At 43.1% G+C, this 72,089-nt stretch overlaps 6 gene segments (V, D, J or C); all 6 read right to left on the reverse strand.

Annotated features, from left to right (window-relative positions):
* Positions 1-5,937: 5,937 nt before the first annotated feature.
* Positions 5,938-6,492, reverse strand: LOC129116400 (T cell receptor alpha variable 38-1-like). The segment is given in 2 exon segments: positions 5,938-6,320; positions 6,411-6,492. Coding segments are annotated over 2 exon segments (429 nt in total).
* A 6,819-nt stretch (positions 6,493-13,311) lies between these two features.
* LOC129116401 (T cell receptor alpha variable 38-1-like) lies at positions 13,312-13,867 on the reverse strand. The segment is given in 2 exon segments: positions 13,312-13,694; positions 13,785-13,867. Coding segments are annotated over 2 exon segments (429 nt in total).
* A 7,524-nt stretch (positions 13,868-21,391) lies between these two features.
* LOC129116402 (T cell receptor alpha variable 3-like) lies at positions 21,392-21,896 on the reverse strand. The segment is given in 2 exon segments: positions 21,392-21,759; positions 21,860-21,896. Coding segments are annotated over 2 exon segments (405 nt in total).
* A 5,579-nt stretch (positions 21,897-27,475) lies between these two features.
* LOC129116403 (T-cell receptor alpha chain V region CTL-F3-like) lies at positions 27,476-28,031 on the reverse strand. The segment is given in 2 exon segments: positions 27,476-27,858; positions 27,949-28,031. Coding segments are annotated over 2 exon segments (429 nt in total).
* A 2,210-nt stretch (positions 28,032-30,241) lies between these two features.
* LOC129116406 (T cell receptor alpha variable 4-like) lies at positions 30,242-30,918 on the reverse strand. The segment is given in 2 exon segments: positions 30,242-30,752; positions 30,858-30,918. Coding segments are annotated over 2 exon segments (375 nt in total).
* A 6,196-nt stretch (positions 30,919-37,114) lies between these two features.
* LOC129116404 (T cell receptor alpha variable 4-like) lies at positions 37,115-37,630 on the reverse strand. The segment is given in 2 exon segments: positions 37,115-37,488; positions 37,594-37,630. Coding segments are annotated over 2 exon segments (411 nt in total).
* Positions 37,631-72,089: the final 34,459 nt, after the last annotated feature.

The following is a 72,089-nucleotide window of genomic DNA, read 5'->3' on the forward strand; positions in this document are numbered from 1 at the left end:
GGATTTTTAATGTGACGATGTCGGCCATATTACTGAATTTTGTTGTGCATCTCTGTGTTGCAAAATGACAATAAATGATCCTTGAACCCTTGAATCCTTGAATCATATCTGAGTGAAGCTCTATCGTGTTATGTGGGCTCTTTGTTTTTTCCCTTTTTGGATGCAGAAGATGTAAAAGTATTATATGATATCACCGAGTAAGAAAATATATAAATTACATTTATTTAAAAAAAAGAATGATAATATAATGATATTATAATTTTTCTAACGTTAATTGAAGGCCGTGATGTGATTGGCTGATTCACCCACGTGAGCCGAACACGTCATGTTTTTACCCGTTTGAGCTGCAGAGAGCGCGAGGCAGGAGATGAGGAGGAGAGATTTGGGGAAATGTGCCGGGAATTGGTTAAACAGTTATGAAAATGGTGGATTATCGACTTTGTTGGCACAATTTGTGCCGTTACTGCCGGAACCAGAACCACGGATGTGGACTGTTTCGGCTTCTTCTTTCAAACATCTCAGCACAGTTTCGTTTCGAGAGAGTTCAAGTTCGTTTTGCCGCCAAGAAGAGACGCATCTAGCTAGTTAACGTTGCTACTACTGTAGCATACGAGATGCTAACCCAGACTACGCTAACGAGATGCTAGCAGTTAACGTTGCTACTACTGTAGCATACGAGATGCTAACCCAGACTACGCTAACGAGATGCTAGCTAGTTAACGTTGCTACTACTGTAGCATACGAGATGCTAACCCAGACTACGCTAACGAGATGCTAGCTAGTTAACGTTGCTACTACTGTAGCATACGAGATGCTAACCCAGACTACGCTAACGAGATGCTAGCTAGTTAACGTTGCTACTACTGTTACTATGCTAACCCAGACTACGCTAACGAGATGCTAGCTAGTTAACATTGCTACTATCATAACTATGCTAACCCAGACTAAGCTAACTGTAAGGTATGGGAAATAAACGCACTCTGTTGTATTCATTGTGAAAGATAGCAACGTTACTGCGCTGTTGGTCTTGTTTTATACTTGAGTTGAACATTAAAAAGTTAAAATGTATTATTTTATCATTATATTTTTATTCTTCTAACCAGGAATACAAGGATTTAACGGTAGGTGTAGTTTAACTTTTGGAAAGCTCTTTAAAATGTTTTACACTCAATGAGATAATGTTACTGTGGCTGTGTTTCGGTTAACGTTAGGTGAACCAGACTGCTCCGGATGATGTTGGGCTGCTTCATCTCTGAGGAACAAGGTTCACGAAAACGAAATATGCAAATGTAGAGATTTGAGAGACTAGACGAAGCTCTCTGGATTGAGGTTGATCTTATAACTTTACCATACAGGCCTGTGAACCTCACATTTCTATTTTTGGGGTCATAATTCGATTCACAGTCGATTTCAAACTCGATTAGCGATGGAAATTTTAGAATTAGAAGATTCAGCCTCTGATCCCAAAATGTCAGAAGATGGAGTAGATCTCTGACACTAAAACCTGAATGCAGTTTCATCCTGTACATGTTGCTCTTGACATTACATCGTATGAAAGTCCGACTTTGCAAATGTTTGTACAGACAAAAATCAAAAGTAGAGAAAGTTTTGGAAAAAATCATGTCCTAATATTTTAGCTACATTTTTAAGTTGATGAAGAAAGACATCCGCTTGAAGATATTACTTTAGTTTTGGATATTAACTGAAAACTAGCGATTAATGAGGAATTTTTAAACCTCTTAATTGATCTTGATTATTCTTTACATTTTCCGGTCAAATACGTCAGTGGAGGATTCTGACATATTTTGGTGTTCACATTTAAATATTTCAACTCATCTCTGGAGACTTGCTGCTAAATGAGACACATCTTGTAACATTACTGTGATGTTACGCTAACACAGACTAACATCGTCTCATCATCCAGGACGACTGTAAGGTAGGAGAAGTTTACTGTCAAAAGGTATATTTATTGTGAAATACAAGTGCTACTGCACACTCTACATCAATTCTTAATAATTAATAATTAACAGTTTATTATTAGCTGGCATTGAAGCATTTAGAACTGACATGTAATGGTACCACTAAAGCGGTCACTGTAATGGTACTGTTATGATGATGAAGATGATAATGAAGACATTAAAGTGATGAGTCGAAGATGTGTATTCTCATAGTGCCACTCACATTCTGTGCTGAGGTTGAGCTGTTCGGTTATCTGATACCGGATGTGGTCAGGAGCGGAGAAGGTGAATGAGGAGGTCTGCCGGGAAGAAAGTATTTCTGTAATAACTCCGCTAGTCTGCTCACCCACTCCCGCTCCGTGATCACATCACCCCTGTTCTCCAGAACTGGCTTCCAGTCCCACAACGGATCCAATACAAGGTCCTGCTCCTGACTCACAAAGCCCTCCATAATCAGGCCCCCTCCTACCTCACCGACCTGCTCCATCACCACACCCCGTCCCGTCGGCTCTGCTCCTCTGATGCCAACCTCCTGTCTCCTCCAGTCAGGACCAAGCACCGGACACGGGCGACAGAGCCTTCTTCATAGTTTGTAGTTTGTAGTTTGTAGTGTCTTTGAAAACTTTGAAAAGCGCTCTATAAATACAATGTATTATTATTATTATTATTATTATTAGTCAGACTTTTAAAGTCGATCATTTTACAACCGTTTTGCTCTTTTTTCTGGTTAGATTCGATAAAGGGAGACAGTTACTGCTAAACCGACACTCAAGGATTTTAACTTTTGGATTTTGACATTCCAGCTGATTTTCAGCTTGAAGGGTTCATTTTTTATTTTTTTTGCTGCTGTCAATATTTGTCACTGATGAAGAATATTTTACACTGACCAATGCAATAGTAACACATGATGTTGGACTGTTTCATCACTGAGGTACATTTCAAGAAAAAGGCGACTGCGGGTCAACTGGAAGGTGAGTAAAATTCAACTTGTTTTAAATAATATTGCAGTTGCGTTGCTGTCAATGTCGTGTGGTTTTGTCTTGAATCAAACCACTCCTGTAAAGGGAACTTCACTTCGTCTTCCACTCCATGTCAAACTGAAATTGAAAAATAGTTTTTGCTCAGCGACCACTATAAAGGTCCTTGATGTCTGTTTTGACTTGATTTTTATAAATTGCAATTACCAAAAAGAATACATTAAGATTATATTTACTTTTTCTGCATTGACAGTTCCTGCTGTGTTAGTGACCTTCAGCGGCCATGGATTTTAAGAAGGAAATCTTTAAAAACTTTTTAGAAATACATGATTTATTCTCTGAATGAATCCACATTTGGTGCTCTAGTGAGTATTTGTATGTGGGATTAAATTAAGATAAACTACAGTGTGTGTTTTGACTGATGAAGCATCGACAGAGAGGCTCATTGATGTGTTTTTAAAGGAGATATCAGGCTGTGATACACACACAATACCTGCCAGCTTGTTTGGATCTGCACATGGGATTAATTGATAAGGAAATCGTAGAACTTTACTAGAGAAACACTTAAATGTTTTATTTGTGTGATTGTTTTTCCTGTCAATCCTAGAAAATGACGTCACCGACTGAATTCTTGCAATTTCACAGCCAAAAGTTAGTGTTTGACATTTTTACGGTCAAATTTACAAAGGGAAGTCATAAACTTGATTATTTCTTTCTGCCAACAGGATTTGGACATTTTCGCCCTTCACGATTTGACATTTCAACTCGATTTTGCATTGTTGGGAGACGTTTTTGGAGTCAAGCGTATAGGACACCAAATTTGTCACTCTTGTGCTGTTGATCACGTACATTACAGGTAAGAAGTTTCACTCTGGTCACGGGTGCTGCTCTGAGCGGGGCAATTGCCTGCAGCCCCTCAGTGGCTTTAAGTTCAAGCTCAGTCGTACAGGGAATCTCGAGTTGTTAACAGTTATCAACAGTAATTATGTTTTATTGTTGCTTCCACAGCGGTTATTAGCTGTAATCAGGAGTCATTCTGGATCGCTCATGACAGACAGTTGAGATGTGTAGAACATGAAGTCTGCTTCAGTGTTGACACAGTTATTGATGAGTTACAGGGGTTTTCTGCCACTCCAGGTAGTTTGTTGCTCTGTTGTTTCCTTTTGATTGGCTGTGACTGACCATGATTCAGTTTCTTTAATCATGATCAGATGTATTATTTGACAACACACTGACAGCTACTTCTGCTTTTATTCACAATCTCTGTCTTTGTTGTAACATCTAGGATGGCTGATAAAGTGAGAATAGAGTGTACTATTTACACATTGTTTAAATGTTTAACATATAGTGGTGGGCAAAAGAGAATGTATACCATGAGAACCTAGAGATGTTCAAGTCCACTTGATGGCGCTGTTGTTCAATAAAAGAAGGAGCTGAAGTGTGTCAACCTTCAGCGAGAAGCTGTCAGGTTTTTGTACAGAGTTTTGGTGTTTCCTGTCACTGTGGGCTGCAGAGCACAGTAGTACACAGCAGAGTCTGACACTGCAGCAGAGGAGATGTTCATACTGATCAGGTTGTTCTCCACATTTATCATCAGTCCAGAGATTTTCTGAATTCCTACATCTCCTGAAGTAGAGTGTGAGATGATGAACTCTGGTGGTTTTCCTGGATATTGTCGATACCAGAAGAAATAATCACCAGTTGCTTGTTTGGAGTAATTGTAGGACAGAGTCACAGTGCTGCCTTCTAAACTGTACTCTTCTGTATTGACTGGACGGAGTTCTTCACAGCTGACACCTAAAGGAAGAGATAACTCTGTTATAACATTTTACAAAACTCATTTACTAACACATTCAGGAAATAATGGAATGAAACATTTCCTTCATGCAGAATCTAACAAACCTTTTAGAATAACTAGAAACATCAGTGATGACAGCATGTTGAATGAAGGTAATGTTGATGGTTTGTGTATTGAACTCTGTTGAATATAGAAGTTCCTCTCTCTTCTATAGTTCAGTAACATCTTAGCTCCTCCCTGAATCTCTCCGTCTCCTCTTAGATCTGTATCTTCACTTCCTCCTTGTTAACAGACTCGTAGCAGCATTTAGTACCAGCTGGTGGTGGGAGGTTTTTAATTTTCTGGTGTTTACTTTATACAGGAGTTACGTAAAAGTAGCTGTGATGATGGATCCCCTTTTTCAGGATTTGATAACACCAAAAACACTTCATTTATTCTCCCAAAGAAGAGACTTATGATGATTATAAATTATCAATGATATCTCCAGACTACGAGAAGTAGGCGTAACATCAACAGACACCTTAACAAGATCTAACTCCTTCTAGTAGACAGAATTAGAGGAGCAAGTTGAGATCTCTGCTCTATACTCTCCTAATCGTAGGAAGGTCTTTAACATCAGCACGTCATATGTTAAAAAAACAGCTGCATTAATTACTTTAATTTAATAGACTCTATGATCACATATTATCAGCAACACCATGGAAATTGATTTTGTGTTATTTTATCTAAATGAATATAAAAGGAGAGGACCTATGATTGAGCCCTGTGGAACACCAACAGAAAACAGAGAAACTTTGTGATTAAAGAATAAAAGAAAATCAATCCAAACCCAAATTGATCACCATGTGTTTCAGATGTTATATATATTTAATCAGATATATGTGCTGTTTGCATTATTTAAATGGTTTTGCAATAAGGCAGTTATGATAATGAGTACCTCACAAAAACAATTCATCTTGTAAGTTAAATCTGAGCTCTATTAGTGTCAGAGTTTCTGCTGTTACATTCAACTATGATGAAGTATTGTTCATATAATTCATATCCCACAACATCTCATTATCATCAGTTACTGTTGAATGAAACAACTCTTCCACTCAGTCTGTGTTGTCTTCAGTTCCTCATTTTCTGTTGTTTTTATCTCCACTACAAAGAATCCAGACTGTATCATCACATACTACTGAAGTTAAACAGAGTGAGACTCCCTCTAGTGGATGTTGTGCAGTATTGTGTTGTCTTTGCTCCAAAGGTTTTTGTACAGAGTTTTGGTGTTTCCTGTCACTGTGGGCTGCAGAGCACAGTAGTACACAGCAGAGTCTGACAGATGAAGCTTCTGGATCTTCAGAGGAAATGATCTTAAGGTGGAATTCAGTGTGGATGAAAATCTCTCCTCGTCCTCTGTTTTCCCAGAGCCAATGTTAAAGCGGCTCAGGATGAATTTGGGACTGTTGTTTCCATCCTGTTTGTACCAGAAGAGATAATAATTTGATGAACTGGTGTCGTATTGACAGCCAAGTGTTACTGCTTCTCCTTCAGTAGCTGTCACATCTCCTTTTGGCTGCAGCACGTTGTCTTTTTGTGCTCTGCATTCTGTAAAACAGACACAAACAGTATCAGTGTGCCGTTAGAGAATCATGTCAGTGTTGGATTGATATCAAGGACACAGAGTTGTGTTCATACCAAGGCTCATAGCAGCCAGCAACACTGAGAAGAACAGAGGCGTCATATCTGCAGTGCTGAGTAACTGTGAGCTACAGCAGGTATAAAGAAGGCAGTGATCTCTCTGTTTAGTCTTCATCAACACTAAGTTGGTGGTTTAGAAGGAGGGACCTGATCACAGTGACAGGGCTCATCTACAGCCCTGAGTTATTCCCTACTGATGACTTTACACTAAACACATTGTGTTCCACTCTCCTTTTCTAGTATAATAAATGTATGTCATATTTCTTATCAGAAAGGTTGAAAGTAAACTCAGGCTACATCCACACTAATAAGTTCATGTTTAAAACCGGGGCTTTAAAACAAAAACGTTCTCCATCAACACGGCTTTTCAGCATCAAATTTTGAAATAATTTCTGTCCATTAAAGCACGTCTGAAAACGGATATCACATGACTATTCACATACACTGGGCATACAGCTGATGGAAACAGGAAGTAGGTTAGTTGCTTGGTTACAGAAAATACGAAAGAATATTAAAGTACTCTTTATTGATAAAAGGTTGTTCTTGATACTTTAGATCGTCCTCTAAAATCTTCCTCTACATACTTAAACAGACAAAATGAGTGGAAAGTTTTCAAAGTCTTATTTTTCAAACTTAGTTACAAGGCTGCAGGTCTCTCTCTCTCACATTGTATTACCTTTAAAAATGAACACTTTCAAATTAAAGTTGACTAGATTATGGGTCAATGAATTTGGTCATCACACGTCTCTTTTCATCTTCTCCTCGGTTTCATTGTTGTCTGTTCTAACTCGTAGCTCTGCTGCTGGCTGGAGTCTCTGTTCCACTGGAGAGCTTTTATGCTTTTGTTTGTTTACAGTTTCTTTGTGAACCTCACGATAGTTGTGCAGAACAAAATAAGCAATAATAAGAAAAGGTAAGTCCTCCGTTTAGTGTGCATAAAGCCTCAAACCGTGACTTCAAACGTCCACTTCTTAAGTCTGGTAACGCAGCTGGACATGCCGCTCGCTAATCGCTCCAATAACAGCTGCTTCCTCCTCATGTTTGCAAAAGTAGAATTATAAAATGCTGAATTTAACTGCACAACAGCTGCTAGTAAAGACCACAAGGTCAGCAACGCCTCCAAAATGTTATCCATGTTGGATGAACCTGGTAGTCTATTGATAATCAAGTTAATGTTGTTTGTTTTCTTCTGGAAAAGCGTCATGTGACTGGGGTGTAACGAATCAGTGAAGGACATGTCGTGACTGCTAAGACCCAACCAAGTAGCAAACGTCGATGTCTACGTCCTCGTTTTAAAACTCATGCCGTTCCGCCTGTCCACACAACGAGTTAACCCCGGAGTTTTCCATCTTACCCGGCTTCAGTAGCGTTTCTAAACTCCTTTGTTCATGGTGCTCTAAAACTCCGGAGTAGTGTGGAGGCTCAGTGTGAACGTAGTAAAAGATATGCGTTTTAAAATGTAAACGTAGTGGTGTGGATGTAGCCTCAGCGTCCATCTATTCGCTGTTTGAACCATCATACAGGTGGTTTGTTGGATGTGGATCTGCTGCTCATGTGGATCCTCCCACAGTGTTTCATTAGCAGCTGTAACCACAGAGACTCTGATCAAACATGAATCCTCAGAATCCATCTGATATGAAGCTGTGGTTTGAATACCACTTCCCTCCTCTTTGAGGAGTAGTCAGATATGTGTGTTCAGGTTTTTGTACAGCCTCTTCTACACTTTGGATCACTGTGTTTCTAGAGCACAGTAGTAGAGAGCTGTGTCTGCCAGGGTCAGTGTCCTTATGGTCAGTTCAGCTAAGTTTCTCGTTGTTTGAGATTCATATCGTTTATTAGGAATATATTCGTTTGGGTTGTTTCTTGCTCCTTTCCAGAGAATAAACTGAGGTGCCTGAAGGTCAGAATGATGTCTGTACCAATAAAGATAAACATATTCTACCGTTGTGTCATATTCACATCTGAGTGAGACAGATTCTCCTTCTCTTTTACTGACTTTATCTCCTACAGTAGAGATTCTGTCTCCAGCTATTAGTCCTGGAAAAAGTAGAGAAGAAGAAGATATCAGACTAACATGGTTCATGAGGCTGAGAGGAGAAGACAGAGGAAAATGTCAACTGTACAGTGTTACTCTGTGGACAGAAACAGCTCAACTGTTCAGAGGGTTCTGCTCTGAACGACAGATTATACAAATCTTTAGAAAATAATAAAACATGTTCTTTCTATCTTACCAGAGAACAGAGCAGCAAGAATAATCCACAGCCAATGTTCCATCTCTACAACAAGGTTTAGATCAACAGGAGAAACTAGCTGATGTTCAACATTCAGTCTGAGAATTGTTCTCTTCACAGCAGCACTTATCATTCTCTGAATGCTTGAACACAGTGCAGAAGTAGTGCACCGCCTACATGATAGTGTCGCCCTCTAGTGGAGGTAAAAAGTTCAGTACAACAGAGAGGAAAAAAGGCTTCCAGCAGCTTGTCAGTGTGTCAGCTTGTGTTTTTGTACAGAGACTGTGGGTTTGCTGTCACTGTGGGCCTCACAGCACAGTAGTACAGAGCAGAGTCTGTCACTGCAGCAGAGGAGATCTGAAGATCCATTCTGGTTTTTCTTCACTCACTTTTACAGAAAAGCCAGAGTTTGTTCATTTTGTGTTCCCAAGTGAAAGATGAGGAACTCTGGTGGTTTTCCTGGATATTGTCGATACCAGAAGAAATAATCACCAGTTGCTTGTTTGGAGTAATTGTAGGACAGAGTAACAGTGCTGCCTTCTAAACTGTACTCTTCTGTATCGACTGGACGGAGTTCTTCACAGCTGACACCTAAAGGAAGAGATAACTCTGTTATAACATTTTACAAAACTCATTTACTAACACATTCAGGAAATAATGGAATGAAACATTTCCTTCATGCAGAATCTAACAAACCTTTTAGAATAACTAGAAACATCAGTGATGACAGCATGTTGAATGAAGGTAATGTTGATGGTTTGTGTATTGAACTCTGTTGAATATAGAAGTTCCTCTCTCTTCTATAGTTCAGTAACATCTTAGCTCCTCCCTGAATATCGTACAACTCCAATCCTTCACATATAACAAACCACCCCACTGCCAAGCAGAACAACTTTTCAAAAAATAACCTGAGAGCCAAGCGCCAAATCTAAAAATAAAATGAGGGGACCTATGATTGAACCCTGTGGAACACCACAAGAACTCACAGCTTGACAGAGCAACATTAAAACTTATTTTATAAAGAAAATAACAAATTCAATCAAAAACTGAGACTGTGATGAAAACTACTTATGAAGATACTTTATTAAAATTGTCTGAATTGTCAAAAGTGGTTTTCAAATAACAAACACATTGACACACTATTTCATATGAACACTACATTTCTCTGTTGTCCACTAGTTTACTCAAATTTATTTTGGCATCATTAACATTGTTTCAAATAAAGTCTGTTGAGAATATAAGTGAGTGTGACAAAGAATTCTCCAACATTGTTTATTGTGAGCTCTATTAGATCTTGGTCTGCTGTGTCTTCAGTGCTTTATATATATTTTTGTTCTCATCACCACTACAAAGGCCAGTTGGCACATCTGTAGATATGCACATTTTAATGATACAGTACAACTTATAATTTATCACAAATTATTTTTAGGACCCCCTAGCAGAGTGCCATGGACACCTGGGGGTCTCTGGACTCCACTTAGAGAATCACTAGTTTAGATCATACTTGACTTCCAGAAGTTTTTCTGTCATCCTTCGTGACTCTGCATCCTTCTCAGCAACTCTTCCTAGTGGAGTTCCTCAGGGTTCTATTAATTGGCCAATCGTGTTTTCCTTGATATGCTCCCCTCAGGGTCCGTTCTTAGAAACTATGACATCTCATTCCACTGTTACGCAGACGACATACAAATGTATCTGCATATAAAACAGGATGATGCCTGTGATGCCCCTCATATTGACCTGTGTTCCCTGGAACCATGAGTAAAATCTACTGTTAAAAATCTGTGTTTGATTATAGACCGTGATTTTAAATTGGTATAAATGCCGTGATAGAATCTAGCTTTTTCTAGCAAAGGCTGTTATATGAGGTCATGTCTTTTTTATCATTTAGAGATTTTGAAACAGTTATAGATGCATTTATCTCGACCCCACTTGACTGTTGTACTTAAAACACTTTTTGTTTAAGACTGTTTGATTCCATAGACACATGTCTACAACCAGCACATTATTTCCTACGTTTTTTTCAGAAAATGGTTTATGAAGATTGAAAATTGTTGAGATGGGAGATTTTACAGCTCATCTGTCACGAATGTGGTGTGGACCCAAAAGCAGTACGACTGTGTAATTTTCAGAAGCTTTATTGAAAGCTGAGCACACAGCAGACAGACAGGCAGGGTATGACTCACAGTGGATATTCCTATCGGGAGCGCGCCAATCCGTCAGGGAAACAGGCAGGGGATCAGGCAGACGGAAACCAGAGGAAGCGGAAGCTAAACTCGTGGTCGGGGACAGAAGGCTAACTCCTCCGAGGCCGCAGAGTCAGATTCCTCAAAGGCTGAGGCAAGGTGGACAGGCAGAACCCCTCTGGGGGGTGCGAACTCGAGAACGACGGGGCATCTCTGGAGGTCGGCCACGGGGACGACCAGGCCAAAGGGGCCTCTCTGGAGGGCTGCCACAGGGACGACCAGGCCGAAGGGGCTTCTCTGGAGGTCGGGCGAGAGTCTCGAGGCGGATCTTCCCTGGAGGTCGTGCGAGGGGCTCTGGAGACTGGGGCTCTGGAGACTGGGGCTCTGGAGACTGGGGCTCTAGCGGCAATGTCTCTCGGACCTGGGGCTCTGGCAACAAGGCGGGAACAGGAGCAGGGGGACGCTGCAGCCCAGCCCGGACGGGACCCGGGAAGGCTGTGGCCCAGCCGGGACGGGACCCGGGGACGGGAGTTGGCCAGAGCGCCGATGGGACGGGCAGTACAGGAGTCGGCCGGAGCGCAAACGGGTCAGGAGGTGCAGGAGTCGGCCGGGGCCCCGACGGGACAGGAGTCGGACAGAACGCAGACGGGTCAGGAGTCGGCCGGAACGTGAGATCGGGTAGGTTTTAAATTATTAATTTACATAATGTGATGATTTAGTGACGTACCGTCAGATACTATCTCCAGACTATGAGCAATAACATTAACCTCAACGGACAGTTAAAACAGATTTAATTTCACCAGGTTTACAGAATTATAGGAGCATTATAATAATCTGAAACACCAATGCTTCTTATTTTAGTCCATAGACAACATGAAAATACAAAATGAGAGGACCTGCTCCTGTTCCCGCTGGGTCGCCAGAGCCCCAGGTCCGAGAGACCGTGTTGCCAGAGCCCCAGCCTCGAGAGACCCTCGCCCGACCTCCAGAGAGGCCCCGTCGGCCTGGTCGTCCCCCGTGGCCGACCCCCAGAGAGGAATGTAAAGTGATCGTTTATCTGATCAGTATTGGTCATGAGAAGCAGGTCATTATCAGCTATCATATCTTATCACTCTTTTGTTAAACTGTCTATTACTATTGTGAATGTTCCGTCTTTTACAGATTCCTGATTTACACTCCGGTCCGTCGTCATTAGGACAGACTCCCCACAGTGACAGCTTTCCTTCAGATGTTTGGTTCTATCAGATGATGTTAATAAAAGTGCTCTTAAACACTATTGTACGCTTTCATTCTGGCGACAGTAAGGTGAGTTTTATCCACTAGATAGACGTAAACATCATGAGGTGAAGCTCTGGAGGGACGTGGTGGTTTTAAGTGACTGAAATACGGCGACAGGTGATGTATAAAGATCACAAGTACCCAAAACATACAGTTTGATCTGATATCTTTGTTTTTCTTCAGTGGAAAGGTCATTCCAACATTCGGGGATTGAAACTGGAAGAAAATTGACCGTCTTGTGCCGCGTCTCTTTGGAGAGTCCAGTGTCAGCCGCCATGTTGGCCTCCAGGTCGCCGCGCAGGTCACGTGACTGAAAACTATGAATAGTTCAGTAACATCTTAGCCCCTCCCTGAATCTCTCCGTCTCCTCTTAGATCTGTATTTGAACTTTTTCCCATTTCACTTCCTTTTGGTAAACAGACTGGTAGCTTTATTTTGTACCAGCTGGAGGCTGGAAGTTTACATTTTTCTGATGTTTGCTTTCTAACAGGAGTGAAATAAAAGTAGCTGTGATGAACCTTTTCAGTGTTTCTAAACACCAAAAAGACTTTATTTCCACAAGTAAACAGGAGACAACATTTTATCGCAGTACAAGTTAAATCAGGTGATGATGAATGAACGTCTCAGCGTCCATTATTATCACCAGACTATGAGCAGTAAGCCTAACATCAACAGACACCTTGGTAACCTTGGTAACAGAATCTCAATGGCATCTAATTATTATCAGTTCTAGACTCACCGAAGTGTAGAAAGGTCTCGAACAACATCACTCCACACCAGCTGACATAATAACTTGATTTTGATGGATTCTATCATACATTAACAAAGTCTTTCTACCAGCTGGATACATATTAGATAAACAATGATGTGTTTTTCTTTTTAAAAGTCATTGAGGAACAAAGTCAACATCCAGAGAAACTTGTCATGTTTCATTAAAGTGTCAGGTGATGTGAATCAGTTTCAACTTTAGGATGAAACAGTAGTAAAGAGAAAGGACACCTTTGGTGGATGCCTCTCTGCAGTTAACTTGTCAGAGTACTTTCTCTGTGAAACTGTCATTAATTCAAACACCCCATTATCATCAGATATACAAACATCTGCAATGCAGTTTATTCAGTCTGTTGTCTTTATTGTTTTTTCTGTAAGTACAAAGACTGTAGACTTTATTAGAACATCCTGTTTAAGTTAAACAGAGTGAGACTCCCTCTAGTGGATGTTGTGCAGTATTGTGTTGTCTTTGCTCCAAAGGTTTTTGTACAGAGTTTTGGTGTTTCCTGTCACTGTGGGCTGCAGAGCACAGTAGTACACAGCAGAGTCTGACAGATGAAGCTTCTGGATCTTCAGAGGAACTGATCTTGAGGTGGAATTCAGTGTGGATGAAAATCTCTCCTCGTCCTCTGTTTTCCCAGAGCCAATGTTAAAGCGGCTCAGGATGAATTTGGGACTGTTGTTTCCATCCTGTTTGTACCAGAAGAGATTATGATTTGATGAACTGGTGTCGTATTGACAGCCAAGTGTTACTGCCTCTCCTTCAGTAGCTGTCACATCTCCTTTTGGCTGCAGCACGTTGTCTTTTTGTGCTCTGCATTCTGTAAAACAGACACAAACAGTATCAGTGTGCCGTTAGAGAATCATGTCAGTGTTGGATTGATATCAAGGACACAGAGTTGTGTTCATACCAAGGCTCATAGCAGCCAGCAACACTGAGAAGAACAGAGGCGTCATATCTGCAGTGCTGAGTAACTGTGAGCTACAGCAGGTATAAAGAAGGCAGTGATCTCTCTGTTTAGTCTTCATCAACACTAAGTTGGTGGTTTAGAAGGAGGGACCTGATCACAGTGACAGGGCTCATCTACAGCCCTGAGTTATTCCCTACTGATGACTTTACACTAAACACATTGTGTTCCACTCTCCTCTTTTAGTATAATAAATGTATGTCATATTTCTTATCAGAAAGATTGAAAGTAAACTCAGGCTACATCCACACTAATAAGTTCATGTTTAAAACCGGGGCTTTAAAACAAAAACGGTCTCCATCAACACGGCTTTTCATCATCAAATTTTTTAATAATTTCCCTCCATTATAGTATTTGAAAATGTATATCACATGACTATTCATGTGTGGGTGCCGGTGGAAACAGGAAGTAGGTTAGTTGCTTGGTTACAGAAAATACGAAAGAATATTAAAGTACTCTTTATTGATTAAAGGTTGTGCTTGATACTAAAGATCGTCCTCTAAAACCTTCCTCTATTTACTTTAACAGACAAAATTAGTGGAAAGTTTTCAAAGTTTTACTTTTCAAACTTAGTTAAAAGGCTGCAAGTCTCTCTCTCTCTCACACATTGTATTAACTTTAAAAATGAACATTTTCAAATGAAAGTTGACTGGATTATGGGTCAAAAGTAGAATTATAAAATGCTGAATTCAACTGCACAACAGCTGCTAGTAAACACCACAAGGTCAGCAATGCCCATAATATAGTTTCAATGTTGAATTAACCTGGTAGTCTATTGATAATCAAGGTTATGTTGTTTGTTTTCTTCTGGAAAAGGGTCATGTGACTGGGGTGTAACGAATCAGTGAAGGACATGTCGTGACTGTTAAGACCCAACCAAGAAGTTTCGAAGCTGGCGCACCTCTGGCTGCCGCTCCCTACCTGATTATCGTACCTGACTATCAGCTTAGCATCTCCATCTACAGAATGACCTCCGTGCTAGCCCCAGGACTCCCGGGGCTTGGTCTACAGCACTAGTTACTTCTCATCCCTGCCTGCCACATCGCTACCCAGCACGAGCCCACCTGTCTTTCCTGCCGTGATCTTTCTGTCCTGGTGGGTTAGCAGGCCCGGGCTGGTCTTCTCTGCTAGCTACCACCGCATCAGGTAGACCTCCACTCTCCTGGCAGGATCGTCAGGCTAACAGGCTGTTAGCCCTTCCAGGCTACCACTGTTCCTCACCGGACTGTTGCCGTCTTGCCGCTGCTATGCTGTGGATACTCCTGTGGTGCACACCGCTTCTTCTCTCACTGTCACCCGGCTCCTGGTCACTAGCTAACGCTAGGTACAAGCTAGCGCTCCCCAACCGGACCATGCCACCGCTGTACTCCACCTCAGATCTTCACAACTTCAATCACCACCTGCGTCCGGACTGCATGGACATTCTCAAAGACAACGGAATACTTCGGCCATCCTCCACACAGAGGCTCTGGCCGCATGTTTATTTACAACTTCACGCACCCGAATCCCATCCCATCCCTCTGGTCCTGTCGCACCCCAACTTCCTCGTTACGTCACCACAACAAACAACACGTGAATCTGTCCAATCTCCGTTCCCTTCCTCAGTCCTCACAGCCCATCACGACGCAACGTCACCTAAAACTGGCTTTGCTCAACACTCGCTCACTCAACAACAAAAGCCTCATTCTGAATGAATTCATAACGGACAGTAAACTTGATTTCCTCACCGAAACATGGCATAAGCCCCTGGACTATTTCTCTCTTAACCAGACCACTCCCACAGGATTCACTTACATTGACAAACCTCGTCCTGAGGGGCGGGGAGGTGGTGTTGCTGCTGTTTACAGGAAGGACATTAACACAACCACCATTTACATTCCTGCCGCTCATTCTTTTGAACATATTGCCTTCAAACTCTCTGGTCCCACTCCCCTGGTAATCTGCCAAGCCAAATCCCTCCTTTCTCTCAGACATTTTCGGATTTTCCGACGCAGCTATGTGCCATCTCGCCTTCCGTTCTCCTCCTAGGTGATTTTAACATCCACATTGACAACACGGACTGCAAGTCTGCCACAGAATTCCTGGAACTGCTACAATGCTTCAACTTCTCAAAACATATCAACTTCCCCACTCACAGCCGTGGTCACATCCTGGATCTGGTCTTCTCCACTGGTCTCACAATACATCAACTCTCCAGCCTCAACCTCAATATCTCTGACCACCTGGTTATCACCATGGACATTGATGTCCCTGTCCCCATCCCAAAAGACAAGCGCAATATATCCTTCCGAAATCTCAAATCTATCTCCCCCACAACTCTTTCTGCCTCTCTTGCCAGTGCAATGTCGGCCTCCCGTCCCCCATTGTCTGATAATCCCTCCGATCTTGTAAACTACTACAATGACACACTCTCCTCCTGTCTTCATCTGCTGGCTCCCACCAAAACCAAAACTGTTTCATTCACACACTCAGCTCCCTGGTATACTCCTGAACTTCACCAAATGAAGTCCCGTAAGCGCCAGCTTGAAAGACTCTGGAAGAAAACCGGTTTAACAGTCCATCTCCAAGCCCACACCGACTACCTTCAACAATACAAAGACGCTCTCATCTCAGCCCGGTCCAACTACTACTCTCAGCTCATTCACTCTGGCTCCTCCAACCCCAAGGCTCTCTTCTCCACAATCAACAAAATCCTGAAACCCAAGGACCCAAGAACACCTCCAAATCCTTCACAGTGCTCAAGTGCAACTCTTTCCTCTCATTTTTCCAAACAAAAATTGACACTATTTACAGCAACCTGAACAACTCACCCGCCCTTTCCATCTCTCCACCTGCCCCCCCATTTTCCACCCCTCATCCCCTTTCTCAGTTCTCCCCTGTGTCCCCAATGGAGCTGTCTAGCTTCACAACAGGAATGAGAAGCTCCACCTGTATCCTGGATCCCATCCCATCCAATCTGGTCAAGGACTGTCTCCCAGCCATCTCCCCACTCATCACAGCAATCATTAACTCCTCCCTCAGCTCTGGCTCAGTCCCTGATACTCTTAAACTGGCTGCTGTCGCCCCCATGCTCAAAAAACCTGGACTTGACCCTGACACCATGAACAACTTCTGGCCCATCTCCAATCTTCCCTTTCTGTCAAAAATACTGGAACGTGTTGTCGCCGCACAACTGAAAGCCCACCTCATCTCCAACGATCTGTTCGAGACATTTCAATCCGGTTTCCGCTCACAGCACAGCACTGAAACTGCCCTCCTTAAAGTCACCAACGACTTCCTCCTCTCCTCAGACTCTGGTCACCTCAACATTCTCATTCTCCTTGACCTCACTGCAGCTTTGGACACCATCTACCACAGCATTCTTCTCTCAACATCACCGGTACTGCTCTCTCCTGGCTGAAATCATATCTCACAAACAGACAACAGTTCATCAGTATCAACAACTGCACCTCCTCCACCGCTCCTCTGTCCCAAGGTGTCCCCCCGGGTTCGGTGCTTGGTCCTCTTTTGTTCATCCTCTACCTGCTCCCTCTTGGAATCATATCATACGTCAACACGGTCTCCACTTCCACTGCTATGCCGATGACCTCCAGCTCTACATCTCCACTAAAGCCATCACCACTCCTACTCACTAAACTCTGACCAACTGCCTCACTGACATTGAATCATGGATGCAAACCAACTTCCTGAAACTCAACTGTGATAAATCGGACAAATCCCTCACAAAAACCAGTCAAAACTTCTGCCTCACCATTGACAACTCCACTCTGTCTCCGTCCACTCACATCCGCAACCTCTCATTTGAACGCCATGTCAATCAAATCACCAGAACTGCCTTTTTCCATCTCAAAAACATTGCACGTCTCCACCCGTCACTCTCCCTACCTGCTGCTGAAACCCTGATCCACGCCTTCATCACCTCCAGAATCGAATACTGCAACAGCTTTCTTCATGGCACATCAACCAAAGTCCTAAATAAACTCCAATACATCCAGAACTCTGCTGCTCGTCTGCTCACCCACTCCCGTTCCCGTGATCACATCACCCCTGTTCTTCAGAAACTCCACTGGCTTCCCGTCCCACAACGGATCCAATACAAAGTCCTGCTCCTCACCCACAAAGCCCTCCATAATCGGGCCCCCTCCTACCTCACCGACCTGCTCCATCACCACACTCCGTCCCGTCGGCTACGCTCCTCTGATGCCAACCTCCAGTCTCCTCCAGTCAGGACCAAGCACCGGACATGGGGCGACAGAGCCTTCTCAATAGCTGCCCCCTCACTCTGGAATACTCTCCCCAAACACATCCGAGACTGCAATAATCTTTCAATGTTCAAATCCAAAATCAAAACTCACCTCTTCAAAACTGCTTTTAATGTCTGACTAATGCTGTGTGTTTTAAGTTTAAAGTTTTTAGTGTGTAGCTTTTAAATGCTGTTTTTAAATGTCTGTAAAGCGTCTTTGAGTACTCTGAAAAGCGCTCTATAAATAGAATGTATTATTATTATTATTATTATTATTGGAACAGAGTAGCAAAGTAGCAAACGTCGATGTCTACGTCCTCGTTTTAAAACTTATGCCGTTCCGCCTGTCCACACAACGAGTTAACCCCGGAGTTTTCCATCTTACCCGGCTTCAGTAGCGTTTCTAAACTCCTTTGTTCATGGTGCTCTAAAACTCCGGAGTTGTGTGGAGGCAAACTCGTGTTTGATGCTGATTCTGTTGTTTCTGCTATTCCTGTAATCAGGAACTGCTTTGAGAGGTGTGCTTTAGTTTCAATAGGTCAATTGTCCTCTTAACTGCTAGGGGGAGTGGCTTACACTCCTGGCAGACAATGAGCAATCAGTAGGTAGGTCCTTAACCACTGCTGGTGGCTGGAAGCGTCAGCTTTCAAGCGTCTGGCAAACGAAGGCAACAGGGCGACTTTTTCAAGCCAGACTTCGTCAAGCAATGACTTCTCCAGCGTGTACTTGTACGGGTCAGTAATTTGTTTATATTGACTACCATGTGTCTGCATCCTATTTCTGTCTGTTCCTCTGTCCGGTGGTCACGTAGACAGTGGGTCACTCCCAGGTGCCGTGACCCCACTAATCTCATCTATCCCACTCTCTCAGCCCATGGTGAGCAAGTGGTGTCGGGGGGGCTTTGGAACTGCCAGTCGGCAGTACCGAAAGCTGAGTTCATCTCAGGCTACGCATCCTTGCTATCCCTCAACTTTCTTGCTCTAACTGAGACCTGGATCACACCAGAAAACACCACCACACCCGCAGCTCTGTCAGATGTGTACTCCTTCTCTCACACTCCCAGAGCTGCGAGGCGAGGTGGTGGCACTGGCCTGCTAATTTCCCCAAAATGGAAATACTCTCTTGTCTCTCTTCACAGTTCCCCCCGTCCTCTTTTGAATTTCATGCTGTTACTGTCACTTATCCAGTCAAGCTCACCATTGCTGTTGTGTATCGCCCACCAGGCCCTCTTGGTGAGTTCCTGGAGGAGCTTGACACACTAGTCTCGCACTTCCATGACGATGGCTCCGCGCTCATCATGCTCGGCGACTTCAACATCCAGACTGATAAGTTAGAACCTCTGCTTTCCTTCCTCTCCTCCTTTGACCTCTATCGCTCCTATTCTCCTCCTACCCACAAAGCCGGCAACCAGCTGGATCTTATCTTCACTAGACACTGTTCTACTGCTAACCTCTCTGTCACTCCCCTCCAGCTCTCGGACCACTACTTCATGTCCTACTCCCTCTCCCTCTCCTCTCCCCCCTTACTTCCTCCACCTACCCACGTGATTTCTACCCGTAGTCACCTCCGCTCCCTCTCCCCCGCTGATCTTTCCTCTTCCGTTACTTCTGCCCTCCCTGACCCTGAATCCTTCTCTCTCCTATCCCCCGATACTGCTACTGATCTTCTCCTCTCCACCCTTTCCTCCTCTTTGGACAACCTCTGTCCCTTCACTTCCAGGCCTGCACGGCCAACTCCTCCTGCCCCATGGCTGTCGGACTCAGTGCGTACTGATAGACGGAGCCTAAGAGCGGCTGAGCGTAAATGGAGAACAGGCAAACTCCCGGAGGACCTTCTTAACTTCCAATCTCTCCTTTCCACTTTTTCCTCCTCTCTAGCTACTGCTAAAGCGGCTTTCTTCCGCTCTAAAATAACTAACCTCTGCTTCCAATCCTAAAAAACTCTTTGAAACTTTCTCTTCACTCCTCAAACCCCCACCCCCTCCTCCTACTTCCTCCCTTCTCCCTGATGATTTCGCCAACTTCTTTGACAAGAAGGTAAACGATATCAGATCCTCCTTCTCTCAGCCCCCCTCTCTACAACATCAGGAAGATTCTCCCCTTCCTCCCTGAGGAGACGGCGCAGGTGCTCATCCAGGCTCTGGTCATCTCCCGCCTGGATTACTGCAACTCACTACTTGCCGGAGCCCCGGCGTCGGCCATCAGACCTCTGGAGCTTGTCCAGAAAGCTGGAGCACGTCTGGTGTTCAATCGCCCCAAGTTCTCCGTTCTCTACACTGGCTCCCTGTAAGAGCTCGCATCTAGTTTAAGACTCTGGTGCTAGCCTACAGGGCAGTGAAAGGAACAGCTCCTTCCTATCTCCAGGCCTTGGTCAAGCCCTACACCCCCGCCCGACCACTTCGCTCTGCTGCCTCGGGGCGATTGGTTGCCCCGTCGCTCAGAGGTCCCTGCGGCCGATCCACCCGGTCACAGCTTCTTTCTGTCCTGGCCCCTCAGTGGTGGAATGAACTCCCCACTGACGTCAGGACAGCAGAGTCACTGCCCATCTTTAACCTCACCTCTTCAAGAAGTACTACCCTGAGCCTTCGAGGGTAGCACTTATTGCATTCCTATAGTTGCTGCACTTATTGAATTCGTATTCGTTTACTGCACTTATCCTATTCGTAGTAGTTTGTAGCACTTATTATATTCATATTAGTCTGTTGCAATCATTTTTTTCGTAGTAATTTGCTTCTGCACTATACTTTTCCTCTGGTTTATGCTTTAAGATGCTTGTTTAAGAAAGGAGATGCACTGATGACTTCTGGTGACGAGTAGTTCTCTTGAATACCTATGTTGAATACACTTCCTGTAAGTCGCTTTGGATAAAAGCGTCTGCTAAATGACTGTAATGTAATATAATGTAATGCTCAGTGTGAACGTAGTAAAAGATATGCGTTTTAAAATGTAAACGTAGTGGTGTGGATGTAGCCTCACCGTCCATCTATTCGCTGTTTGAACCATCATACAGGTGGTAATAAGGCAGTTATGATAATGAGTACCTCACATAAACAATTCATCTTATTAGTTAAATCTGAGCTCTATTAGTGTCAGAGTTTCTGCTGTTACATTCAACTATGATGAAGTATTGTTCATATAATTCATATCCCACAACATCTCATTATCATCAGTTACTGTTGAATAAAACAACTCTTCCACTCAGTCCGTGTTGTCTTCAGTTCCTCATTTTCTGTTGTTTTTATCTCCACTACAAAGAATCCAGACTGTATCATCACATACTACTGAAGTTAAACAGAGTGAGACTCCCTCTAGTGGATGTTGTGCAGTGTTGTGTTGTCTTTGCTCCAAAGGTTTTTGTACAGAGTTTTGGTGTTTCCTGTCACTGTGGGCCTCAGAGCACAGTAGTACACAGCAGAGTCTGACACTGCAGCAGAGGAGATGTTCATACTGATCAGGTTTTGATCCACTTCAATCTTCAGTCGAGTGTTTTTCTTATTTCCTACATCCCCTGAAGCAGAGTGTGAGATGATGAACTCTGGTTGTTTTCCTGGATATTGTCGATACCAGAAGAAATAATCAACAGTTGTTTTAGAGTAATTGTAGGACAGAGTCACAGTGCTGCCTTCTAAACTGTACTCTTCTTTCTTGACTGGACGGAGTTCTTCACAGGTGACACCTAAAGGAAGAAATAACTCTGTTAGAACATTTTACAAAACTCATTTTACATTCAGGAAATAATGGAATGAAACATTTCCTTAATGCAGAATCTAACAAACCTTTTAGAATAACTAGAAACATCAGTGATGACAGCATGTTCAATGAAGGTAATGTTGATGGTTTGTGTATTGAACTCTGTTGAATATAGAAGTTCCTCTCTCTTCTATAGTTCAGTAACATCTTAGCTCCTCCCTGAATCTCTCCGTCTCCTCTTAGATCTGTATCTTCACTTCCTCCTTGTTAACAGACTCGTAGCAGCATTTAGTATCAGCTGGAGGTGGGAGATTTTTATTTTTCTGGTGTTTACTTTATACAGGAGTTACGTAAAAGTAGCTGTGATGATGGATCCCCTTTTTCAGGATTTGATAACACCAAAAACACTTCATTTATACTCCTAAAGATGTCACAGTTGGTGTGTGGACTCAAGAGCAGTTCGACGAGGAGACAGATACAGTTCTGGAGCTTTATTTGAAGCTGAGAACACAGCAGACAGACAGGCAGGATATGACTCACAGTGGGAAACAGGCAAGGGATCAGGCAGACGGAAACCAGAGGAAGCGGAGGCTAATCTTGTGGTCGGGGACAGAAGGCTGAGTCGGTTAACCGGGGTAGAGGCAAGGTAGGAATACCGTGGTCTGGGACAGAAGGCTGAGTCGGTTAACCGGGGCAGAGGCTATGTAGGGAAGTCCAGACAGGCAGGGTCGGCAACGGGAAATCAGTCCACGGGAAATTGCTGGAAAGTGTAGCATGAAAACAATGAACGATCTGGCAGCGAGTGTGTGAATGAGTGGGGCATTTATACTGCAGGGTGGAGGTGCAGCGGAGTGAGCAGGTGAGAGGGATGGTGCTGATGAGGTGGGTGTGGCAGACAGGTGAACAGAGTGAGCCAATTAGGTGAGTGAGACAGAGTGACAGGGAGTATGGAGCTACTGACAGTATGGAGGAAGAACTGTGACAAAAGAAGAGACTTCTGATGATCATAAATGATCAATGATATCTCCAGACTACGAGCAGTAAGATTACATTACATTACATTACATTACAGTCATTTAGCAGACGCTTTTATCCAAAGCGACTTACAGGAAGTGTATTCAAGAGAACTACTAGTCACCAGAAGTCATAAGTGCATCTCCTTTCTTAAACAAGCATCTCAAAGCATAAGCCAGAGCAAAAGTATAGTGCAGAGGCAGATTACTATGAAAACAATAATTGCAACAGAGTAATCCGAATATAGTAAGTGCTACAAACTACTACGAATAGGATAAGTGCAGTAAACAAATACAAATTCAATAAGTGCAGCGAACTGATACGAATACAGTAAGTGCAGCAACTAATACGAGTGCAATAAGTGCTACGAGGAAGGCTCCGGGTAGTACTTCTTGAAGAGGTGAGTTTTCAGCCTGCGCCTAAAGATGGGCAGCGACTCTGCTGTCCTGACGTCAGTGGGGAGTTCATTCCACCACTGAGGGACCAGGACAGAAAAAAGCTGTGACCGGGTGGATCGGCCGCAGGGACCTCTGAGCGACGGGGCAACCAATCGCCCCGAGGCAGCAGAGCGAAGTGGTCGGGGCAGGGGTGTAGGGCTTGACCAAGGCCTGGAGATAGGAAGGAGCTGTTCCTTTCACTGCCCTGTAGGCTAGCACCAGAGTCTTAAACTGGATGCAAGCTCTTACAGGGAGCCAGTGTAGGGAACGGAGAAGGGAAGTTGTGTGAGAGAACTTGGGGCGATTGAACACCAGACGTGCTGCAGCTTTCTGGACAAGCTCCAGAGGTCTGATGGCCGACGCCGGGGCTCCAGCAAGTAGTGAGTTGCAGTAGTCCAGGCGGGAGATGACCAGAGCCTGGATGAGCACCTGCGCCGTCTCCTCAGTGAGGAAGGGGCGAATCCTCCTGATGTTGTAGAGGAGGAATCTGCAGGAGCGTGTGACCGATGCAATGTTTGCTGAGAACGACAGTTGGTCGTCCAGGGTCACACCCAGATTCCTCACAGTCCGAGTTGGCGTCACCACGGCATCATCAATGGTGATGGACAGGTCTCGGTGCGGGCAACCCTTCCCCGGGAGGAAGAGTAGCTCGGTTTTGTCCAGGTTCAGCTTCAGGTGGTGTGTCGCCATCCACTTCGAGATGTCAGCCAAGCACGCAGCAATGCGTGCCTCCACTTGGGTGTCACCGGGAGGAAATGACAAGACCAGCTGGGTGTCATCGGCATAACAATGGTAGGAGAAGTCATGGGAGCGAATAACAGAACCCAGAGATGTTGTGTAGAGCGAGAAAGAAGGGGGCCCAGAACTGAGCCTTGTGGAACCCCGTAGTCAGCGTGCGTGGTTCTGACACGGCCCCCTCCATGTCACCTGGTAGGATCGGCCTGTCAGGTAGGATGCAAGCAGGGAGAGTGCAGAGCCTGAGACGCCCATCCCCTCGAGGGTGGAGAGGAGGATCTGGTGGTTCACTGTGTCAAACGCCGCTGACAGGTCCAGGAGAATCAGGACAGAGGAGAGAGAGTTCGCTCTCGCAACGTGAAGTGACTCTGTCACCGCAAGGAGGGCCGTCTCTGACGAGTGACCCACCTTGAACCCGGACTGGTGGGGGTCCAAGAGGTTGTTCTGGTGGAGGTAGGAAGACAGTTGTTTAGAGACAGCGCGTTCAAGTGTTTTGGATAGAAAGGGTAGAAGAGAAACCAGTCTGAAGTTCTTGACATCAGCAATATTCCACATGAGAGTGAAGAGGAACGGTGCCAGTACAGTTCCTTGGGGTGCGCCAGTGTTGCTGATCACAGACTCAGAGACACAGCCATCCACCCTGACGTACTGTGGCCGGCCTGTGAGGTAGTCTGTGATCCAGGAAGTGGTGTCGGGGTGCAGGTTCATCTCCAGAAGCTTCTCTCTCAGTAGGGAGGGCTGGATGGTGTTGAAAGCACTGGAGAAGTCAAAGAACATGACTCTCACAGTGCTTCCCTGCTTCTCCAGGTGAGAGAGGGCCTTGTGTGTCAGGTAGATGATGGAGTCCTCCACCCCGATGTGTGGCAGATAGGCGAACTGTAGTGGGTCCAGGAAAGCTGTAAGCTGGGTCCTCAGGTGCCGCAGAACCAGTCTCTCCAGGGTCTTCATGACGTGTGATGTCAGGGCCACAGGTCTGTAGTCATTAAGACCGCTGGGACGACTCTTCTTCTGCACAGGGACAATGCAGGACGTCTTCCAGACTGTGGGCACCTTCTTCAACCTCAGGGAGAGAATGAAGAGGTGCTGGAGAGTATAATAAAGATAATAAGAAAATCAATCCAAACCCAAATTGTTCACCATGTGATTATAATTATATTCATTTATTGATCCCCATGGGGGAAATGTGGGTGTTGCAGCAGCTCAACTACAGAAACACATAATGAATACAACATATTATACAATAAAAAATAAAATAAAATAGAATAAAAATAAAAATAAAAATGTACAGTATATCCACATGGGGGGGCTGGTCAGCATGTTGACAGACTGTGGTCTCTGCTGTTGTTGTACAGTCTGATGGCAGTGGGCACAAATGAGCGTCTGAAGCTCCGTCCTGCTCTTTGGTAGAATCAGCCGATGGCTGAAAGAGCTGCCCAGCTGCCACAGTTCCTCATGGAGAGGGTGAGAGGGATTGTCCAGGATGGCTCCGAGTTTGGCCTTCATCCTCCTCTCACCCACTGACTCCAGACTGTCCAGCTCCAAACCACCACAGAGCTGGCTTTCCTCACCAGCTTGTTGAGCTATGTGTTTCAGATGTAATATATATTTACTCAAATGTATGTATTGTTTGCATTATTTAAATGGTTTTGCAATAAGGCAGTTATGATAATGAGTACCTCACAAAAACAAGTCATCTTATAAGTTAAATGTGAGCTCTATTAGTGCCAGAGTTTCTGCTGTTACATTCAACTATGATGAAGTATTGTTCATATAATTCATATCCCACAACATCTCATTATCACCAGTTACTGTTGAATAAAACAACTCTTCCACTCAGTCTGTGTTGTCTTCAGTTCCTCATTTTCTGTTGTTTTTATCTCCACTACAAAGAATCCAGACTGTATCATCACATACTACTGAAGTTAAACAGAGTGAGACTCCCTCTAGTGGATGTTGTGCAGTATTGTGTTGTCTTTGCTCCAAAGGTTTTTGTACAGAGTTTTGGTGTTTCCTGTCACTGTGGGCCTCAGAGCACAGTAGTACACAGCAGAGTCTGACACTGCAGCAGAGGAGATGTTCATACTGATCAGGTTGTTCTCCACATTTATCATCAGTCCAGAGATTTTCTGAATTCCTACATCCCCTGAAGCAGAGTGTGAGATGATGAACTCTGGTTGTTTTCCTGGATATTGTCGATACCAGAAGAAATAATCACCAGTTGTTTTAGAGTAATTGTAGGACAGAGTCACAGTGCTGCCTTCTAAACTGTACTCTTCTGTATTGACTGGACGGAGTTCTTCACAGCTGACACCTAAAGGAAGAGATAACTCTGTTATAACATTTTACAAAACTCATTTACTAACACATTCAGGAAATAATGGAATGAAACATTTCCTTCATGCAGAATCTAACAAACCTTTTAGAATAACTAGAAACATCAGTGATGACAGCATGTTGAATGAAGGTAATGTTGATGGTTTGTGTATTGAACTCTGTTGAATATAGAAGTTCCTCTCTCTTCTATAGTTCAGTAACATCTTAGCTCCTCCCTGAATCTCTCCGTCTCCTCTTAGATCTGTATTTTCACTTCCTCCTTGTTAACAGACTCGTAGCAGCATTTAGTATCAGCTGGAGGTGGGAGGTTTTTAATTTTCTGGTGTTTACTTTATACAGGAGTTACGTAAAAGTAGCTGTGATGATGGATCCCCTTTTTCAGGATTTGATAACACCAAAAACACTTAATTTATTCTCTTAAAGAAGAGACTTATGATGATCATAAATTATCAATGATATCTCCAGACTACGAGAAGTAGGCGTAACATCAACAGACACCTTAACAAGATCTAACTCCTTCTAGTAGACAGAATTAGAGGAGCTAGTTGAGATCTCTGCTCTATACTCTCCTAATCGTAGGAAGGTCTTTAACATCAGCACGTCATATGTTAAAAAAACAGCTGCATTAATTACTTTAATTTAATAGACTCTATGATCACATATTATCAGCAACACCATGGAAATTGATTTTGTGTTATTTTATCTAAATGAATATAAAAGGAGAGGACCTATGATTGAGCCCTGTGGAACACCAACAGAAAACAGAGAAACTTTGTGATTAAAGAATAAAAGAAAATCAATCCAAACCCAAATTGATCACCATGTGTTTCAGATGTTATATATATTTAATCAGATATATGTGCTGTTTGCATTATTTAAATGGTTTTGCAATAAGGCAGTTATGATAATGAGTACCTCACAAAAACAATTCATCTTATAAGTTAAATCTGAGCTCTATTAGTGTCAGAGTTTCTGCTGTTACATTCAACTATGATGAAGTATTGTTCATATAATTCATATCCCACAACATCTCATTATCATCAGTTACTGTTGAATGAAACAACTCTTCCACTCAGTCTGTGTTGTCTTCAGTTCCTCATTTTCTGTTGTTTTTATCACCACTACAAAGAATCCAGACTGTGTCATCACATACTACTGAAGTTAAACAGAGTGAGACTCCCTCTAGTGGATGTTGTGCAGTATTGTGTTGTCTTTGCTCCAAAGGTTTTTGTACAGAGTTTTGGTGTTTCCTGTCACTGTGGGCTGCAGAGCACAGTAGTACACAGCAGAGTCTGACAGATGAAGCTTCTGGATCTTCAGAGGAACTGATCTTGAGGTGGAATTCAGTGTGGATGAAAATCTCTCCTCGTCCTCTGTTTTCCCAGAGCCAATGTTAAAGCGGCTCAGGATGAATTTGGGACTGTTGTTTCCATCCTGTTTGTACCAGAAGAGATAAGGACTTGTTGAACTGGTGTCGTATTGACAGCCAAGTGTTACTGCCTCTCCTTCAGTAGCTGTCACATCTCCTTTTGGCTGCAGCACGTTGTCTTTTTGTGCTCTGCATTCTGTAAAACAGACACAAACAGTATCAGTGTGCCGTTAGAGAATCATGTCAGTGTTGGATTGATATCAAGGACACAGAGTTGTGTTCATACCAAGGCTCATAGCAGCCAGCAACACTGAGAAGAACAGAGGCGTCATATCTGCAGTGCTGAGTAACTGTGAGCTACAGCAGGTATAAAGAAGGCAGTGATCTCTCTGTTTAGTCTTCATCAACACTAAGTTGGTGGTTTAGAAGGAGGGACCTGATCACAGTGACAGGGCTCATCTACAGCCCTGAGTTATTCCCTACTGATGACTTTACACTAAACACATTGTGTTCCACTCTCCTTTTCTAGTATAATAAATGTATGTCATATTTCTTATCAGAAAGGTTGAAAGTAAACTCAGGCTACATCCACACTAATAAGTTCATGTTTAAAACCGGGGCTTTAAAACAAAAACGTTCTCCATCAACACGGCTTTTCAGCATCAAATTTTGAAATAATTTCTGTCCATTAAAGCACGTCTGAAAACGGATATCACATGACTATTCACGTACACTGGGCATACAGCTGATGGAAACAGGAAGTAGGTTAGTTGCTTGGTTACAGAAAATACGAAAGAATATTAAAGTACTCTTTATTGATAAAAGGTTGTTCTTGATACTTTAGATCGTCCTCTAAAATCTTCCTCTACATACTTAAACAGACAAAATGAGTGGAAAGTTTTCAAAGTCTTATTTTTCAAACTTAGTTACAAGGCTGCAGGTCTCTCTCTCACATTGTATTACCTTTAAAAATGAACACTTTCAAATTAAAGTTGACTAGATTATGGGTCAATGAATTTGGTCATCACACGTCTCTCAATCTTTTCCTCGGTTTCATTGTTGTCTGTTCTAACTCGTAGCTCTGCTGCTGGCTGGAGTCTCTGTTCCACTGGAGAGCTTTTATGCTTTTGTTTGTTTACAGTTTCTTTGTGAACCTCACGATAGATGTGCAGAACAAAATAAGCAATAATAAGAAAAGGTAAGTCCTCCGTTTAGTGTGCATCGCCCTCCTTAAAGCCTCAAACCGTGACTTCAAACGTCCACTTCTTAAGTCTGGTAACGCAGCTGGACATGCCGCCGCTAATCGCTCCAATAACTGCTGCTTCCTCCTCATGTTTGCAAAAGTAGAATCATAAAATGCTGAATTTAACTGCACAACAGCTGCTAGTAAAGACCACAAGGTCAGCAACGCCTCCAAAATGTTATCCATGTTGGATGAACCTGGTAGTCTATTGATAATCAAGTTAATGTTGTTTGTTTTCTTCTGGAAAAGCGTCATGTGATAGGGGTGTAACGAATCAGTGAAGGACATGTCGTGTCTGCTAAGACCCAACCAAGTAGCAAACGTCGATGTCTACGTCATCGTTTTAAAACTCATGCCGTTCCGCCTGTCCACACAACGAGTTAACCCCGGAGTTTTCCATCTCACCCGGCTTCAGTAGCGTTTCTAAACTCCTTTGTTCATGGTGCTCTAAAACTCCGGAGTAGTGTGGAGGCTCAGTGTGAACGTAGTAAAAGATATGCGTTTTAAAATGTAAACGTAGTGGTGTGGATGTAGCCTCAGCGTCCATCTATTCGCTGTTTGAACCATCATACAGGTGGTTTGTTGGATGTGGATCTGCTGCTCATGTGGATCCTCCCACAGTGTTTCATTAGCAGCTGTAACCACAGAGACTCTGATCAAACATGAATCCTCAGAATCCATCTGATATGAAGCTGTGGTTTGAATACCACTTCCCTCCTCTTTGAGGAGTAGTCAGATATGTGTGTTCAGGTTTTTGTACAGCCTCTTCCACACTTTGGATCACTGTGTTTCTAGAGCACAGTAGTAGAGAGCTGTGTCTGCCAGGGTCAGTGTCCTTATGGTCAGTTCAGCTGAGTTTCTCGTTGTTTGAGATTCATATCGTTTATCAGGAATATATTCGTCTGTGTTTTCTCTTGCTCCTTTCCAGAGAATAAACTGAGGTGCCTGAAGGTCAGAATGATGTCTGTACCAATAAAGATAAACATTGTCTTCTTCCGTTGTGTCATATTCACATGTGAGTGAGACAGATTCTCCTTCTCTTTTACTGACTTTATCTCCTACAGTAGAGATTCTGTCTCCAGCTATTAGTCCTGGAAAAAGTAGAGAAGAAGAAGATATCAGACTAACATGGTTCATGAGGCTGAGAGGAGAAGACAGAGAAAATGTCAAAACAGTGTTACTCTGTGATATTGAATGTCATCAACAATACAAATCTTTAGAAAATAATAAAACATGTTCTTTCTATCTTACCAGAGAACAGAGCAGCAAGAATAATCCACAGCCAATGTTCCATCTCTACAACAAGGTTTAGATCAACAGGAGAAACTAGCTGATGTTCAACATTCAGTCTGAGAATTGTTCTCTTCACAGCAGCACTTATCATTCTCTGAATGCTTGAACACAGTGCAGAAGTAGTGCACCGCCTACATGATAGTGTCGCCCTCTAGTGGAGGTAAAAAGTTCAGTACAACAGAGAGGAAAAAAGGCTTCCAGCAGCTTGTCAGTGTGTCAGCTTGTGTTTTTGTACAGAGACTGTGGGTTTGCTGTCACTGTGGGCCTCACAGCACAGTAGTACAGAGCAGAGTCTGTCACTGCAGCAGAGGAGATGTTCATACTGATCAGGTTGTTCTCCACTTTTATCATCAGTACAGAGATTGGATTCCTCATTATGTCTCCTGTTCCTAAATGGGAGATGATGAACTCTGGTGGTTTTCCTGGATATTGTCGATACCAGAAGAAATAATCACCAGTTGCTTGTTTGGAGTAATTGTAGGACAGAGTCACAGTGCTGCCTTCTAAACTGTACTCTTCTGTATCGACTGGACGGAGTTCTTCACAGCTGACACCTAAAGGAAGAGATAACTCTGTTATAACATTTTACAAAACTCATTTACTAACACATTCAAGAAATAATGGAATGAAACATTTCCTTCATGCAGAATCTAACAAACCTTTTAGAATAACTAGAAACATCAGTGATGACAGCATGTTGAATGAAGGTAATGTTGGTGGTTTGTGTATTGAACTCTGTTGAATATAGAAGTTCCTCCCTCTTCTATAGTTCAGTAACATCTTAGCTCCTCCCTGAATCTCTCCGTCTCCTCTTAGATCTGTATTTTCACTTCCTCCTTGTTAACAGACTCGTAGCAGCATTTAGTATCAGCTGGAGGTGGGAGGTTTTTCTCGTTCTAGTCTTAACTTTATAACAGGAGTTCCAGAAAGGTAGCTGTGATGATGAATCACCATTTCAGGGTTTGCCAACACAAGGAGAAAGACCTAATTTATCAGAATCTGTGAAGAGAACCAATTGATAGAGATAATTTATTTTAAAAAATTCCTTCAATAGTCAAGTTGAAATTCAGAAGGATCACTTAAACTAACCTTAAATAGTTTCAAACAACCAAAAATTCCTTGAACCATTTTGTTTCCAAAGAATATATTGAGTTACTCAGCTGACGTTCTAACCAGAGCAGCTCATGAGATCAATCAAATTGAAAGTGTCTGAAAAGAGTGTCTTTTCTGTATTTTCAGTATGTATGTTACATTGCTTACGTTCATATTATATTCAGTTCATATCTTTTTCTGAGCCTTACCATGATGTAAGTGGTTTTGTTACAAAAACCTCACTTACTATTATTTCACTGCTATGGCACGTTGTTAAGTGACATGCTGAAAGTCTTTTCACAACGTAAACCTACTTGAGTGTAAATTGCACATGAAAACCCTAAAAATCATTGAAATGACATGTAAATGTTGTGCTATTGATACACCTTCCTGTGTGATCGGGTAGATTTTCATTATTAATTTACATAATGTGATGATTTAGTGACGTACCTTCAGATACTATCTCCAGAATATGAGCAATAAGGTTAACCTCAACGGACAGTTACAGATTTCATTTCAACAGGTTTACAGAATTATAGGAGCATTATAATAACTCAGTTATTAAGAACATCTGAAACACCAATGCTTCTTATTTTGGTCCAAAGACAACATGCAAATACAAAATGAGAGGACCTATGACTGAACCCTGTGGGACACCACAAGAAGACTGTGGGCACCTTCTTCAACCTCAGGGAGAGCTTGAAGAGGTGCTGTCCAGCACACACTTTAAGCATCCTGGGGTTGATGTCATCAGGTCCACTGGCTTTGCTCCTATGAAGCCTGGAGAGCTGACGCTGTACCCGGATGGTGGTGAGGGTGGGGCTGGGTGGTGAGGGGGTTTGCAGGAAGCTGTGAGCTCCTGGCCGTGGGTGAACAGTTGTAGGGGGGGATGGGGGGAGTGATGGACTGTCCTGGTCCACTGATGTGGAAATGTTGGTCTGGAGGGGGCTAATGGGTGAGGGGGGGCATCCTCTGGGGTCAAAAGTCTGCTGAGAGAGGGGGAGTGGCAGAGGTGTAGATGGGGGGGGGGCAGAGATTCCAGCAGAGGTGTGAATGGGGGCAGAGGTGTTAGGTGGAGACCTAGCCTCACTATCTGAGCAGGGTAAGGGTTATGCGAATGCTAGGTCACCCTGTACTCCAGACTCCCATTCCACACCTCTTTAGTGTTATTCTCTCCCATCTTAGCCTCAATCTTCTCCCTGTAGCTGTTCTTAGCCTCTCTCAGCTTCCTCTTAATAATAATAATAATAATAACTTTATTTATATAGCACCTTTTAAAAACAAGGTTTACAAAGTGCTTCGACAGACAAGCCAGCAAAACAGTGCATAAGAAACAAAATGAAATAACAAGTGACAATAAATAAAATAAATAAAATAAAATAATGAAATAAATAAAATCAAGTGATATTGGTAAAATATAGTAAACAAATATAAGATAAAATACCAATACCAAATGAAAATGAAAATTAAACAATAAAACGACGACATCACATAAAAGCCAATCTGTAAAAATGTGTTTTAAGAAGTGATTTAAAAGAGATTACTGATTCTGAAGCCTTATCTCCTCCGGCAGGTCGTTCCAAAGCCGAGGGGTCCTTATGGCAAAAGCACGGTCGCCTTTGGTTTTCAGTCTTGACTTTGGAGCAGCCAGAAGGGCCCCACCTGAGGATCTAAGGCTGCAAGCTGGCTCATACGGGATCAACATTTCTCCTATGTATGTCGGGGCCAGACCCAGACGTGCTTTAAAAGTGATCAGCAAAATCTTAAAATCAATTCTAAAACGAACAGGGAGCCAGTGAAGAGAAGCCAGGATCGGGGTGATGGGATGTCGTCTGTTACAACCAGTAAGAAGCCTCGCTGCGGAGTTCTGAACCAGTTGGAGGCCAGAGAGTGACTTGTGGTTGATGCCAGAGAGGAGGGAGTTACAGTAGTCCAGTCTTGAAAACACAAATGCATGTATGATTTTTTCCAGGTCTGGGGGAGTGAGGATAGGTTTTATTTTGGAGATGGTTCTGATTTGGAGGAAACAGGACTGGACTACTTTTGTGATGTGGGGTCTGAAAGTGAAGTCGGAATCAAATATTTACAATAGGAGTGATGGGGTTTGGGGGACTAAATAAAATGATCTCAGATTTCTAATTATTTAGTTGAAGAAAGTTATGAGCCATCCAACAGTCTAAAATAGCAGCTCGGCTTCTTGGGTCATCGGGTTTCAGTGGAAGGTATATCTGTGTGTTGTCTGCGTAGCAATGAAAGAGACATTATGACGTTTGATGATTTGACCTAGGGGGAGCATGTATATGGACCTTGCGGTACACCACAGGTAATGTTAGAAGTAGAAGATGAGTCATTACCTATGGTGACCGAGTGGGTTCTGTCAGTGAGGTAAGAATAAAACCAACTAAGTGCAGAGTCCTTGATGCCAACCCAGTTCTGAAGACGGTTGATTAAAATGGCATGGTCTACCGTGTCAAAGGCTGCACTTAGGTCCAAAAGGATTAAAATCGAGCTCTCCCCTGTCAGCTGCTAAAAGGAGGTCATTGGACACCTTGAGGAGGGCCGTTTCTGTTCTGTGTAAAGCTCTAAAACCTGACTGAAACTTCTCAAACACATCATTAAGACACATAAAAGCTAGAAGTTGGGTTGAAACAGCTGTCAGTAACTGTTAGAGGATGTAGTAAAACCACATTAAATAAAACCGCTTTGTGATCAGACACACAGATACCCTTTGTCTCAAAGCTGTCAGGGCAGACCACACTATAAGTGAGCAGGTCTAGGGTGTGACCCTTTGAGGGTGTAGGCTCCTGTATACCCTGTGTGAGATTAAAAGATTCCAGGGTATCCATAAAATCTGTGACAAAGGTCTGTGAAGGGCAGCAGACATGTATGTTAAAATCAAGAATTTTGTCGTACTTTGATGTCACATGGGAAAGTAACTCTTGGATAAAAACACTGTTCGGCCTGGGTGGTCTGTAGATTATTACAATGATCACTGGATCCTTAGAGTTCACTATAAAACCAAGATGTTCAAATGAAGTGAAAGAGCTATGTAGAATGGTATTGCATTTAAAATTGTTTCTGTAGATAACAGCAACCCCCCTCCCTTGCCTGACAGCCGGGGTTGATGGAGATGTGTAAAATCTGGGGGGGTTGCTTCAATCAGAGAACTACAGTCTCCCTGCGACAACCAGGTCTCTGTGATGATAAAAAAGTCTCAATTATTGAAATTAATAAAATCCAGAGCTAAGAACGACTTATTATTTAGGGATCTGATATTTAAAAGACCAACATTGACAGGCTTGTGATCATGAGCATGAGGTAGCAAAGGTTGCAGGGGTTGAATGATGTTCTTGTAGTTAGCACCTGAGGGTTGGAGATGATGGTGGTAATGAGAGTCTCCATCCTGTTGGCAGTAGCTGCGATGAGGACCTGTTAGGGGAGCTCTTATGTGATTCCGGGTGCTGCGGTTGTGACGAAGAGGAAGAGGAAGACGGGGGATCCGTTTGCCGGATGTCGGTGTGGAATGTTAGCAGTCACGACTGCTGCACCGTATGCTGCAGATTGGCCGAAAGCATGTGTCTGCCCCTCTTGTTGGGATGGATCCTATCTCTTTTAAAAATAGAGGCATGATCCCAGAACAGGCTCCTTCTGAACAGCCCGAAGTCCCCCTCTGTCCTTAGCCATGAAGGCCCTCTTCTTCCTGTTGAGAAGGCCCTTCAACTCTTTGCTGATCCACGGCTTGTTGTTGTGGTAGCAGCGGACCTTCTTTGTTGGCACAATGGTGTCCTCACAGAAGTGGATGTAGTCTGTGATGCAACGAGAGAGGCCCTCGATGTCCTCCCCGTAGTCCTCCTGGAACAGTTCCCAGTTTGTGACCTGAAAACACTCCTGGAGGGTCTCCTCAGCGTCCTCCGACCAAACCTTCACAGTCCTTGTGCTGGCCGCCTGTTGCATAGCCAGTGGCTTGTAGGTGGCCACAAGTTGTATTAGGTTATGGTCAGATTCACCAAGGGGGGGGGAGGGCAGAGGAGCTGTAGGCCCCCTTTACATTCACGTAAAGGAGGTCCAGGATCTTGTTCTCTCTCGTTGCACAGTTGACATACTGTTTGAAGTTGGTCAGGACAGGAGAGAGGGAGACGTGGTTAAAGTCCCCGCTGATCATTATGAGTGAGTTGGGATGTTTAGTCTGAAGCCCCGCTGTGACAGAGTGGATGACGTCACTCGCTGCAGCTGATGGTGGGATGTAACCAACAACAGCAACGGCGTGAGAGTACTCCCGGTAGATAGTAGGATCCAAACCCACCGCCAGGAGCTCAATGTCGGGAGTGCAGATACACTCCTTCACAGTGACATGGCCGGGATTACACCATTTAGAGTTAACAAAGACAGCAAGACCTCCTCCTCTCTTCTTACCGCTCTGTTTTGAAGAGAAAGGAATAAAACAAACAACAAAAAAACCCGCTACAACTGAAGCAGGAACATACAATTACCGGAAAAAAAGAAGACAACAATGAATAAAAGTAGAAGAAAAGTGTTAAAGGAGCAAAGTTGTGAGAGAGCTGCTGCAACAGGCTGCCGACCTCTCCGGCGCCCGGATGTAGTAAGTAAAGTGAGTAAAATGAATCCAAGCCTGAGTCTGTGATGACAACCAGTTTATAGTGATATCTGAATAAAGTGTGATCTTTAAATAGTGGAGTTGAAATTGAGAAGGATCACTTCAACTTAAACGTAAATCGTATGAAACAACCTGAAATCCCCAAACCATTTTGTTTCCAAAGAAAATACAGACTTACTCAGCTGACGTTCTATTCAGAGCAGCTCATGAGAGGAATCAGAACTTTTATTTTTTCATTTTTTGAATTATGAAGTTGAAAGTTTGTGTCTTTTTGTGTCCTTCTTTAACAGTTTAGTTCTTACCTCAACTCATAGCTCAACAAAAGGGAACATATCGACCTTGTAATCATCTATAAGAGACAGAATTTCAGAGTTGGTAAATAGCATCTATGAATCATGTTATACTGTAATTGTTGGTAATTTTAACTGTATGAAGTTAAAGAAATATATTGCACATACTGTTCTGTCAATGTTAATTAATCAACATTCTAAAAAGACACTTTACTGATATACCAGTGCAATTCATGTTTGTTTTTTAAACATGAAACAAAAGGCCAGATTCATGAATTGAACTCAAAATGTGGACCAGGGGATTAGATACCAAGGTAATCCAAAGGTGTGTATGGCACAGTGAAATAGTTAATAGAACTGAAAAGACAAAGCAGATAAATAACATTTATATATGGTTTTTTTAAGTCATCAGAAGATTGTGCTCTATTATATCTGAAAGTTATAGTCCTCCGTCTATCGTTCATGTTTTAGGCAGAGTCACATGGAACATAGAGAAGTATTTATTTAAGGCTAGTTTTATTTTGACACTAGTTACTGTATGGTCCTCGGCCGTGGCATGAGCCAGTCCGTCCCTCGTAGCTACAAGCAGCACAGAAAACTGTGTTAAAATCACTGCTAAAGATTTACCCCTTGGACGCTCACATGAGGTGCCCCTCCATCTCAGAGTTACGGGCTGAATTCTAGTACATCCCTAACTTAAGGTCTTCTCCAGATATTTTATGTGGAAGATTTGAAATGAACACTTCATAGGTTTTATAGCTATAACTTTATAGCGGAAGTTTCCCTGGTGAAATGTAATTTTGAGAGAATAAGCTGGTAGTGGTTTAATTTCTAGAACTTAAAATCACAATCCTGTCAGTAAAGACATTCCAGACTGCATCATCACATACTACTGAAGTTAAACAGAGTGAGACTCCCTCTAGTGGATGTTGTGCAGTATTGTGTTGTCTTTGCTCCAAAGGTTTTTGTACAGAGTTTTGGTGTTTCCTGTCACTGTGGGCCTCACAGCACAGTAGTACACAGCAGAGTCTGACACTGCAGCAGAGGAGATGTTCATACTGATCAGGTTGTTCTCCACTTTAATCTTCAGTTTAGGGATTGGATTATTCAATATTCCTCCTGTTCCTGAATGGGAGATGATGAACTCTGGTGGTTTTCCTGGATATTGTCGATACCAGAAGAAACGATCACTACCAGTTGCTTGTTTGGAGTAATTGTAGGACAGAGTCACAGTGCTGCCTTCTAAACTGTACTCTTCTGTATTGACTGGACGGAGTTCTTCACAGCTGACACCTAAAGGAAGAGATAACTCTGTTATAACATTTTACAAAACTCATTTACTAACACATTCAGGAAATAATGGAATGAAACATTTCCTTCATGCAGAATCTAACAAACCTTTTAGAATAACTAGAAACATCAGTGATGACAGCATGTTGAATGAAGGTAATGTTGATGGTTTGTGTATTGAACTCTGTTGAATATAGAAGTTCCTCTCTCTTCTATAGTTCAGTAACATCTTAGCTCCTCCCTGAATCTCTCCGTCTCCTCTTAGATCTGTATTTTCACTTCCTCCTTGTTAACAGACTCGTAGCAGCATTTAGTATCAGCTGGTGGTGGGAGGTTTTTATTTTTCTGGTGTTTACTTTATAGAGGAGTTACGTAAAAGTAGCTGTGATGATGGATCCCGTTTTTCAGGATTTGATAAAACCAAAAACACTTCATTTATACCCCTAAAGATGTTACGGTTGGTGTGTGGACCCAAGAGCAGTTCGACGAGGAGACAGATAAAGTTCTGGAGCTTTATTTGAAGCTAAGAACACAGCAGACAGACAGGCAGGATATGACTCACAGTGGGAAACAGGCAAGGGATCAGGCAGACGGAAACCAGAGGAAGCGGAGGCTAATCTCGTGGTCTGGGACAGAAGGCTGAGTCGGTTAACCGGGACAGAGGCTATGTAGGGAAGTCCAGACAGGCAGGGTCGGCAACGGGAAATCAGTCCACGGGAAATTGCTGGAAAGTGTAGCATGAAAACAACGAACGATCTGGCAGCGAGTGTGTGAATGAGTGGGGCATTTATACTGCAGGGTGTAGGTGCAGCGGAGTGAGCAGGTGAGAGGGATGGTGCTGATGAGGTGGGTGTGGCAGACAGGTGAACAGAGTGAGCCAATTAGGTGAGTGAGACAGAGTGACAGGGAGTATGGAGCTACTGACAGTATGGAGGAAGAACTGTGACAAAAGAAGAGACTTCTGATGATCATAAATTATCAATGATATCTCCAGACTACGAGCAGTAAGATTAACATCAACAGACACCTTAACAAGATCTAACTCCTTCTAGTAGACAGAATTATAGGAGCAAGTTGAGATCTCTGCTCTATACTCTCCTAATCGTAGGAAGGTCTTTAACATCAGCACTTTATATGTTAAAAAAACAGCTGCATTAATTACTTTAATTTAATAGACTCTATGATCACATATTATCAGCAACACAATGGAAACTGATTTTGTATTATTTTATCTAAAGAAAACATACAAGTATAAAACGAGAGGACCTATGATTGAGCCCTGTGGAACACCACAAGAAAACACAGCCTGACAGAACAACAGAGAAACTTCTTTATTAAAGATAAGAAGAAAATCAGACAAAGTAACACTGGATAATAAATAAAAGATATTATACAATAAAATAAAATAAAAATAAAATAGAACCAAATATAAGACAGCAATGTGTGCAGTGTGCAATATTCCACATGAGAGTGAAGAGGAACGGTGCCAGTACAGTTCCTTGGGGTGCGCCGGTGTTGCTGATCACAGACTCAGAGACACAGCCATCCACCCTGACGTACTGTGGCCGGCCTGTGAGGTAGTCTGTGATCCAGGAAGTGGTGTCGGGGTGCAGGTTCATCTCCAGAAGCTTCTCTCTCAGTAGGGAGGGCTGGATGGTGTTGAAAGCACTGGAGAAGTCAAAGAACATGACTCTCACAGTGCTTCCCTGCTTCTCCAGGTGAGAGAGGGCCTTGTGTGTCAGGTAGATGATGGAGTCCTCCACCCCGATGTGTGGCAGATAGGCGAACTGTAGTGGGTCCAGGAAAGCTGTAAGCTGGGTCCTCAGGTGCCGCAGAACCAGTCTCTCCAGGGTCTTCATGACGTGTGATGTCAGGGCCACAGGTCTGTAGTCATTAAGACCGCTGGGACGACTCTTCTTCTGCACAGGGACAATGCAGGACGTCTTCCAGACTGTGGGCACCTTCTTCAACCTCAGGGAGAGATTGAAGAGGTGCTGGAGAGTATAATAAAGATAATAAGAAAATCAATCCAAACCCAAATTGTTCACCATGTGATTATAATTATATTCATTTATTGATCCCCATGGGGGAAATGTGGGTGTTGCAGCAGCTCAACTACAGAAACACATAATGAATACAACATATTATACAATAAAAAATAAAATAAAATAGAATAAAAATAAAAATAAAAATGTACAGTATATCCACATGGGGGGGCTGGTCAGCATGTTGACAGACTGTGGTCTCTGCTGTTGTTGTACAGTCTGATGGCAGTGGGCACAAATGAGCGTCTGAAGCTACAGGGAGAAAAAAGGAAGAAACCTCTGGGAGAACGACAGAGGAGGGATCCTTCTCCAGGATGGACAGAATGCAATAGATGTCATGTGTACAGAATGAGCAGCATAACAGTTCTTAGATACAACACATTCAATGTATATGACATAAATGATTCATATAATAAGACTACATATAATAACAGCAGCAATTATTACAGTAGAATTATAGCCATGAAAATAGGGATAGTAATGTGACTAATAATAATAATGGAAGTAGCAGTGGGTGTCAGTCGGCTCACAGCAGGAGGCACGACTACGGTCCAGGTACCACAACGATTCATGGAAACCTGCAGAGCGAGAAAGCAAAAGGGCTTCAGGGTGGAAGTAAAGCTAAAATGCTTAATGGTACAGGTAATAGTAAATGTGACTAGTAATAATAATAATGGTGACTAGTAATGATAGTGGTAGTAGTGCGAAGCGAGAAAGCACAAAGACTCCAGGGTAGAAGCAAGTCAATAAGCAGGGCAATAATAATAGTAATGTGACTCAGTCGGTGGGTGCACAGGGATGACAGTCCAAATATAACCCCGACTCCTGGGAACCTGCGAGGCGAGAAAGCACAAGAACTCCGGGGAAGAAGCAAAATCCGTAATGTGCATAAATAGGAGATTAATACATAAAGAAGGAGGGAGAGAAGAGGAGAGGAGCTCAGCCTATCCTAGGTAGTCCCCGGCTGTCTAGGCATATAGCAGCATATCTAGGGGCTGGACCAAGGAGAACCTGAACCAGCCCTAACTATAAGCGCTATCAAAAAGGAAGGTCTTAAGCCTGCTCTTGAAAGTGGTGAGTGTGTCTGCCCCCGGACTGAAACTGGAACCTGGTTCCACAGAAGAGGAGCCTGATAACTGAAGGCTCTGGCTCCCATCCTACTTTTATATACTCTAGGAACCACAAGTAACCCTGCATTGATTGAGCGCAGCTCTCTAGTTGGGTAATATGGAACTATAAGTTCCTTAAGATAAGACGGTGCCTGGCCAGTTAGAGCTTTGTAGGTAAGTAAAAGAATTTTAAATTCTATTCTTGATTTAACAGGGAGCCAGTGCAGAGAAGCTAATACTGGAGTAATATGATCTCTTTTCTTAGTTTTTGTTAGAACACGTGCTGCAGCATTCTGGATCAACTGTAAAGATCTAAGAGACCTATTAGAGCAGCCTGATAATAAGGAGTTACAGTAATCTAGTCTAGAGGTAACAAATGCATGAACTAGTTTTTCTGCATCACTTTGAGACAGGATTTGCCTGATTTTCGCAATGTTACGTAAATGAAAAAAGGCTGTCCTTGAGATCTGTTTTATATAAGAGTTAAAAGACAGATCCTGGTCAAAGATAACTCCAAGGTTCTTAACGGTAGTGCTGGATGCTAGAGCAATGCCATCTAGAGAAACTATATCGTTAGATAATTGAATTCGAAGGTGATCTGGACCTAGTAGGATAACTTCTGTTTTTTCAGAGTTTAACATTAAAAAGTTACAGGTCATCCAGGTTTTTATGTCCGTAAGACATGCTTGAAGTCTAGAGAACTGGTTAGTTTCGTCTGGCTTAATTGATAGATACAACTGGGTATCATCTGCATAACAATGAAAGTTTACTGAGTGTTTTCTGATAATATTCCCCAAGGGAAGCATATATAAAGTAAATAAAATAGGTCCAAGAACAGACCCCTGTGGAACTCCGTGACTAACCCTGGTTTTCATCGAGCTTTCATTGTTTACATATACAAACTGAGATCGGTCTGATAAATACGACTTAAACCAGCTAAGTGCGGTTCCTTTAATGCCTATTAGATGCTCCAATCTCTGTAATAGGATTTGGTGATCAATGGTATCAAATGCAGCACTAAGGTCTAACAGTACAAGTACAGAGACAAGTCCTTTGTCTGAAGCTATTAGAAGGTCATTGGTAATTTTCACCAGTGCCGTCTCTGTGCTATGATTCACTCTAAATCCTGACTGAAAATCCTCAAATAAACTATTGTTATGCATAAAGTCACAGAGCTGATTTGCTACTGCTTTCTCAAGGATCTTAGAGAGGAACGGAAGGTTGATATAGGTCTATAGTTAGCCAACACCTCTGGATCTAGAGTAGGTTTCTTAAGAAGAGGTTTAATTACAGCTAGTTTGAAGGCCTGTGGTACATGGCCCGTCAGTAAAGACAGATTGATAATTTCTAATAAGGAGTTGCTAATTAAAGGTAAAACTTCCTTAAGCAGCCTAGTCGGAATCGGGTCTAAGAGACAGGTGGAAGGTTTAGACTTAGAAATAGTTAAAGTCAATTGTTGAAGGTCGATGGGAGAAAAGCCATCTAAATATATTTCAGGTTCTACAGCTGTGGATCGATCGGTACTGGTTGAGGGCAGTAGATTATACATTTTTCTCTAATAGTTAGAATCTTATCATTAAAGAAGTTCATGAAGTCACTACTACTGAGGTTTATAGGAATACACGGCTCAACAGAGCTGTGACTCTCTGTCAGCCTGGCTACAGTGCTGAAGAGAACCCTAGGGTTGTTCTTATTTAAATCTATTAATGCTGAGTAATAGGCAGCTCTAGCATTACGGAGGGCCTTCTTATATATTTTAAGACTGTCTCGCCAGACTAACCGCGCTTCATCCACATTGGTGGAACGCCATATCCTTTCAAGTTTTCGCGATATTTGCTTTAAATCGCGGGTTTGAGGATTATACCATGGAGCAAACCTCCTTTCTTTTATTAGCTTCTTTTTTAGAGGAGCTATAGAGTCTAGTGTCATTCAGTGAGCATGCAGCACTATCAACAAGATGGTCAATCTGAGACGGACTAAAGCTAGCGTAGGAGTCCTCTGTTATATTGAGCAATGGTACTGAATAAAACCCTGAAGAAATCGCTTCTTTAAATTTAGCTACAGCATTATCAGATAGACATCTAGTGTAGAAACTCTTGCCTAATGGCGTACACTCTGGTAGAACAAATTCAAAGGTTATTAGAAAATGGTCCGATAAAAGAGAGTTCTGTTGAGAGACAATTACATTTTCTACTTCAATACCATAAACCAGAACAAGGTCGAGGGTATGGTTAAAAGAGTGAGTCGGTTTATGTACACACTGACAGAAGCCAATAGAATCTAGTAATGAACCAAACGCAGTACTAAGGCTATCATTATACACATCCACATGAATATTAAAATCCCCTACAATAATAACTTTATCTGTCTTAAGGACTAAACTAGATAAAAACTCTGAGAATTCAGATAGGAATTCAGAATACGCACCTGGTGCACGATACACTATAACAAATAAAATTGACTTTAATGCTTTCCCGCTCGGGTTTGAAAGACTAAGAACAAGGCTTTCAAATGAGTTGTAATTTAATTTAGGTTTAGGGTTTATTAATAGGCTTGAGTCAAAGATGGCTGCTACTCCACCTCCTCGGCCTGTGCCTCCAGGAATATGAGTATTAATATAACTTGGAGGAGTTGATTCATTAAGGCTAACGTACTCTTCATGACACAGCCAGGTTTCAGTAAGACAAAATAAATCAATATGATTATCTGATATTAAATCATTAATATTTAAGAGTCCACATTTAACTGTCCTGTTTTGATGCACTGTTGCATCAGTTGCCTTAACTTTTATTAAGTTATTTTGTATAACTCCTCTTCTGTTGACTTTAAATAATTGAAGTGGCCGTGGGGCAGACACAGTCTCTATAGGGTTTTGGGTGGGTAACTGGGTGGGTAACTGGGTGGGTAACTGCTCCAAAGGAAGCGCAGAGAGGTGTGAAAGACTGCGACTCTGCTTCATCCTCCTCTCACCCACTGACTCCAGACTGTCCAGCTCCAGACCACCACAGAGCTGGCTTTCCTCATCAGCTTGTTGAGCTATGTGTTTCAGATGTAATATATATTTACTCAAATGTATGTATTGTTTGCATTATTTAAATGGTTTTGCAATAAGGCAGTTATGATAATGAGTACCTCACAAAAACAAGTCATCTTATAAGTTAAATGTGAGCTCTATTAGTGCCAGAGTTTCTGCTGTTACATTCAACTATGATGAAGTATTGTTCATATAATTCATATCCCACAACATCTCATTATCATCAGTTACTGTTGAATAAAACAACTCTTCCACTCAGTCTGTGTTGTCTTCAGTTCCTCATTTTCTGTTGTTTTTATCACCACTACAAAGAATCCAGACTGTGTCATCACATACTACTGAAGTTAAACAGAGTGAGACTCCCTCTAGTGGATGTTGTGCAGTATTGTGTTGTCTTTGCTCCAAAGGTTTTTGTACAGAGTTTTGGTGTTTCCTGTCACTGTGGGCCTCAGAGCACAGTAGTACACAGCAGAGTCTGACACTGCAGCAGAGGAGATGTTCATACTGATCAGGTTGTTCTCCACATTTATCATCAGTCCAGAGATTTTCTGAATTCCTACATCCCCTGAAGCAGAGTGTGAGATGATGAACTCTGGTTGTTTTCCTGGATATTGTCGATACCAGAAGAAATAATCACCAGTTGTTTTAGAGTAATTGTAGGACAGAGTCACAGTGCTGCCTTCTAAACTGTACTCTTCTTTCTTGACTGGATGGAGTTCTTCACAGCTGACACCTAAAGGAAGAGATAACTCTGTTATAACATTTTACAAAACTCATTTACTAACACATTCAGGAAATAATGGAATGAAACATTTCCTTCATGCAGAATCTAACAAACCTTTTAGAATAACTAGAAACATCAGTGATGACAGCATGTTGAATGAAGGTAATGTTGATGGTTTGTGTATTGAACTCTGTTGAATATAGAAGTTCCTCTCTCTTCTATAGTTCAGTAACATCTTAGCTCCTCCCTGAATATTGTACAACTCCAATCCTTCACATATAACAAACCACCCCACTGCCAAGCAGAACAACTTTTCAAAAAATAACCTGAGAGCCAAGCGCCCAAACCAACAAAGAAGAAGCAGATGAGAGAGACACAACACTGAGAACCTCTCTTTGCAAAATATTTCATATCCTGTTCATGTAACAACTTTTTGGACAAGACTTTGAACTTTCACGATGGACTTAAACCTTAAAAACCTGTTAGGAAATGGAAACAGCTCTTACAAACTCTGCCAATCTGTCATTGAAAACTAAACCTGGATGCACTGTATTCTAATGTAATGCGGTATTCATGATTTTTATTCATGCTATTGATACTCTTGATTCTGTCTTTTAATTCCAATTAATCAAATAACTAAAAGAGCTGTATTGAAGTAGCTTTTATAACAAACCAGCAGTCAGAAATGCTGGATTTTATTGCGCTCTTTAATCACATATTATCAGCAACATAATGGAAACTGATGTTGTTTTTAATCATAATTTGCTCAAAAGACAAAATGTAAAAATAAAATGAGGGGACCTATGATTGAACCCTGTGGAACACCACAAGAACTCACAGCTTGACAGAGCAACATTAAAACTTATTTTATAAAGAAAATAACAATTTCAATCAAAACCTGAGACTGTGATGAAAACTACTTATGAAGATACTTCATTGAAATTGTCTGATTTAAACCCTAAAAAACCCCTTTAACAGGGAGAAAAAAGGAAGAAACCTCTGGGAGAACGACAGAGGAGGGATCCTTCTCCAGGATGGACAGAATGCAATAGATGTCATGTGTACAGAATGAACAGCATAACAGAGATACAACACATTCAATGTATATGACATAAATGATTCATATAATAAGTGTACTTATAATAACAGCAGCAATTATTACAGTAGAATTATAGTCATGAAAATAGGGATAGTAATGTGATTAATAATAATAATGGAAGTAGCAGTGGGTGTCAGTCGGCTCACAGCAGGAGGCACGACTACGGTCCAGGTACCACAACGATTCATGGAAACCTGCAGAACGAGAAAGCAAAAGGGCTTCAGGGTGGAAGTAAAGCTAAAATGCTTAATGGTACAGGTAATAGTAATAGTAATGTGACTAGTAATAATAATGGTGGTAGCAGTCGGTGTCAGCAGGGCCGTAGCAGGATGCACATCCACGGTCCAGGTACAGCCACGATTTATAGAAGCCTGCGAAGCGAGAAAGCACAAAGACTCCAGGGTAGAAGCAAGTCAATAAGCGTAATAGTACAGGCAATAATAATGGTAATGTGACTAATAATGATAGTGGTAGTAGTAGTGGGTGTCAGCAGGGCCTCAGCAGGTGGCACGATGACAGTCCAAATATAACCCCGATTCCTGGGAACCTGCAAGGCGGACATCTCATTCCACTGTTACGCAGACGACATACAAATGTATCTGCATATGAAACACGAAGATTCAAACTCTGTAAAAACATTGTTGAATTGATTTAAGACATCAAAGCTTGGATGGAATTACATGTTCTAAACTTTAATGAAGGTTAAACTGAAGTTCTGATATTTGAACCAAGTGCCTGTGATGCCCCTCATATTGACCTGTGTTCCCTGGAACCATGAGTAAAATCTACTGTTAAAAATCTGTGTTTGATAATAGACAGTGATTTTAAATTGGTATAAATGCAGTGATAGAATCCAGCTTTTTCTAGCCAAGGCTGTTATATGAGGTCAAGTCTTTTTTATCATTTAGAGATTTTGAAACAGTTATACATGCATTGATCTCGACCCCACTTGACTGTTGCACTTAAAACACTTTTTGTTCTCTGGCTTTTAGCTGAGTCTGCGAGTTGTATTTCTATATTATTGTCTATGGTCTTTAAAACTGGTCTTTTGTCTTTTTACTGTGCTTTATGGTTTTTGCTATGTTTTGATTTGACAGCACTACGGACAACGGTTGTTGTTTTTAAATGTGCTTCATGTATACATTTAGTTTGTATTGGTTTGGAATCATGCGCTTACAATTAGACCTATATGAGTATGAAAGGGTCATCCATAGACTCATTGTGAAAGATTGTTCTGTAAATGCATTTAATATTTAATAGAAAGTTTGTTGTCTTTATTCTGGATATCATAAAGAAGGAATTGTATTAAGGCCAGTGTAGCAGCATTCTTCTCTCTGTCTGGTGATCCACATTACCACTACTGTAACAGTCTGCGTATTTGCAATGAGCTTGATGCGAAATGATTCTTCAGAGGCAGTAACTCCATTTTAAAAGTTTACTCGACAAAAAACAAAGTTACAAGATTCATTCTGTGCTCAACTTGGCACTACGGTCAAAAAACTGTCTTGCTCCGCAGACTGATTAACCTCAAGTGAGGGCTCCTGGCTATGACGTCGTCAGTAGCGTAACTAAAGGAGCATTTCAACATTTTTCGTTACTATATAACTGAACACATCTTATGAAGTCTAATTTGGCTCTTACATTTCCAGCCCCTAATAGCTTATGCTGACCGCAAAACAATTACCAAATATTATTTTCAACGAGCCATAAAATATTCAACAGGCATCAATAATCATACAGTGGGTACGGAAAGTATTCAGACCCCTTTACATTTTTCACCCTTTGTTTCATTGCAGCCATTTGCTAAAATCGAAAAAGTTCATTTTTTTTCGCATTAATGTACACTCAGCAACCCATCTTGACAGAAAAAACCAGAAATGTAGAAATTTTTGCAAATTTATTAAAAAAGAAAAACTGAAATATCACATGGTCATAAGTATTCAGACCCTTTGCTCAGTATTGAGTAGAAGCACCCTTTTGAGCTAGTACAGCCATGAGTCTTCTTGGGAATGATGCAACAAGTTTCTCACACCTGGATTTGGGGATCCTCTGCCATTCTTCCTTGCAGATCCTCTCCAGTTCTGTCAGGTTGGATGGTGAACGTTGGTGGACAGCCATTTTCAGGTCTCTCCAGAGATGCTCAATTGGGTTTAGGTCAGGGCTCTGGCTGGGCCAGTCAAGAATGGTCACAGACTTGTTCCGAAGCCACTCCTTTGTTATTTTAGCTGTGTGCTTCGGGTCATTGTCTTGTTGGAAGGTGAACCTTCGGCCCAGTCTGAGGTCCTGAGCACTCTGGAGGAGGTTTTCTTCCAGGATATCTCTGTACTTGGCCGCATTCATCTTTCCTTCAATTGCAACCAGTCGTCCTGTCCCTGCAGCTGAAAAACACCCCCATAGCATGATGCTGCCACCACCATGTTTCACTGTTGGGATTGTATTGGGCAGGTGATGAGCAGTGCCTGGTTTTCTCCACACATACCGCTTAGAATTAACGCCAAAAAGTTCAATCTTGGTCTCATCAGACCAGAGAATCTTATTTCTCATAGTTTGGGAGTCCTCCATGTGTTTTTTGGCAAACTCTATGCAGGCTTTCATATGTCTTGCACTGAGGAGAGGCTTCCGTCGGGCCACTCTGCCATAAAGCCCCGACTGGTGGAGGGCTGCAGTGATAGTTGACTTTGTGGAACTTTCTCCCATCTCCCTACTGCATCTCTGGAGCTCAGCCACAGTGATCTTTGGGTTCTTCTTTACCTCTCTCACCAAGGCTCTTCTCCCACGATTGCTCAGTTTGGCTGGACGGCCAGGTCTAGGAAGAGTTCTGGTCATCCCATACTTCTTCCATTTAAGGATTATGGAGGCCACTGTGCTCTTAGGAACCTTGAGTGCTGCAGAAATTCTTTTGTAACCTTGGCCAGATCTGTGCCTTGCCACAATTCTGTCTCTGAGCTCCTTGGGCAGTTCCTTCGACCTCATGATTCTCATTTGTTCTGACATGCACTGTGAGCTGTAAGGTCTTATATAGACAGGTGTGTGCCTTTCCTAATCAAGTCCAATCAGTTTAATTAAACACAGCTGGACTCCAATGAAGGAGTAGAACCATCTCAAGGAGGATCAGAAGAAATGGACAGCATGTGAGTTAAATATGAGTGTCACAGCAAAGGGTCTGAATACTTATGACCATGTGATATTTCAGTTTTTCTTTTTTAATAAATTTGCAAAAATTTCTACATTTCTGTTTTTTTCTGTCAAGATGGGTTGCTGAAAAAATGAACTTTTTCGATTTTAGCAAATGGCTGCAATGAAACAAAGAGTGAAAAATTTAAAGGGGTCTGAATACTTTCCGTACCCACTGTACATGTTCTAAACTTTAATGAAGGTTAAACTGAAGTTCTGATATTTGAACCAAGTGCCTCATATTGACCTGTGTTCCCTGGAACCATGAGTAAAATCTACTGTTAAAAATCTGTATTTGATCATAGACAGTGATTTAAAATTGGTATAAATTCAGTGACAGAATCTAGCTTTTTCTAACCAAGGCTGTTATATGAGGTCATGTCTTTTTTATCATTTAGAGATTTTGAAACAGTTATAGATGCATTTATCTCAACCCCCACTTGACTGTTGTACAGTTTTTGTTTAAGACTGTTTGATTCCATAGACACATTATTTCCTACGTTTTTTTCACAAAATGGTTTTTGAAGAGTGAAAATTGTGGAGATGGGAGCAAATTGTTTGGAAAAATTACAGAAGATTTTACAGCTCATCTGTTACGAATGTGGTGTGGACCCAAAAGTAGTACGACTGAGTAAGTTTCAGAAGCTTTATTGAAAGCTGAGCACACAGCAGACAGACAGGCAGGATATGACTCACAGTGGATATTCCTATCGGGAGCGCGCCAAGCCGTCAGGGAAACAGGCAGGGGATCAGGCAGACAGAAACCAGAGGAAGCGGGGCTAATCTCGTGGTCGGGGACAGAAGGCTAAGGCGGCTAACCGAGGGAAAGGCAAGGTAGGAATCCGGTGGTCGGGGACAGAAGGCTGAGTCGTTGACCGGGGCACAGGCAAGGCAGGGAAGTCCAGACAGGCAGGGTCGCCAACGGGAAATCAGTCCACGGGAAATTGCTGGAAGGTCTGGCATGAATGCGACAAATGATCTGGCAGCGAGTGTGTGAATGAGTGGGGCATTTATACTAAGGTGAGTAGTGCAGCAGAGTGAGCAGGTGAGAGGGATTGTGCTGATGAGGTGGGTGTGGCAGACAGGTGCACTGCATGAGACTGATTAGGTGAGTGAGATGTGGAGTGACAGGAGAGAAGGGGCAGAGCTATGGCAGATTGTGAGCTGGGAGTGGCTGGAGTGAACTGAGAGACAGAGTGACAGGCAGGTGAACAGAGCAGGGGAGGCTGCAGCCCAGCCGGGACGGGAGTTGGCCGGAGCGCCAACGGGTCAGGAGGTGCAGGAGTCGGCCGGAGTGCCGACGGAATGCCAACGGGACAGGAGTCGGCCGGGGTGCCGGCGAGACAGGCTGAGGGACAGGCTGAGCGAAGGTCTGATAAATGGCTGTCGTGAGCTGCTGAACCTGGTTGATCAAGGCAGTCAAGGCCTGGTTGTGGCTCACCAGGGCGTGGCGAACCTTGGTGGTGTTGGTGACAACCTGGGTCTCGTGTCTCCGGAGCGCATCTTCGATGGACACGAACCGGGCCTGTGACGAGGTGTCGTACGCTGGATCCTTGTCGTGAGTGACAGGCAGGTGAACAGAGTGAGCCAATTAGGTGAGTGAGACAGAGTGACAGGGAGTATGGAGCTACTGACAGGGGAGTATGGAGGAAGAACTGTGACATCATCTGCACTCTGGTGATGACATCACGCACTCTAGGTCTGAAAATTCCATCCAATACAATCCCATTATAAAATCTGAAAAAGGCTTAAATTTACCTGAAACTTAAACTCTGATGTCATGAAATCTGTGCTAGCTATCAAAATGCCCATTTGGCCCAATATAGTCCAGAGTTTTGTTCACGTTTTAAACTTCTTATGATTTTTCTACGTTAAATTATGAGTGTTTTTAAAATCTCTTCACTCCCAAAACGCATTCATCTCTATGGGGAAATTTCTCGCCGTTTTTCCCGGTTCCCGTGGAAACCGCTGGGCGAATCTCTATAAAAAGTCATAGCACACAATTCCAGACCAAGGCCGCACATTTTGATGTATATTGACGCATGTGCTGGCAACGCTGTGGGACGAGTTACGCGGCAAACTTTCGTACGGAAGAAGGAGAATAAGAAGAAGAAGCCCGCAGGATTATATACTTTGTGCTGTTGCACAAGGCTTTACAGCCTTGTTGCTACACAGCCACACAGAACTATGATGAATTGTTTTTCACACAAATAATATCCCCCAAAACTTAATTCTCATCAGTTACTGTTGAATAAAACAACACTGTCCGTGTTGTCTTCAGTTCCTCATTTTCTGTTGTTTTTATCACCACTACAAAGAATCCAGACTGTGTCATCACATACTACTGAAGTTAAACAGAGTGAGACTCCCTCTAGTGGATGTTGTGCAGTATTGTGTTGTCTTTGCTCCAAAGGTTTTTGTACAGAGTTTTGGTGTTTCCTGTCACTGTGGGCTGCAGAGCACAGTAGTACACAGCAGAGTCTGACGGATGAAGCTTCTGGATCTTCAGAGGAAATGATTTCTCAATGATTGTAGCATCAAATCTGTCTTTCTGGAAGTCTTCAGCATCTTTTGTTCCAGAGTATTTTCGCAGCATGAACTTTGGAAAGTCATTGACTTCTTGTTTGTACCAGAACAAATAGGGAAATTTGTCATTTGTCTGAAATGTACAGCCAAGTGTTACTGCCTCTCCTTCAGTAGCTGTCACATCTCCTTTTGGCTGCAGCACGTTGTCTTTTTGTGCTCTGCATTCTGTAAAACAGACACAAACAGTATCAGTGTGCCGTTAGAGAATCATGTCAGTGTTGGATTGATATCAAGGACACAGAGTTGTGTTCATACCAAGGCTCATAGCAGCCAGCAACACTGAGAAGAACAGAGGCGTCATATCTGCAGTGCTGAGTAACTGTGAGCTACAGCAGGTATAAAGAAGGCAGTGATCTCTCTGTTTAGTCTTCATCAACACTAAGTTGGTGGTTTAGAAGGAGGGACCTGATCACAGTGACAGGGCTCATCTACAGCCCTGAGTTATTCCCTACTGATGACTTTACACTAAACACATTGTGTTCCACTCTCCTTTTCTAGTATAATAAATGTATGTCATATTTCTTATCAGAAAGGTTGAAAGTAAACTCAGGCTCCATCCACACTAATAAGTTCATGTTTAAAACCGGGGCTTTAAAACAAAAACGTTCTCCATCAACACGGCTTTTCAGCATCAAATTTTGAAATAATTTCTGTCCATTAAAGCACGTCTGAAAACGAATATCACATGACTATTCACGTACACTGGGCATGCAGCTGATGGAAACAGGAAGTAGATTGGTTGCTTGGTTACAGAAAATACGAAAGAATATTAAAGTACTTTTTATTGATAAAAGGTTGTTCTTGATACTTTAGATCGTCCTCTAAAATCTTCCTCTACATACTTTAACATACAAAATTAGTGGAAAGTTTTCAAAGTCTTATTTTTCAAACTTAGTTACAAGGCTGCAGGTCTCTCTCTCGCACACATTGTATTACCTTTATTAATGAACAATTTCAAATCAAAGTTGACTAGATTATGGGTCAATGAATTTGGTCATCACACGTCTCTCAATCTTTTCCTCGGTTTCATTGTTGTCTGTTCTAACTCGTAGCTCTGCTGCTGGCTGGAGTCTCTGTTCCACTGGAGAGCTTTTATGCTTTTGTTTGTTTATAGTTTCTTTGTGAACCTCGCGATAGTTGTGCAGAACAAAATAAGCAATAGTAAGAAAAGGTAAGTCCTCTTATATGTGCATCGCCCTCCTTAAAGCCTCAAACCGTGACTTCAAACGTCCACTTCTTAAGTCTGGTAACGCAGCTGGACATGCCGCTCGCTAATCGCTCCAATGACAGCTGCTTCCTCCTCATGTTTGCAAAAGTAGAATCATAAAATGCTGAATTTAACTGCACAACAGCTGCTAGTAAAGACCACAAGGTCAGCAACGCCTCTAAAATGTTATCCATGTTAAATCAACCTGGTAGTCTATTGATAATCAAGTTATGTTGTTTGTTTTCTTCTGGAAAAGGGTCATGTGATAGGGGTGTAATCAGTGAAGGACATGTCGTGTCTGTTAAGACCCAACCAAGTAGCAAACGTCGATGTCTACGTCATCGTTTTAAAACTCATGCCGTTCCGCCTGTCCACACAACGAGTTAACCCCGGAGTTTTCCATCTCACCCGGCTTCAGTAGCGTTTCTAAACTCCTTTGTTCATGGTGCTCTAAAACTCCGGAGTAGTGTGGAGGCTCAGTGTGAACGTAGTAAAAGATATGCGTTTTAAAATGTAAACGTAGTGGTGTGGATGTAGCCTCAGCGTCCATCTATTCGCTGTTTGAACCATCATACAGGTGGTTTGTTGGATGTGGATCTGCTGCTCATGTGGATCCTCCCACAGTGTTTCATTAGCAGCTGTAACCACAGAGACTCTGATCAAACATGAATCCTCAGAATCCATCTGATATGAAGCTGTGGTTTGAATACCACTTCCCTCCTCTTTGAGGAGTAGTCAGATATGTGTGTTCAGGTTTTTGTACAGCCTCTTCCACACTTTGGATCACTGTGTTTCTAGAGCACAGTAGTAGAGAGCTGTGTCTGCCAGGGTCAGTGTCCTTATGGTCAGTTCAGCTAAGTTTCTCGTTGTTTGAGATTCATATCGTTTATTAGGAATATATTCACTTGTGCCTCCTCTTGCTTTTTTCCAGAGAATAAACTGAGGTGCCTGAAGGTCAGAATGATGTCTGTACCAATAAAGATAAACATTGTTTGACCCTGTCTCATATTCACATCTGAGTGAGACAGATTCTCCTTCTCTTTTACTGACTTTATCTCCTACAGTAGAGATTCTGTCTCCAGCTATTAGTCCTGGAAAAAGTAGAGAAGAAGAAGATATCAGACTAACATGGTTCATGAGGCTGAGAGGAGAAGACAGAGGAAAATGTCATCAACAATACAAATCTTTAGAAAATAATAAAACATGTTCTTTCTATCTTACCAGAGAACAGAGCAGCAAGAATAATCCACAGCCAATGTTCCATCTCTACAACAAGGTTTAGATCAACAGGAGAAACTAGCTGATGTTCAACATTCAGTCTGAGAATTGTTCTCTTCACAGCAGCACTTATCATTCTCTGAATGCTTGAACACAGTGCAGAAGTAGTGCACCGCCTACATGATAGTGTCGCCCTCTAGTGGAGGTAAAAAGTTCAGTACAACAGAGAGGAAAAAAGGCTTCCAGCAGCTTGTCAGTGTGTCAGCTTGTGTTTTTGTACAGAGACTGTGGGTTTGCTGTCACTGTGGGCCTCACAGCACAGTAGTACAGAGCAGAGTCTGTCACTGCAGCAGAGGAGATCTGAAGATCCATTCTGGTTTTACCTTCACTCACTTTAACAGAAAAGCCAGAGTTTGTTGCATTTTGTGTTCCCAAGTGAAAGATGAGGAACTCTGGTGGTTTTCCTGGATATTGTCGGTACCAGAAGAAATAATGATCATAAGTAACAGCTTTCGAGTAATTATAGGACAGAGTCACAGTGCTGCCTTCTAAACTGTACTCTTCTGTATTGACTGGACGGAGTTCTTCACAGCTGACACCTAAAGGAAGAGATAACTCTGTTATAACATTTTACAAAACTCATTTACTAACACATTCAGGAAATAATGGAATGAAACATTTCCTTCATGCAGAATCTAACAAACCTTTTAGAATAACTAGAAACATCAGTGATGACAGCATGTTGAATGAAGGTAATGTTGATGGTTTGTGTATTGAACTCTGTTGAATATAGAAGTTCCTCTCTCTTCTATAGTTCAGTAACATCTTAGCTCCTCCCTGAATCTCTCCGTCTCCTCTTAGATCTGTATTTTCACTTCCTCCTTGTTAACAGACTCGTAGCAGCATTTTGTATCAGCTGGAGGTGGGAGATTTTTAATTTTCTGGTGTTTACTTCATACAATTGTTACAAAAAAGTAGCTGTGATGATGGATCCCCTTTTTCAGGATTTGCAAAACACAACACTTAATTTATACTTGTATTTGAACTTTCATGATGGACTTAAACCTTAAAAACCTGTCTGGAAAATGAAACAACTCTTACAAACTCTGCCAATCGGTCATTGAAAACTGAACCTAAATGCACTGCAATCTGATGTAATTCGGTATTCATGATTTTTAATCATGCTATTGATACTCTTGATTCTGTCTTCTACTTCCACTTAATCAAATAACTAAAAGAGCTGTATTGAAGTAGCTTTTATAACAAACCAGCAGTCAGAAATGCTGGATTGTATGAGGCTCTTTAATCACATATTATCAGCAACATAATGGAAACTGATGTTTTTTTTAAACATAATTTGATCAAAAGATAAAATGTAAAAATAAAATGAGAGGACCTGTGATTAAACCCTGTGGAACATCACAAGAACTCACAGCTTGACAGAGCAACAATTAAACTTATTTTATAAAGAAAATAACAAATTCAATCAAAAACTGAGAATGTGATGAAAACTACTCATGAAGATTCTTTATTAAAATTGTCTGATTTGTCAAAAGTGTTTTTTAAATAACAACAAACATATTGACACACTTTCGTATGAACACTACATTTCTCTGTTGTCCACTAGTTTACTCCCTGTTACCCCCAGAACCCCACTTAGAGAATCACTAGTTTAGAAAACCCTGTCTCCTACAAATTATGTTCCCCTGAAACTAAAACACATTCTCAATTACGTTTGAACAGAAACCTAATATCTCAACGATTACGTTTGTGTTTAACGCTTTACAAATACGTTTCTAATCAACGTATATTTTCCGTTTGTTTTCTTGCTTGCCTATAATGAACTCGACCATATGCCGGGCTGTTATTAATAGGAAAAATCAAGCTATTGTCTTCCATCCATCCATCCATTTCCTTCCGCTTATCCGGGGCCGGGTCGCGGGGGCAGCAAGCTAAGGAGGGTCCTCCAGACGTCCTTCTCCCCAGCAACACTTTCCAGCTCCTCCTGGGGAACCCCGAGGCGTTCCCAGGCCAGACGAGATATATAATCTCTCCAGCGTGTTCTGGGTCTACCCCGGGGCCTCTTACCAGTTGGATGTGCCTGGAAAACCTCTAAAGGGAGGCGTCCAGGAGGCATCCTGATCAGATGCCCGAGTCACCTCAGCTGGCCCCTTTCGACGCGAAGGAGCAGCGGCTCTACTCCGAGCTCCCTCCGGATGTCTGAGCTCCTCACCCTATCTCTAAGGCTGAGCCCAGCCACCCTACGAAGGAAGCTCATTTCGGCCGCTTGTATTCGCGATCTCATTCTTTCGGTCACTACCCAAAGCTCATGACCATAGGTGAGGGTTGGAACGTAGATGGACTGGTAAATCGAGAGCTTTGCCTTTCGGCTCAGCTCCTTCTTCACCAAAACGGTCCGGTACAACGCCCGCATCACTGCTGTCCACGCATTTTGCACCAAACCGAGATACTTGAACTCCCTTGCTTGGGGCAGTGGCTCACTCCCAACCCAGAGGGTGCAATCCACCATTTTCCGGAAGAGAACCATGGCCTCAGACTTGGAGGTACTGACTCTCATCCTGACCGGTTCACACTTGGCCGTGAACCGCCCCAGTGCATGCTGAAGGTCACATTCAGTTTCCCCTATCCTGGGTATCTCCCTGTACCGCATGAGATGTGTGGCAACCACAGTTCAACCTGTCTGAAGAAGCCAACAGAACCACATCATCTGCAAAAAGCAGGGATGCGATTCTGAGGTCCCCAAACCGGAAACTCTCCTCCCCCGGCTGCGCCTTGAAATCCTGTCCATGAAAATTACAAACAGGATTGGTGACAATGGGCAGCCCTGGCGGAGGCCAACACGCACTGGGAACAAGCTGGACTTTGTGCCGAGTATCCGGACACAGCTCTCACTTTGGTCATACAAGGACTGAATGGCTCGTAGTAACGAACCAGGTACCCCATATTCCCGCAGTACCCCCCACAGGACTCCCCGAGGGACACGGTCGAAGGCCTTCTCCAAGTCCACAAAACACATGTAGACTGGATGAGCAAACTCCCATGCACCCTCCACCAGACCTGCAAGGGTAAAGAGTTGGTCCGCTGTTCCACGTCCAGGACGGAATCCGCATTGCTCCTCCTGAATCTGAGGTTCGACAATCGGACGGAGCCTCCTTTCCAGCACCCTGGAGTAAACTTTCCCGGGGAGGCTGAGCAGTGTGATACCCCTATAATTGGAGCACACTCTCCGGTCCCCCTTTTTGAAAATGGGAACCACCACCCCGGTCTGCCACTCCACAGGCACTGTAGCCGACTTCCACGCGACAGTGAAGAGACGTGTCAACCAAGACAGCCCAACAATGTCCAGAGCCTTTAGCATCTCCGGTCGTATCTCATCCACTCCTGGCGCTTTGCCGCTGAAGAGCTTTTTAACTACCTCAACGACCTCCGCCAGGCATATGGACGAGTCTTCCCCTGAGTCTTCAGACTCTGCCTGTTCCACAGAGGACGTGTTGGTCGGGTTCAGGAGTTCCTCAAAGTGTTCTTTCCACCGCTCGACAATATCCCCAGTCCGGGTCTGCAGTTCTCCCCCTGCTGAGCACAGCCTGAGAAAAGCCCTGTTTCCCCTTTCTGAGTCATCTCACGGTTTGCCAGAACTTCCTTGAGGCCATTCAAAAGTCCTTCTCCATGGCCTCGCCCCTCCCACACCCAGGTTTTTGCCTCAGCAACCACCGCAGCTGCAGCCCTTCTGACCAACCGGTGCCTGCCTGCTGATTCAGGAGACCCCTCGGCCAACCAAGCCCGAAAGGCCTCCTTCTTCAGCTTGACGGCCTCCTTCACCGCTGGTGTCCACGACAGGCACCAATCGCCTTCCGACCACAACTCCTAGCAGCAGCTTCCACAATGGAACTGCCATTTGGTGCATAGGCACAAACAACAGTCAGAGATTTTCCTCCTGCGATTCCCAGTCGCAGAGAGGCGACCCTCTCGTTCTCCGGGGAGAACTCCAGAACAGCGGCGCTCAGCCGGGGGCTTGTGAGTATCCCCACACCGCCCGGCGCCTTTCACCCTGGGCAACTCCGGAAAAGGAAAAAGTCCAGCCCCTCTCCAGGAGTTTGGTTCCAGAACCGGTGCTATGCGTGGAGGCGAGCCCAACTATATCTAGTTGGTAGCGTTCCACCTCCCGCACCAGCTCCGGTTCCTTCCCTGCCAGAGAGGTGACATTCCACGTCCCTAGAGCTAGTCTGTGATGCCGGGGGTCAGCACGCCCAGGTTCCCGCCCCAGCCTGCCGCCCAGCTCACATTGCACCCGACCCCAATGCCTCTCCCTGCGGGTGGTGGGCCCACAGGGTGGCGGCACGATGTAGCTTTTTCGGGCTGGGCCTGGCCGGGCCCCACGTGCCAAGGCCCGGCCACCAGACGCTCGCCAGCGAGCTCCCCTACCGGGTCTGGCTCCAGGAGGGTGCCCCGGTTTCCCTTTTCCGGGCGAGGTGCCACGACCTTGCATCGTCCAATTCATTGAGGTTTTGTGAATCGCTCTTAGTCTGACCCCTCCCCCGAGACCACTTTGCCTTGGGAGACCCTACCAGGAGCTATTGCCCCCGACAACACAGCTCTCAGGATCACTGGGGCACACAAACCCCTCCACCACGATAAGGTGGCGATTCATTGGAGGAGCTACTGTCTTTATCATTTTTATCTTATTAATGTTTTCTGAGATGAGAGGTGCTTATAGGAAGCAATGTTTTGTGACAGGGTTTGTCTATAACATGTGATCACTAACAAACCTGCCCCCCGTTACTCATTTTAATTAATGCTTCATTTAAGTACCGTATATTTTGTATCTCCTGCGTATAATGACAGCATTATGATGTGAGGAACTATTGGTGTTCACTGTAACAGCAGTATTTTTCACCAAAACGGTCTCCGTACATACACGTCATTGGGGATTCCCAAGTGACGTCATACGTAATACGGTGAGAGACGAACGTAGGGAAACCCCCATCACCTGTGTTTACTTCACAACAAAGCCTTCAGAGTTATGTTCTAATAATTATTCTCTGAAACTGTCCTTGATTCCACAATATGCGAGGTTAACGTTAAAGTCATCTGATTCAATCATTTGTCATTACATTATGGAGATAAAGTAGATTCCGTCCTGATAGGAAGACTACATTACCCATGATCCTCAACCACTTGGCTATGAGACCGAGCTTTATTTATTTTAAATTGATTAAGATTTTTTAAGGTTTTTTTTCATGAAATATATCAACGTAATGCAGTGTAAGTACTAGTTCGGCTGTACTGGCTGTTTGATATATTTAGTAGATATATCTTTTCACGACACTATTTCTTGGCAAACCGTAGAACTACCACCCCAACACTCAGTATCTAGAATACTAGCTATATTAACTGCAATAAACTAACGTATTTCCTTTTTTCTTTACATGGATAATCTTGATGCAGTGTTGTTACTACTTCGGCTGTAATAGATATTTGATATATTCAGTAGATATATCTTTTCACGACCCTATTTTTTGAAAACCGGATGAACTACAACCGTGGTGCTGATTCTCCCGAAATGTTAGGCGAGGCTTTAGGGAATTGTAGTTTTTATAAGAAAATAGTGTATTTCCTAAAATTGGAAGTTGTAAATACTGATTTGAGAGTACACACATGAGTTTAAATCGGAGACAAACACATTTTTGTAATTAGATTTAAAATATCTAATTGTTAAATGGGTGAAAATTAACTTAAACCATATTTTACCTATAATGGACTGCGCCCCCAGGTGTTGTCCATACTCACAGGGCAGCTGAGGTCAAGAGCTCTCTATAACAGTTGGTCCCATGTCTGGACTGTTGCTGAATTATAAGCCTTTAACCATGCACAAAGGTCAAGGTTTAAAAGTCAATATTTCAAAGCAAGGGCCATGTACCATGTTCATACTGACATATGTTACTCTCCAGGTCGAGACCGTTCCAATGATGTATTTTGTGTAGGTCTCTGACAAATTTTTCATTTTTCATTTCTTGGGCTTAAGTCATCACACCCATATTTTCTGAGAGCACTTTGAAGGCCAATATTATATAATATATTTATATAAATATTATATAATATATTTATATAATATATTTATATATATATATATTATATATATATATATATATATATATATATATATATATATACGCAGACTATGATACATTATGGGCCCCTTTCCACAGACGAATAGTCACCAGCATAGAAGCAATTAAGTTACACAGACTTTATATTTGACTAGCCTCTTGTTGTTGTTTTGTGTGTCTTTGTGGTCTCGTTGCAGCTGTTTTCCATCTTTTTTGTTTTTGTTTTGGTGTCTTTTTGTGTCTCTTTGCAGTCGTATTATGTTTATTTTTGGTTATTTTGAGTCTCCTACTGGTTGGTTTGCTGCTCTGAGTTACATTTTTGCAGGTGAAGGAAGAGGGGGCCCCTGACACCTTGTGCCCCTCGCCTGTGCCCAGAAGGCCCGTTGAGTAATCGATCCATGACTGTGCCAGAGGGGCAAAGTTTTTGCCATAACTCTATACAAATTGGCAGTTTGCTATATCTTGTGTGGAAAAGATTTATAATATAATTTGGTGTAAAGTTGCTGTTTTTAACACTGGAATGCTGACTTGCATACTTTGCAGTAACATTTCAGCAGTGAGTAGAGTTTTTGATGACATTGGTTTCCTAATTCTTTATCCCTCTGGACCCTGTGTTTCAGTGTGAGGGATACAGGTAGTATACAAGGCCCAAGTGATATTTTTACTAGCCCAAGCCTTTTTTAAAGATTTTTGCACAGGTTTTTTTTTCATTCTAAGAGCGATTCATTGTCCTTTTAAATTCAACCATAAGTCAAACTTGGGCAACGGGCCAGTTTATGGGGTGGAGTTCATAATAATTGCATTTAGGAAACGTGTGCTTCAGATCTAAGTCATATACATCTTGCACCAATTCAGAAAAGCTAACTGCATTTAAAACCTATTAAACACTTGGAAAGGTTTGTTTTTTTGCTGAAATTGAATACTGGTGAATTTAAAATATTTCAGATCAAATCTGACACAGTCTGATCTTGGTAACCTGTTTTCAAGAATGAAGATGTTATTTCCATGTAGACACACGTGGGGTCGCTATTCTGTCTGGTTCGTGGAGCCATGCATTGTCTGGTACGTAAAAGCGACGACGAGGAAGACGAGGGAAGTGACGTACTTCCTGTCCTACATGAAAATATTCGATGGTGTCGTGATCAATGCAGAAAACAGTGTGAACGTTATTGCATTCAGTCTGTGGTGCGAACACATCACATGGTTAAAGCTGCAAATGGGATCACAAGCTTGCACTACATCCTAAAAATCTAAAATGCTTGCATTAAAAAAAAGGTTGGACGTGAAATGCCCAAAACACCTGTGATTAATTAACATTAACAAGCATAATAATGAATCTAATGGATCAGGTCGGAAACAAAATGCTATCAGGATAACCGTTTAAGGTAGTGAGCAGCCCCTGCTTCCTATGAAAGCATCAGTGAATAACTATTAGAACATAACTCTGAAGGCTTTGTTGTGGAGTAAACACAGGTGATGGGGGTTTCCCTACGTTGGTCTCTCACGGGGCCATGGACCCTATTACGTATGACGTCACTTGGGAATCCCCAATGACGTGTATGTATGGAGACCGTTTTGGTGAACAATACTACTGTTACAGTGAACACCAATAGTTCCTCACATCATAATGCTGTCATTATACGCAGGAGATACAACATATACGGTAATTAAATGAAGCATTAATTAAAATGAGTAACGGGGGCAGGTTTGTTAGTGATCACATGTTATAGACAAACGCTGTCACAAAACATTGCTTCCTATAAGCACCTCTCATCTCAGAAAACAACAATAAGAGAAAAATATAAAGACAATAGCTGGATATTTCCTATTAATAACAGCCCGGCGCGTGGTCCAGTTCATTATAGGCAAACAAGAAAACAAACGGCAAATATAGGTTGATTAGAAACGTATTCGTAAAACGTCAAACACAAACGTAATCGGCGAGATATTACGGTTCTGTTCAAACGTAATTGAGAATGCGTTTTAGTTTCTGGGGAACATAATTTGTAGGAGACAGGGTTGGTTTAGATCATACTTGATTTCCAGAAGTTTTTCTGTCATCCTTGGTGACTCTGTATCCTTCTCAGCAACTCTTCCTTGTGGAGTTCCTCAGGGTTCTATTAACAGGCCAATCCTGTTTTCCTTCATATGCTCCCCTCAGGGTCCGTTCTTAGAAACTATGACATCTCATTCCACTGTTACGCAGACGACATACAAATGTATCTGCATATGAAACACGAAGATTCAAACTCTGTAAAAACATTGTTGGATTGATTTAAGACATCAAAGCTTGGATGGAATTACATGTTCTAAACTTTAATGAAAGTCAAACTTAAGTTCTGATATTTGAACCAAGTGCCTGTGATGCCCCTCATATTGACCTGTGTTCCCTGGAACCATGAGTAAAATCTACTGTTAAAAATCTGTGTTTGATAATAGACAGTGATTTTAAATTGGTATAAATGCAGTGATAGAATCTAGCTTTTTCTAGCCAAGGCTGTTATCTGAGGTCAAGTCTTTTTTATCATTGTGGCAGTGGGCGTGGTCTGTGCTCAGCTGCAGGCGAGAGAGGTGTGGCAGTGGTTCATGGGAACAGTGCCGTGGTGAGTTCAATCAACACAGCTGCAATGTGGTGCTAATTATGCTGAATGTACTTAAGCAGTAGCAGACGGGAGTTCGGGAGAGGAACAGTCACACACGAGGAACAAGGACTGAGGCGAGAGCGTGAAGCCATCAGAGTGGTGGCGTTCCGGGAACGTTGGACCGAGTGCGCCCGAGAAGCCGGGCAGCGAAGCGGAGCGCACGACGGTCCGCATTGTGTGTTGTATTTTGGATGAAATAAATATACCTTTGGTAAACTTACCCACTGAAGCCGTATCTGTGTTGGGGAGAACCTACGGTAGTCGAGAGTCGGCTACAATCATTTAGAGATTTTGAAACAGTTATACATGCATTGATCTCGACCCCACTTGACTGTTGTACTTAAAACACTTTTTGTTCTCTGGCTTTTAGCTGAGTCTGAGAGTTGTATTTCTATATTATTGTCTCTGGTCTTTAAAACTTGTCTTTTGTCTTTTTACTGTGCTTTATGGTTTTTGCTATGTTTTGATCTGACAACACTTTGTTCAACGGTTGTTGTTTTAAAATGTGCTTCATGTATACATTTAGTTTGTATTGGTTTGGAATCATGCGCTTACAATTATACCTATATGAGTATGAAAGGGTCATCCATAGACTCATTGTGAAAGATTGTTCTTTGAATGCATTTAATATTTAATGGAAAGTTTGTTGTCTTTATTCTGGAGATTATTAAGAAGGCATTGTAATAAGGCCAGTTAAAGGAATATTGAATATTGAATATATATGGTGCAAAGAATCCAGACTGCATCATCACATACTACTGAAGTTAAACAGAGTGAGACTCCCTCTAGTGGATGTTGTGCAGTATTGTGTTGTCTTTGCTCCAAAGGTTTTTGTACAGAGTTTTGGTGTTTCCTGTCACTGTGGGCCTCAGAGCACAGTAGTACACAGCAGAGTCTGACAGATGAAGCTTCTGGATCTTCAGAGGAAATGATTTCTCAATGATTGTAGCATCAAATCTGTCTTTCTGTAAGTCTTCAGCATCTTTTGCTCCAGAGTATTTTTGCAGCATGAACTTTGGAAAGTCATTGACTTCTTGTTTGTACCAGAACAAATATGCATTAACGTTAGCAGTTGTCTGAAATGTACAGTCAAGTGTAACTGTCTGTCCTTCAGTAGCGATGACATCTCCTGTTGACTGAGTCACTCTGTCTTCTCCTTTACACTCTGAGGAAGAAGAGATGGATCAATACAGATGATTGATTAAAGCAGAACTATCAGTTGTTTAAAGAGTTACCTATCCAGAGAGTCAGACACAGACATTTAGAATAGTCTGGTTTTCACTGACTGCTGTCTGATGTCAGATTGAACCATATAACGAGTTATTTAGAAGGTACTAGATACCAACAGAAATGATCTTTTGCTTTTCTGTATAATGAACATTAAAACACTAACAGATGAGTTTCTGGTGAAAAGTGTTGAGAGAGGAACATGTTGTTCTTTCTATCTTACCAGAGAACAGAGCAGCAAGAATAATCCACAGCCAATGTTCCATCTCTACAACAAGGTTTAGATCAACAGGAGAAACTAGCTGATGTTCAACATTCAGTCTGAGAATTGTTCTCTTCACAGCAGCACTTATCATTCTCTGAATGCTTGAACACAGTGCAGAAGTAGTGCACCGCCTACATGATAGTGTCGCCCTCTAGTGGAGGTAAAAAGTTCAGTACAACAGAGAGGAAAAAGGCTTCCAGCAGCTTGTCAGTGTGTCAGCTTGTGTTTTTGTACAGAGACTGTGGGTTTGCTGTCACTGTGGGCCTCACAGCACAGTAGTACAGAGCAGAGTCTGTCACTGCAGCAGAGGAGATGTTCATACTGATCAGGTTGTTCTCCACTTTTATCATCAGTACAGAGATTGGATTCCTCATTATGTCTCCTGTTCCTAAATGGGAGATGATGAACTCTGGTGGTTTTCCTGGATATTGTCGATACCAGTAAAACTCATCACTACCAGTTGCTTGTTTGGAGTAATTGTAGGACAGAGTCACAGTGCTGCCTTCTAAACTGTACTCTTCTGTATCGACTGGACGGAGTTCTTCACAGCTGACACCTAAAGGAAGAGATAACTCTGTTATAACATTTTACAAAACTCATTTACTAACACATTCAGGAAATAATGGAATGAAACATTTCCTTCATGCAGAATCTAACAAACCTTTTAGAATAACTAGAAACATCAGTGATGACAGCATGTTGAATGAAGGTAATGTTGATGGTTTGTGTATTGAACTCTGTTGAATATAGAAGTTCCTCTCTCTTCTATAGTTCAGTAACATCTTAGCTCCTCCCTGAATCTCTCCGTCTCCTCTTAGATCTGTATTTTCTCTTCTCTCACTTACTCTACATCCTGGTTAACAGACTTTGAAGGATTTGCAAACACCAGAAAGGGTTAATTCATACTCCTAAAGAAGAGACCGCTGATGATTATAAATTATCAATAATATATCTAGACTATGAGCTTTAAGACGAACATCAGCAGGTTCCTTAGCAATATGTAATTTCACCTGGTTTACAGAATTGTAGGAGCACGCTGAGTTCTCTTCTTTAGACTCACTCAATAGTGGGTAGTTCTGGAACACAAGCACGTAACATGTAATAAACAAGCTGCCACAATAACTGTAATTTAATGTACTCTATGATCACATCAAATTAGCAACACAATGGAGACTGATGTTGTGTTTCAACATGTAAATATAAAATGAGATTAATAATTGATCCAGACATTTAAAACGACCAGTCTAAAGCTAACTTTCAGCGAGTGCTTCAACTTTTAAATATTGAACGTTTTGCTTCTTATCTAAGTAATTGGGAAAAAGATCTGAACAATTCATAATAGAAATGATCATAATTGTCACAGTCACACCTGTTCACTCTTCCTGCACTATTTCTCTCAGCTCACAGCCCAGCCCCCGCTCTCTTACCACACTCTCCCTCACTCACCTAATCAGCCTCATGCAGTCATCAGCACAATCACTCTTACCTGCTCACTCTGCTGCACCTACACCCTGCAGTAGTTAAACCCCAGTCTCACACACACTCACTGCCAGATCGTTCTCCGCATTATGCCAGACCTTCAGGCGTTCTTCCCCGGACTGACTTCCCGTTGCCGACCCCGCTTGTTTGGACTTCTCCGCCTTGCCTCTGCCCCGGTAACTGACTCAGCCTTCTGTCCCCGACCACGAGATTTGCCTTTGCTCCTTTTGGTTTCTGTCTGCCTGCTCCGCTGACGGATCAGCGCTCTCTAGAGTGGAATATTCCCCGTGAGTTATCTCCTGCCTGTCTACCTGCTGTTTGTTCCGCTTTGAATAAAGCTCCTGAACATTACTCTGTCTCCTGGTCGTACTGCACTTGGGTCCACACACCACCCGTTACAGTAAGATCTGGCCAGAACATGGATCCAGCACACGACACCTCGCCACAGGCTCGGTTCGCGGCTATGGAGGAGGCGATCCAGAGACACGGTACCCAGCTCGCCGCCACCACCGCCGAGGTTCACCAGACCTTAGGGAACCAGGGACAGGCTGTGACCGCCTTGACGCACCAGGTTCAACAACTTACGGCGGCCCTCACCCAGATTCTCACGGCGACACCGCCGTCATCTGCTCCGACTCACCCGGAGCTGTTACCAGCGCGTTCACCGCCGGTCTCGGAGGTCCGAGTCGGTGAGCCGGAACGTTACGCTGGGGATCCTGAGGGCTGTAACGCATTTCTGACGGACTGCTCCATTTTGTTCGCGTTACAGCCATACACTTTCACCACCGAGGAAGCACGAGTGCCGTATTCTATCAACCACCTGACGGGGAGAGCCCGCCTGTGGGGAACGGCGGAGTGGGACCGCCGAACTCCCGCCTGCGCTTCCTTCTGGACGTTCTCCGAGGAATTACGCAAGGTTTTCGGGGTGGTTTCCTTGGGACCGGACGCCACCGGTGGATTGTTGGGGCTCCAGCAAGGTAATCAAACTGTCACAGACTATGCCATAGACTTCCGAACCAAGGCACGGCTAAGCTCGTGGAATTTGGCCACTCAGTGCGACGCTTACATGCTCGGCTTGGCGGACTACATCAAGGATGAACTTATCTCCTTTGAGCTGCCCACCTCTTTGGACGGTCTGATCGAGGTGACCTCTCGACTGGACCGCCTCATCCAGGTCCGGCGGTTGGTGAGGTGCCAGGGTCGTTCCAGCCACGATCGTTCCAGCCACAAGCGATTCCCCAAAGTTATGCACGCCACAACCCAGCATCATCCGCCGACCATTTCCCCTCATGGAGAGACCGAGCCCATGCAAGTGGGAAGCACCAGACTCTCCACTGAGGAGCGTGATCGACGCCAACAGAACAACCTCTACATGTACTGTGGCCAGGCTGGCCATTTGGCTTCCAACTGCCCGGTAAAAGCTCGGGCTCGCCAGTAGTTAAGGAGGTACTGGTGAGCCGAGCCGTTTCCCGACCCTCTCCTTCTGCCAGAGACCCCTTTTCCATGCCAAGTTACTCCTAACCGAGGGTTCCCAGACAATCTCCACGTTTTTGGACTCGGGAGCGGACGCATCCATCATGGACGAGGGGCTCGCTCGGCAGCTGGGGATTGACCTGATCCCTCTTCCTCGCTCTGTTCCTGCCAGTGCTCTCGACGGTCATCTGCTGGGGACCGTTACGCACCAGACCACCCCAGTTCACATGCTTCTATCCGGCAATCATCACGAGACCATCTCCTTCCACATCCTGCCATCCACCCGGACTCCCCTCATCCTGGGGTATCCTTGGTTACGTCGACACAACCCCCACATTGACTGGGCTACAGGGGCTTTCCGAGGCTGTAGCCCTTCCTGCCATCTTGTCTGCCTGAAACAAGCCGCCGCAGCTCAGGTTCCAGTTCCTGTCAACTCCACACCTGAGCTCATGGGGGTCCCCGTCAAGTACCACAACTTCAAGGAGGCATTCAATAAATCCAAGGCTATGTCTCTGCCTCCTCACCGTCCATATGTAAGTGGTTTTGTTACAAAATGTCACAGTCACGCCTGTTCACTCTTCCTGCACTCTGTCTATTTCCCTCAGTTCACTCCAGCTCACAGCCCAGCCCCGTTTTCTCTCTCACCACACTTTCCCTCACTCACCTAATCAGCCTAATGCTGTGCACCTGTCCACCATGCCCACCTCATCAGCCCATCACTCTCACCTGAGCACTCTGCCACACTCACAGTATAAATGCCACACTCATTCACTTGTTGCCAGATCGTTCTCCGCATTCATGCCAGACCTTCCAGCGTTATTCCCCGGACTGATTTCCTGTTGCCGACCCTGCCTGTTTGGACTTCTCCGCCTCGCCTCTGCCCCGGTAAACGACTCAGCCTACTGTCTCCAACCACGGTATTCCGACCTTGCCTCTGTCCCGGTTACCTACGATCTGGCCATAATGGATCCGGCATATGACACCTCGCCACAGTCTCAGTTCGTGTGTATGGAGGAGGCTATCCAGAGACACGAGACCCAGTTCGCCGCCAACACCGGCGATGTTCGCCACACCCTATCGAACCAGGGACAGGCTGTGACTGCCTTGACGCACCAGGTTCAACAACTTACGGCAGCCATCACCCAGGCTCTCGCGGCGACACCGCTGCCATCTGCTCCGACTCACCCTGAGCTGTTACCAGCGCATTCACCGCCGGAGCGTTACGCTGGGGATCCTGAGGCCTGTAACGCCTTTCTGACGAACTGCTCCATTTTGTTTGCGTTACAGCCATACACGACGTGGGGGTTGCAGGCGTCCTGTCCCTTTCATTCATCTTCCGTAACCGCTTATCCAGTTAAGGGTCGCGGGGATGCTGGAGCCGATCTCAGCTTTCAATGGGCGAAGGGCAGGGTACACCCTGGACAGGTCGCCAGCCTATCACAGGACTGACATATAGAGACAAACAACCACTCATGCTCACACCTACAGGCAATTTAGAGTCATCAAATAATCCTAAAGTGCATGTTTTTGGACTGTGGGAGGAAGCCAGAGAACCCGGAGAGAACCCACGCTGACACGGGGAGAACATGCAAACTCCACACAGAAGGCCGTTTGGTCCGGGAATTGAACCCAGGCCCCACTTGCTGTGAGGCGGCAGTGCTAACCACTACACCACCGTGTAGCCATGTGACCCTTTAGATATTTTATATAATGTAGAAATATTTGGAACACCAGCACTCCACATGTGAAAAAAATAGGTGCCGTAATTTCTGCATTTTATTGGACTCTATAATCAGATTATTGTTTTTAAAAACACAGTTCTTTGGTCTTAAGGCACCCTGTACATATTAAATAAGAGGAACTAGGTCTGAACCTTGTGGTACACCACAATAAATACCTACAAGATGGCGACATGGCAGCTCTTCTCTACCTGTCTGTATACTTGTGTGACTGTTTCTGTATGAAATCAGTAGCTCAGCTGTCTCTGATTATACATCTTTTCCATAAGTGTCTCTGGTCATACAGTCATCTACATCTGTCTCTGTTCATACCTTTATGACCTGTGGATTACTTATTGCCGACTCTGAAGGGCATCTGCTCCGTTACATGGAGCCTGCCTCTTCACCTCCAGGAGCCTGCACGACCATTTCGTCTTCTCCTACTGATTGATTAATGGGCTCAAACTCATCACGACAAAGTACTGCCTTCATTCACCTCACAGAGCCGGAAGGATGGTCTTATGTCAGCGACCGATTCATTTGTTGGGCTCAAACTTCCCACAAAAAAATGCTGTCTACTGGCAAATCATTTCCTGTTTACGTGAGAAGACAGGATTCTGACAGACAAAAAAACACGGATTGGACAGAGGACGAAGTTATTTAAAAATCAAGTCTTTAACAGCAGCTCTGATCCTAAATAGTTTTGGAAAACTGTAAAAATCAAAAAAAATAAAAATACGGCCTCTGTTACAACCCGGCACTCAGGCTGCAACATGAAGGAGACAAGACGGGTGTATATCTAATAAATAGGTACATTTATTTAACATATACTGTTAACAAATCACAATAACTAAACAAAGCCAACAAAACAACAGCTGGGTCAGCCAAGGAAAAGCCCCAAGAGGAGAGCCCCCCCCCTGTTCAGGTGCTGAGTCTTTATCACTGGGACTCTACGATGCTCAGGTGCGGCTCATCAGCAGCAATCAACAACCTGAAAGACAAAGAACCAGCAAACAGGACACAGACACCGACTGGAAAGGAGGAGTCATCACACCTCTCATTTACCTACTGCAATCAAAGTAGACAGCACTGGTATTTCAGATGAAGCCAGAATGGTAGACTATATCAATGAACATTTCTTAAGGCTGGTCATGCCTTTGTAGCTGCTACACCTTCTCCTAACATCAACCCAGCTGACTCAGCACCAAGCATGGATCCCCTCCCTCCAAGTAACCTCCACCTCTCCTTCCAGTCAGTACAGGAGTTTGAGGTGCTCAGGGAGCTGCCTGTAATCTGTTATCCATGTTGAATCAACCTGGTAGTCTATTGATAATCAAGTTAATGTTGTTGGTTTTCTCCTGGAAAAGCCTGTTCCGCCATTCCGCCTGTCCACACAACGAGTTAACCCCGGAGTTTTCCATCTCACCCGGCTTCAGTAGCGTTTCTAAACTCCTTTGTTCATGGTGCTCTAAAACTCCGGAGTAGTGTGGAGGCTCAGTGTGAACGTAGTAAAAGATATGCGTTTTAAAATGTAAACGTAGTGGTGTGGATGTAGCCTCAGCGTCCATCTATTCGCTGTTTGAACCATCATACAGGTGGTTTGTTGGATGTGGATCTGCTGCTCATGTGGATCCTCCCACAGTGTTTCATTAGCAGCTGTAACCACAGAGACTCTGATCAAACATGAATCCTCAGAATCCATCTGATATGAAGCTGTGGTTTGAATACCACTTCCCTCCTCTTTGAGGAGTAGTCAGATATGTGTGTTCAGGTTTTTGTACAGCCTCTTCTACACTTTGGATCACTGTGTTTCTAGAGCACAGTAGTAGAGAGCTGTGTCTGCCAGGGTCAGTGTCCTTATGGTCAGTTCAGATGAGTTTCTCGTTGTTTGAGATTCATATCGTTTATCAGGAATATATTCTCGTGTGTTTTCTCTTGCTCCTTTCCAGAGAATAAACTGAGGTGCCTGAAGGTCAGAATGATGTCTGTACCAATAAAGATAAACGTCTTCTTGCATCGTCTCATATTCACATGTGAGTGAGACAGATTCTCCTTCTCTTTTACTGACTTTATCTCCTACAGGAGAGATTCTGTCTCCAGCTATTAGTCCTGGAAAAAGTAGAGAAGAAGAAGATATCAGACTAACATGGTTCATGAGGCTGAGAGGAGAAGACAGAGGAAAATGTCAACTGTACAGTGTTACTCTGTGGACAGAAACAGCTCAACTGTTCAGAGGGTTCTGCACTGAACTACAGATTATACAAATCTTTAGAAAATAATAAAACATGTTCTTTCTATCTTACCAGAGAACAGAGCAGCAAGAATAATCCACAGCCAATGTTCCATCTCTACAACAAGGTTTAGATCAACAGGAGAAACTAGCTGATGTTCAACATTCAGTCTGAGAATTGTTCTCTTCACAGCAGCACTTATCATTCTCTGAATGCTTGAACACAGTGCAGAAGTAGTGCACCGCCTACATCAGACCTGGGCATTGTACGGCCCGCGGGCCAAATACGGCCCGCGGGATGATTCTGACCGGCCCGCGAAAGATTACATGATAATTAGAAAATAAAACATATTTTCTAATTATCTTATGGGTGGACTAAAACCGCATTGCTTTTATTTTGAAGCCCATTTATTCTCACAGTGCACGCAATCGTGCACGTCAACTGTGCACGTGAAATGCGTGTGATTGACAACCTGTCTTCCTTCCTTGTCACCCCTGAAAAATGCGAAAATGTCGGCTCATGCCAAAAAGAGGAAAGTGGATGCCGAAAGCAGAACTTTCAAACAAATATGGACTACTATTTTTTCCTTTACTGAAGTCAAGGGTAAACCTGTTTTTTTTTTTTTTTTTTTTTTTTTTTTTTTTTTTTTTTTTTTTTGCACAGTTCTGAAAACATTAAATGTTTAATATAGGCATGTAAAGTCAAAAAGGCTACAAAACTGGGACACTTTTCTTTACACAGTTACACAGTTCAGTGACATGTCTTGTTTATTTTGGGTACAAAGATGATGTGATGTCTTTAGAAAGCTAAGAACATCCTTGTTTCAATAGTATATGAAACTCAAAATGCCCTTTGTTATTAATGTGACTGAAAATGAGTCAAATGTTTCACATTTTGTTTATCATTTTGGAAATTCTATTTGAATAAATTATATTTTTGAAAGCTAACCTCACCTTTTAATTGCCAAATAATAACATACACTCTTACCAGCGGTCAAAACAATGCCATTTACTGCTTTTTATATAGAAATAAAATGTATATTATGCATCATTGAGTTCGGCATGTTGGCCCGGCCATCCAAAATATTTTCAGTTGCTCATTTGGCCCCCTGGGAAAAATAATTGCCCACCCCTGGCCTACATGATAGTGTCGCCCTCTAGTGGAGGTAAAAAGTTCAGTACAACAGAGAGGAAAAAAGGCTTCCAGCAGCTTGTCAGTGTGTCAGCTTGTGTTTTTGTACAGAGA

The sequence above is a fragment of the Anoplopoma fimbria genome, unplaced genomic scaffold (genome assembly GCF_027596085.1).
Source record: "Anoplopoma fimbria isolate UVic2021 breed Golden Eagle Sablefish unplaced genomic scaffold, Afim_UVic_2022 Un_contig_8518_pilon_pilon, whole genome shotgun sequence".
Taxonomy (NCBI): domain Eukaryota; kingdom Metazoa; phylum Chordata; class Actinopteri; order Perciformes; family Anoplopomatidae; genus Anoplopoma; species Anoplopoma fimbria.